The following is a 72,089-nucleotide window of genomic DNA, read 5'->3' as shown; positions in this document are numbered from 1 at the left end:
GATGTTTTCCCTATATGTTCAAACAGATCCTGAGCAACTGCATGTTCAAGAGTCTGAGTCAGTGGAGTGGTAGCGGGGGTGGGAATTTCAGTTTTAATACATTCAAAGTATATATTTGGGGATATTGAGAGTCCACGTCTATCGTCTATCTCAGTTTAATTCAGTCAGTGGTGCTTTAACAAAGAATTAAAATGCGAAGAGCTATAATGTTTCCCCCCTCCCTTATTTACATTTACCATGAATTAAAAGAACAAATAATAAATGAGCTATGTATACTCAAAGCAGCATATCTTGCTATCATTGTAACATTTAAAGAAGTTGATGTTAAAGATGAATTACGGTTAGCAGTAAAGCAACATGCTTTCTTGTTAAACTATTCAGTTTGCACTTTCTATTGTGCCTGCTGCCATGTGCTTAAAGATACCACAATGTGGTCACAGACATCACTGTAACAAATCAGTCTCTCAACATTTTCATACGTTGCTCACAATGATGGTATCTGATTACCTAAGGGAATATCTCCAGGGACAGAGGCAGCAAAAATATCATTTTACTGGCAATAATAGGAAAAGTAGAAATGGAAAGAGAGTTCTATCTTACGTTCTCCAAATTAAGTAAAACATAATCAGTAGGAAGCTAATGTACTAAAGTCAGCATTGTCTTGTACAAGATGAAGTAATAAAAGGTCATTAGATAAATACACCTATATATACTTGGGTATGATAAATAGATGTGTCTAATAGCCACTTGAGATGCTTTATTAATATAGAGCAATCAGTTAATCTATACTTTCTGTCTAAAAAAATAATCAAATGTGCTGTTTGACACATTAACAAAATTCTAGAAATCTTGAAACTTACAAAGGTGACAATAAAGATATCTCTACAGTGTTAGTCTTCATTTTAATGTAGTTTCTCCTTTATTGTTCACAAAATAGCAGTTGTAAATGGTTGGAAATTTACAGCTAAAATTATATTATTCTACACCAAGGATATACAAGTCATTTTATGTACATCTGTAGAAATGAACCCTTCACATGAAGAGAAAACACTTAGATTCCTGCTATTATGTAGCAGGATTATCTTTGTCTTAATTTCTTGAATACTAAAACAAATTCTCCGTTTGATTTGTATCCCCTCCATGAATTTTAGCCATTCACCTCCAAGTCTTTTTTATTAACTTTCCATTTTAGCTTCCATTCTGAAAACATTTTTTTCATGCAGTCCTGTTATTGCCATGAGTGGAATATACTGCATAAAAGCCAGGTTATACTGTTAAAAGGATACAATTTAAATTTCTAATATAAAGAAGAAATCAAAGATAATTAACGAACTAGGAAAAAGTAACAATCCTACCTTTTGTATTTTCTCCTGGCTTCTACTGAACTCTGAAAGCTTTCGGTATGAGGATCACACTGAAAAAGACGTTACTGACCGTATACAATAGTTTCCACTCTCCATTTGACATACAAAACAAAAGTGTAATTGCTCCGAGCTTTCAGACTACCTCTGAGCTCAGAAACACCAGTAGTAAAGCTGTCACTGCTTCCAAACAACATCTGAGAGCAACTTGCAGTCTGCATATTTTACGTTTCCTTTTTCAAGTGGGTAGCGTGCTCTCAAACAATGAGAAGCTACAGTTAGGTATAGGCACAGTCTTTACACTTGATAGCCACTTCCCTTTCCTTGATTTCTATATGGGTGGTTGTCTGGTGCTCCAACCATGCAGTTGATGGGTCAAATTTACAGCTGATGTGGTAATAATTACTTTAATTGTGAATTCAGGGCATACTGACACATCCTGGGAAACTGGATAGGCGTGCAGATCTATGTCATTTGTAACGCTGCTGCTTTTCCTCGCTCTGGCCATAGTTATCTCTACAGGTGCATAGTGGAACAATCTAAAAGCTGTAAACTGGTTAGGCCAGGCCCAAGCTAGGTGCTAAGTCTTATAGACAAAACAATGCTTTTAAATGGCTCTTAGCAAACCTCTCTTTCCAGAACCTTCTTTTCTACCAAGGAGATGGTGAGCGGTACTACAATCTAAGTGGAACTTTTCCTTTATCTTTGTCCAACTCTTAATTTCATTTCCCCACCCCACCCCCCCAGTAATTTTCTTTGTCTCCTCTTAATTCCTCATTGTTTCTTTTGCACTTCTTTATGTCCCTTGCGTTATCTCTTTCCTCCCTTCTTCACACCCAACATAATCATTCTTTTACGCTTCTTTGCCCCCTCTCCACTTGATTCCACCCCTTCCTTCCTTCCCAGGTTCCTCAGCTCCTGCGTCTCCCAGCCCTCGCTTCCTGTTCTCTCCATTTCTCTCTTCTTCTCTCCCTGTCCCTGCCCTCACAGCCCTTTATCTCCCCTTTCTAGTTATCTGTTTTAGTGGCCAATGCCCCGTATCGCTAGTCTGCTTCTTTAGCCCTGAACTCTTTTCAGACATCTGGCAAAGCAACAACTCATTTTTCTCCTGTCATCTCCTTGGACTCCTTTTCAATCCTTCACTTTTTCTAATCTGAATAGGCAGGCTCTCGTCCATCAAGCCTGTCTCTTGGCAGTAGCAACATGCGATTCAGCCCATGGCTACGCTTGTCCTTAGATGGTCAATAAGAGTTTCTGAAAATAAGGCCAGATGGGATTCTGGACTGGAGTAAACTGCTATCTTTTTGCTGCCTTCTTTTTTTCCATTCAGGTTTACTCTGTTAATTAATCAAAAGAGATCCTGGGGAGCCTGACTGGGGCAAATGCTTAATTGCAAACCCCTCATCTTTTAAATGGTATACCCAGATACTGACTCTACATAAAAGATTACATGTCATTGGTCATGTCACTGTGCTAGACACCAATATGCCCTGGGTAGATACTTTTCAAGGCAAAGTTCGAGACCTATGCAGGGATGTGGTGGCAAAGCAGTAAAAGTTTCTGTCTACAGCTTCAAAGACATGAGTTTGAGCCTTGCTCTGGAAGTATGCCAAAAACAGCCCTTAGACTGGTCACCTGGATTGCGATACATGCCATGGACTTCAGAAATGGGTATACCTGAACCATGCTAGCCTGTTGGGTCACATAGACTTGGGTGGACCTTTGACTTCTTCTATGGCCTACCTACATATACCTCTTTCAGTGGCTTGTATTAAAGCTGTGCCAGCCTGAGGGAAAAGAGGAGCCCTTGAAAAGAACAAGGATAGAGGAGTCAGAGGGCAGATAGTTTTTAAATTCATAACAAGAACTAGTCTGATTCATGGAATCACAATCAGAGGCATAGCTGGACAACTCAACCCAGGCCTGCCACAATGAATGGGGCAGCACCAGCAAGGTTAGCTACTACTGTGGTCATGGCTATATTTGTGCACCCCTTCCCAAGCCCCTGCAAAGGCAAAGCCCAAGGATGCTGTTCCAGTCACCCCCTTTAGTTATGCTACTGCTGGCAATCCAAGTGCTATTTCTGCTCTTTAGAACTGAAGGAAATTTCTGTGCTGTTACCAGTACCCTGAAGTTTTTTAACAAGTTTTTAAACAGGATGTGTGGGTAAATATCCCCACTCGGTTTCCATTATTTCAGTGATTTATTTTTTTTTCCACCACAAACCTAGCAGCTAATGATTTGACACTATGTTTCCAAAAGAAAAATGTGTATTGGCCAGAATTAGCTTCATTTCATGTTTGGGTCTCAGCAGACAATCATCAGAGCCACTAGACAAGGGAGAGATGAGAGGAGGGGCAGGGAGGCGGGAGGCAAAGTTGCACTGACTTTGATCTAAGCATGTATTAGGATCATTTGTGGAGATAGTCCACCTGAAGTTGATGTTGGTCATGAAATCGTAACTTTGTTAATTTGGCATTAGAGGAATATGATTTGACTAACTGAACTTATCATTTCACACCTGTTAGCTGCGTTATCCTGGGGAGTAAATGGATTGCTGGACAGAAAAGCAGGTTAAATTCTGAAAGAGATCTAGGAACATTTAGGGCAATTTAGAAATTCAGGTTACAGGCAATTTTTTAAAATTATAAAATAGTAAATAATAAGGCTTGGCTGGCAGCATGCCTCAGATGCAAAAGCTAAAAGTTTTATACATCTCCCTTATTGATTACTGAATAAGGGCCAAGCCAATGATGCATGTGCTTTATTCTGAGCCAGTGACGCTGTGTAAGCAGAAGGACTGGAATTAGAAGAGGCTGTTTTAGGTATAGGATCCCAATCATCTATACATCTTCTATTTTGGCTGTGGGATTGGTTGAAATGCAATGACTTCATTAGGCTTGGAGATGGTGACATCATCTCTCCAGTATGTAGAGGCAGGACCAGTATCTGCCCCTTGGTATCAAACTACGACAGGGAGATGGACAGTCAAGAAACAGGGCTTCCCCAGCTCTGTCCAATCCTATCCCTTACTAAGAATTCAGGCCCAAATCTAGATTTCAAGTCCACTCCCTCAGAACTTTAAGGATACTGGGATCCATGCTCATCTTTGATCTCACAGAGCTGAGGAGCAGGAATCAGCAGCAAACCACGTGATCTTCCAGTAGGCAAGTCCAATGAGTCTCCTGAATGCACTTGAAAGGGATTAGTGGAGATGGTTTTTCATGTACTTGTTTCAGCGTGCATGTAGAAGAGAATGAGGTTCCACAGTCATCACAAGCTCATAGAGAGATGTGCTTATAGCTGAAATAGTGCAGTCATAAAAATAAGATCCAGACACCAAATATGCCAAATGGGGGCATGTCTGGAGGCAGGTTTTGGTGTAACCCATTGAAGGGATGAGGGAAACTTCTGAAGTGTTTGGGTAAATAAGCACTATGCACTAAAGCAGTGCTTGATTCATTACCACTTTACCCCCTAATGGGAACAATCTAGCAAGGGCCTGCCTGCTGGGTAACCACTCAGGCCACAGGGCAACAGCATTCACCAGCATATAATGGGTTAGTGGAATAACGAAAGTACTATCATCACAGAGATTCAAGAATTGCTGAGATAAACCATAATTGGAAATAGCATCGTCAATAGACAGACACCAAACAAAGTGATCTCTTACCTTTTACCATTTATAAAATATTTTTCTCTTTTTTCATAGTTTCATAGTAGCTAGGATCAGGAGGGACCTGAATGGATCATCTAGCCTGACCCCCTGCCACAGGCAGGAATGAATGCTGGGTTCACAAGACCCCAGGCAGGTGCTCATCCAACCTCCTCTTGAATTTGCCCAAGGTAGGGGCGAGGACCACTTCCCTGGGAAACTGGTTCCAGATTCTGGCCACCCTAACTGTAAATCAATTTTTTTTTACAGAAATGAATTTTCAATCAGTCTGTGTCCTCCTTGTCTACTTTTTTATTCCTTTCTTTGTGGTCAATCTGTGACCTAATATTTGTGAAACATTGTGCCTTGTGTGTGTGCATTTGCTTTTGTTAAATAATATGATAAAAGACTAGATGGGTTTCTCTGGCCCTTCTGTGTATGAGACAATGAAGTTCATTCCTTATAACAAAGCTAGAAATCTGTGAATAAAAAAAAAAGCAAGTACGCAAAACTGATGCCAGTTAAGCAAGAGACTGGGCCCTACCGAATGTACTGGGGGACAGAGATTGGTACAAATACGGTACCCTCATCAACTTTTTATTATCAAAACTGGTCTCACAACAGTGATGGTATTCCAAGTTGCCACAATTGGGGTGGGACCATTTTTCCATTGCTGTTTCCTAGACCTCTGTTGCCAGAGGTCATGTTGTGCAAAGTTCAGATGAGTGTTGAGCATATTTTGCTATAATGTCTAACAGTATTCAGGCACATTCTGCGTGTATATCATAATCTTAGATAACTGGGGCTGGAAATGATCTCAGGATGTCATCTAATCCACCCCCCTGCTCAACCTCACTAGTGATATCACCCCAGCCAAGGCTTTGTCTAGCCTCATCTTAATTCCACAACCTCCCTGGATAGCCTTTTCCAGTGTTTTACCACCCTCCTAGTGAGAGTTTTTCCTAATATCCAATCTAAAACTCCCTTGCTGCAACTTGAAACCATTGCTCCTTGTTCTGTCATCTGCCAACACTGAGAACTCTTTGCAACCAGTTTTCAGGTAGTTGAAAAATACTGTTAAATCGCCTCTTAGTCGTCCTTCCTACTTGCTTTCTCAGGCATGTGTAGGAGAAAACATAGTCGAGATTTTACCAGGTAATCAGCTCTGACTTTGGATTTAAACTTCATGCATTTGGAGCAACAAAAATTCACACAAAAGATTATAAAACAAGTTAGTTTTTATGTTTGATATTAGTCATTCTTTTCACATAATTAAAAGGCAATTTTGCAGATAATAGAAGTACACGCCTTGCAGCCAGAGCTAAAGTATCATTTATGAAACTTCCCTGGATTCATCAAACAGCAAATCATTTTAATAAATGTTTAATAGATAAACATGCAAATAAGAGTTTATTTGTTTATATCTGTGTTTATAAACTTCATCTTGGGGTCAGCCTGAATAAGATTTTGTTTTATTTTAATGACCCAGAATTTGTTGTTAGTATTATTTAATAAAATACTAAAATACATTTCCCTCTTAGCAAATCAGCTTAGGGAAGTTGCAGTCCACAAACCCATTCTTTATAATGACTCCAGATCCCCGGAGGGATCACATTTCCTACAATGCAGGTAGATGTTCCTTTAAACCAAGCCTTGTGTGTTAGACTCCCAAGGTGGCATCACTGACATGTCTTAGGGAAGGAATAATCTGGCCTACAGGGGGGAAATAGAGACATTAGGCTCCTCAACTACAGTTGCCATGATGCAATGCACTACAGCAGGAAAATGCAGTTGAATATTAATAGACTCCAAACAAAGTGTTTTGGGTCACTTTAACAAACTAAAATGAAAGATGTCTAAATTATATTTTTTTATGAAAACATTAAACTTCAGGAAGGACAATCAATGCCCAAAAGTTTATCCAACAGCTTTCCTGACTAGATATATGGTCCAATAAAGATAATACCCACCTCATACATTTCCTGGACCATCATGGTTACAAAAACATCCCAACCTTATTACTTTATCAAAACACATATTTTGACACCTGTGACCCAGTTTTTCTTCCGAATTTCTGTTATGCAAGAAATCTGAAGCTTCAACGTTCTTCTTTTTCTTTAGTTTTGGGGCAAAAAAATGTTGAAATGTCTGAATAGGCCATAAGATGTAAATTGCACATTTTGCTCAGTTCTGTTCATAACACCAGGGGGCGATGTTGGACATGAATAATCTATTAGTTGCTTATTTCTTTGAGTATACAAGCAACTATCTATCTACATAGTATTATGTTAGCCAGTAATAAAGTGGCAGGGGAGTCATCCATTTAGTATCCATACTTCAAAGATTATAAGATAAAAGTTTGCTTGCCAAATTCATAGACTTCATAGACATTTGGGCTGGAAGGGACCCCGAAGGATCATTGAGTCCAGCTCCCCGCCCCAGGGGCAGGAAGTCAGCAGGGATCATAGAAGCCCAGCAAGACAAGAATCCAAATGTGTCTTGAGCAAGTCTTGCTTCAGATCTAGTAGCTATAACACTTACAATGATACAATCCTTTTACACCATGTAAATAACAGTACCACTTCCTATTAGGAGGTTTTGTTTTAGCAGCAGTTTCTTCCTTTGTTCACACTTCCTGCCCAACTAGCACTCATTTGTAACCCAAAACATAATTAAAGGGCCCTGATACTGGAAAGGGATCTACACAGATAAATTGTTAAACCCAAGGGAACAAGGGCGACGCATAGGGGGTGCATGTGCACCCCCTAACTGTGGTGGCATCTGCTGGAGCTTTGCTGCTTACCGCCACCGTTGTGCCGCCCCAAGCCTCCGGGGGCGCGCGCCGTGCCTGCAAGGGAAGTTCAGCTGAATTCAGTTAGCTATCACAGCTCCCCTTTCACCACACACACACTCACTCTCTCGCTTGCTCTCACTTCACAGTAAGTACACTGTTTACTTTGAACAAGGGTGTGCTTACTAAGAATGTACCCCTTAAGTTTTATTGATTTAACTGTATTGTGGTTTCAGTTTATACCTAGATCTTGTATCCCTATACATTAAACTATAGTAGAAAGAAAATATAATCAATAGACCTCCTGAGTAGTAAAGGGGGACTGTAATAATGTTATCTATTGCTAAGATAGCAGCTAAAAATGAGCAATGTGTAGAAAGGAACCATTTTAGGCACTAGATTTGATATGGGCGTTGTAGACAGGGAAATGTGGGGGAAGGGGCAGCTTTAACAAACCCAAGTTTGATTGTGGAGGAGATCTTAAGTTTTTCATATTTAACAGAAATGCCTGACTCTGTCTCCATTCCGATCTCCTAAAATCTGCAAAATGTACTCACATGGGAAAATAAATGTTCATAGTCCAATATTGAAAATATTAGATTATACATGTTTTGATAGTGCTGATGTGGTGGTGTTACTGTGACAATCCAGGAGATTTTTTGATCACCCACAGGCTTTGAAATTAAAACTTCATAATTTTACAAGAAGGAAGCAAAATTCAACACCTTCAGACTTGGAAGCTAACACAGCTGCTCCAACCTTTCATTTCAAGCCAAATATGCATACTTGCAGCACAACCTCAACACAACAGAAATTCCTTGCCCAGGAGAACCTCTCCATCACCAATCCTCCTGTGAAATATGAAACATTTTAACAAGATGAAGCATAATTCAACATCCTGCTTGCCATCAGACACCTTTGAGATAGACAGACTGCTCCAACCTTTATCCAAGCCTAATTTGCATAAAATGAACTTTTCCAGCCAGGTTGATTTATACCACCTGCCAGGTCTCCTGTACAATATGATTTTAATTTTTACCAGGGAGAAATTTTACAATCTCTATGCCTGAGGAAGGGTGTGTGTACCCGAAAGCTTGCAAATAAAGAAAAAAATTGTTTGCAACTGTCTAGTTGGGCTAATAAAAATATTGTCTCTACCACACTGACTGTGTGATCACCCACAAAAATTCTTGCTTGAAATTAGATTATACAACCTTCGTTATCTATTTTTATAATACGTTATTTTAAAAATACTGAATGCTTTTCTATTTAAGTATATTTTGCAACTTTTAGGAAGCAAAGGTAAATTTAGGTGGGTGATACCATTTGAATTGGATGAAAGGTGAATAACATAGGGTTACATGGCAGTGAAGAACAGCATAGCTTCATTCAGATATTCCTTTTGAGAGTAAGATAGTAGATTGATTTGGGGTGTTAACAGTTCTGTTGAAAGACTTTTTTAGCTTCAGATGTTGATTAAAATCTTTTGCCATTCCCTTGGTGATTTGAATTAGCATCAAAAGTTCAAATGAGGCTAGTGATGCATGATGTCAGCATGATTAGCCAAATGTGCAAGATGGCAATGGCACTGTTCTGAACTCATGATGCCCACCCAGCAGGCATCCTCTTCTGCTGCTGTTATCTGATGCATAGGAGCAGGAAATGGAAGGGAGCTGTGCTATTTGTTTTGCAGTAGTGTTTAGTGGATCTGTGCTAAGCACTGGATGGCATACAGGCATCCCAGTCTCTCTCTATTCTGCACCCCCTCACTCCATTTCCTGTACCCGTCAACATACTGGCTAGTGATTTGAGACTCCTTAATCTCCTTCCTGCCCACACACTACCAGTTCTTGCTGGTTTTGTGCTCAGGCTTATCCTACAGTTTCCCATTACTGTAGTTCTGAGGAAGCGTGAAAACGGTTTCAGGCTGACATCTGCATGGTTTGTCAAAAGCATCAAAGACCTTGGTTTGCTTCGTCACTGCCTGGAGGCAGCCACAACCAACAGTCTCTTCCTGGTGTAAGGAGGCATGACACTGAAAGGAACCAGGCTGACCTTGACAGGCTCATGAAATGGGTGGATGTGAACCTGATGGTGTTTAACACCAAAAATGCAAGGTTCTCCACCTTGTGAAGAAAAACCCGCAGCATGTTTATAGGTTCAGCAGCGCTACGCTGGTTAGCGCTACAGATGAAAGGGACTTGGGGGTCATCATCGACCACAAGATGAACATGAGCCTACAATGTGATGCTGTGGCTAACAAAGAGAGCAAAATGCTGGCTTGCATCCATTTGCTTCTCAAGCAAATCCCGGGACATCATTCTCCCCTTGTACTCGGCCTTGGTAAGGCCGTAGCTGGAGTACTGCGTCCAGTTTTGAGCTCCACAATTGAAAAAGGAAGTGGAGAAGCTTGAGAGAGTGCAGAGGAGAGCCACGCGCATGATCAGACATCAGGAAAACAGACCTTATGATGAGAGGCTGAGAGCCACGGGACTCTTCAGCCTGGAAAAGCGCAGGCTCAGTCAGGGGTGATCTGGTGGCCACCTATAAGTTTATCAGGGGTGTTCACCAGGATCTGGGGGAACATTTGTTCACCAGAGCGCCCCAAGGAATGACAAAATCGAACGGTCACAAACTCCACCATGACCAATTCAGGCTGGACATAAGGAAGAGCTTCTTTACTGTCCAAGTCCCCAAGATTTGGAATAAACTGCTGCCGGAGGCAGTTCAAGCACCCACATTGAACGCCTTCAAGACATGTTTGGATGGTTATCCTGCTGGGATCCTATGATCCCTGCTGACTTCCTGCCTCTGAGACAGGGGGCTGGACTCGATGACCCTTCAGGGTCCCTTCCAGCCCTAGTGTCTATGAAATCTATGAACAGAGATCTGACATGGAGGCCTTTTACCTTTCCAACTAGCTCAGCTTTACTTGTCTAACTACAGAGTGCACAAAAAGGACAGTGAATGTTGATTTCCTTCTTTAGGCAACATGCTTTATGTCACTGAAATTATTGAGAGGTTAATGCCTGCCACATGTTCCCAAAATGTTATTCCAATTGGGTAGACAAAGAATCAACTTAGCAATACTGTAAAGAGATGAAAAATATCTCTTGTCAGTGAACATTTAAGTCCCTCTATAGTGTGTTCCCAGTGTGTCCTGACAGGGATTCTCTTGACCAAGCCCCACTTACTGGCTCCCCCTGGCAAGCACCAAACCTGGAAATGGACTGTCAAAACTGCTCTGTCCCACCATTGTCACTCTTGAGACTTCACTGTTCAGTATGCTTGAGAGCAACCATTGGGAAGGACCCTGGAGCAGCTTCATCACTGCATTTCTAGGTTTGAAGGGTGTGAGTGGGGCATACTTGGGACCACCCTGTTGTGGCACGTCTGAGGACATGGTATAGACACTTGCCCTCACATTTTAAATGGGAAATGTAATCTGCAGAAAGTGTTAGACTGCTGATGTGTCCTAGCCTAGCATCCTCAGGTTTGCTGGTGGAGGATAATGAAGTCAAAGTCAGAGGTCTAGCTGAGTCAAATAGCTTGCTGAGCTGTGGGGCCTAAGGCACACCAGTTTCTGTAGCCAACAGTACACAAAGAAGCAATGTAGAGAGCATCATGGCTACTGGCCCTTAACTCTCTGGCTTGACTGACTGGGGTACCCATTTATAGCTGGATTGACTGGGAGCAATCTTCAACATGAATCTAGAGCTAGGCCCAAATTTGTGCCTCTGAACTGCAGAAAGGCTCTGCTCTGCCCCCATGTTCACCGCCTCCCCCTCCCCCCCCCCCCCCACACCCTAGAGTAAGAACAGTAAGTCTAAAACTGTTGAAACATCTTTTATTGCTATTCTTATAGCAGGTATGTGCTGGACTGACTTACAGTATTTCTGAAAGTTTCAGGTGCATCCTTCACATTAGTCAGTGCTGGTTTCTTATGGTGCTTTGGATATTATCTGTTTCCCCTCTGTGTGGATGACCACAGGAATCTATTTTAGAACCGCTGCTTTTCTAGTATCTCTACCCATGCTCTAGTATCCAGATAAAAATGTGTGTGGTTTAGTTTGTTCTTCTGTCTGATACCCTGACAGATCCACTTGATCACTTGTTCTAGACTCTAGAGCAGCCTTATACTAAGCCATGGGCGGGCAATTATTTCAAGCAGGGGGCCACTTACTGAGTTTTGGCAAGCCATCAAGGGCCATATGACAGGCAGCCAGGGACAGATAAATATTAATTTTCTAAACATTTTTAGGGGCCCTGCAGGCCGGATAGAATGGCCTGGCAGGCCACATCTTGCCCACCCCTGTGCTAAGTAGACCCTTATGAGACATCCTTGTAGGATGGCGCATCATGTGCCCAAGCTGAATTTGGATATAGTGGAAGTCATTGCAACAGGTTCTAAATATTGTTATTTAGTGAAGCTTCTTTGCTGATAATTCAGTTAGTGCCAGAATTACAGCTTTTTTTGCATTACATTATACTTTACTCCATAGGGTAGTGCCTATGATTTTACTGATCCTAGTCTCTAAGCAAAGAAAAACTCAAGTTGCAGAAACTGTCCATGTATTATTAATGCTGACTCTATTAATAGATAAAACACTGAAAGATATCCAGGTAGAAAGAAACATTGACATGTATCCAGGTAGAAGTAAACAATCTGCCACATAAGATATTTGGTTTTCACTGCCACTCAGTGGATGTGATATCAATTCTTTGGTTAATACTTTAGGTAACTGGAAGGCTTTATTTTTAAAAATTAGTGAATGATATAAAATCCTTACCTCCAATATGATGAAACTGCTTTATAGAGGACATTACTATCCTTAAGATATGTGGCATGGAAAGTGACATAAAAAGTCACTCAGTGAGTTAGTGACAAAATTTGTCTTTGTCACTCCCAGTGTGCTAATCTAAATCCCAGGCAAAACTGTCTACTTGACATTTCTATATTTCATGGGAAGGGTCCCTATTTGTGGTGATTACAAGCTCTGTGTTGTAAAATATGTAGATGATATTGTTTTTATTGATCATTTCCATTATATGCAGCACACTGCCTGTTAGATCACTGCTTAATGCACATATGAGGTACTTTAATACTAGTGGTCTGCATTATTATCTAAAACTCTTGCCATTTAATGCTTTGAGTCATTCTTTGAAGTTTGTAGATTTCTTAATTGCCCTAATTAGTCTTGGGACTAAGGGAGCCAGAGCTTTTAGCACTGTGGTATCTTGGCTATGAAATTGTCTCCTCTTAGCATTTGGATAGCTTAATCTGTTACTGCTTTTAAAATTAAAACTCAGGGGGGATTTAATTTTATTGCTGCTTTAAGTGGGTTTTGTTACTTTTGTGTATTCTTCTTTAAAGTGCACTGAGCACTTTATGAAGGATGCTAAGTAAAAGCACAGCCAGTTTCCCAGAATTCCCATGTGTGTAATGAAATCTGCCCCTTGGGCTCTTTCCGTGGAATGACCATGTACAAGGATCTAAGCTGGGCTTTTCCAGTCAGATTGTGTTTGCATTGGTCCCATCTTTCATTTAAAAGTTTCTTTTTGTTTATTTTTTTTTCCTCTCCAGTGATGAAAAACTATCTGAGATCCAAGCTTGGTAATGCTGCAAGTCCTAATACCTATTAAAATAACTACATGGCACTAAATACAATCTTGGCTTAGGCCACTAACCGTTTATAACCCCAAAATGCATGTGAACAGTCTTTTAAGCAAGAAGGTCCTTTCATGGCTATCACATCCTTCAAATACCATGTTCTTGGGACAGCCATGTCAAAATTTCAATGTAGGTTACCTCTGAAAATGACTGAACTAAATGGAATATAAAAATAAATTTGCTCAGAGGCACTTGTGTGGTAAATGGTTCCCCTCCCCACCCCACTCCTCACTCTCTCACTTACTTGATGAAGAACTTCTATTTACTAATAAAAGATTTTCCCTTGGTGCCTATAGTCCCTACTTTTCCCACCCGTGCAGGACACTTTGCAACTTAGCTGTCTTTATGCATTTCATAGCTTTTAGGACTATCTGGAAATTTGATCACAGGGTTGAAATCAGGCCACAGAAATAAAAGCAATAGAAAAGAAGCAAATAAGCACCTAAGAGCTCTATAATATCTGATATGTACACAGGAAGGGGAATGAGTTTATGACCTAGGTTTTATTTATAAGACTACTGAATTTTGGTTTGAACAGAACTCTGGTGCTTATTTTACCATCAGTATGTGATTTGCCTTCCTGATGAAAGGAAATATGTGCTAACAAAAACACTGACTCTGTGCTTCCATTTCTTTTAAATGAATCTAGTTTATAAGAAAGCATGGCTTGTATTTAGTTCAGCACATTTCAAAAAGGCCTCTCCTAATAAAACCATATCCTGTTTTGCTTGTGGTTTGCTGTTCTGTGTAACCAGCATTATCACAGAATCGTAGAGTTATAGAAAATTAAGGTTGGAAGGAACCTCAGGTAGTTTCCTAGTCCAACCTCTTGCTCAAAACTGGACCGTTCCTAACTATATCATCCCAGTCAAGGCTTTGTTTAGCCAGGTCATAAAAACCTCCAATAAAGATTCTACAATCTCTTTAGGTAACCTGTCCCAGTGCTTTGCTACCCTCCTAATGAGAAAGTTCTTCCTAATATCTAACCTAAACTCCTCCTATACAACTTGAGACCATTGTTCCTTGCTCTGTCACCTTCCTCCCATGAGAACAGTCAAGCTCCATCCTCTTTGGAACCACCCTTCAAGTAGTTGAATGATGCTATTAAATCCCGCATCAGTCTTCTCTTCTCCAAACTAAATAAGCCCAGTTCCCTCAGCCTCTTCTCATTAGTCCTGTGCCCCAAGCCCCTCACCATTTTTGCTGCCCTCTGATGGAGTCTCTCCAATTTGTCTATATGATTTCTGTAGTGGGGGACCCAAAACTGGACACAGTCCTCCAGATGTGGCCTCACCAATCCTGAATAAAGGGGAATAACACTTCCCTCGATCTGCTGGCAATGCTTCTACTAATACAGTCCATTAGCCTTCTGTGCAACAAGGGCACACTGTTGGCTCATATTCGGCTTATTGTCCACTGTAACTCGTAGATTATTTTCTGCAGAACTGGTGCTTAACCAGTCAGTCCCAAGCTTGTACTGGTGCATAAGATTGTTCTGCCCGAAGTGCAGGGCTTTGTAATTGTCCTTATTGACTCTCATGAGATTTCTTTTCTTTCAGTGTGTAGGTCTCTCTAAATCCTAGCTATTCCTAATCATCTTCTCCTCCAAGTGCTTAGAAATGGATTCCTTGAGGACCAGCTCCATGATCTTTCCAGGGACTCAAGTGAGGCTGGCAGCTCTGTAGTTCCCCAGATTTTTCTTCCCTTTCTTAAATATGGGCACTACATTTGCATTTTTCCAAGCATCTGGGACCTATCCCAATCTCTGTGAGTTTTCAAAGGTAGTGGCTAATGGTTCGGCAGTCACATCAACCAACTCCCTCAGGTGCATTGCATCTGACCTCATGGACTTGTACTCATCCAGCTTTTCTAAATAGTCTCTACCCTGTTTTTTCACCACTATTGGCTGCTCAGCCTCTCCCCAAACTGTGCTGCCAGGTGCAGTAGTCTTGGAGCAGACCTTGCCTGAGAAGAATGAGGTAAAAATGGCAGTGATACTTCAGCCTTTTCCATGTTATCTGTCACAAGGTTGCCTCCCCCATTCAGTAATGGACCCTGATCTTCCTCTTGTTGCTAACATGCTTGTAGAAACCCTTCTTGTTACCCTTCATGTCCTGTGCTAGCTGAAGCTCCAATAGCACTTTGGCCATCCTGGTTTCACCCCTGCATGCCTGAGCAACACTCATATACTCCTCCCTAGTCATTTATCCAACTTTCCACTTCTTGTAAGTTAGTTCATTTTTGTGCGTTAGTTCATTGAAGACTTCTCTGCTAAGCCAACCAGGTCTTCTGCTATACTTGCTAGTCTTCCTGTGTATCGTAATGGTTCATTCCTGTGCCCTCAGCAAGGTTTCTTTAACATACTTTCTTGGATTCCCTTCTCCCTCAGATGGGCCTTGGTTCCCTCAGCCAGTTTAAGGTGGCTTTTCTGAAGTCCAAGGTCCTTACTCTGCTTACCAGATCCTTACTCTCCTTCCTTCATTTCCTCAGGATCCTCAGTTCAATCACCTCATGGTCACTGCTGCTCAAGTTGCCATCCATTTCTACATTCCCCACTAATTCTTCCTTGTTTGTTGAGCAGCAGATCCAAAAGAGCACAGTCCCTAGCTGGCTGCTCCAGCTCTTGCACAAGAAAGTTCTGCCCAGTAGTCTCCAAAAACTTTCTGGATGCACTGCTGTATTGCCATCTCAGGAAATGTCAGGATGATTGAAGTCCCCCAGAGAACCAGGGCCTGTGATCAGGAAACTTCTGCTAGCTGTTTGAAGAAAGCCTCATCCTCCTGGTCTGGTGGTCTATAGCAGACCCTAACCCAGAGACTTTCAACAGGCCTATATCCAGTTTCATACTAGAGCTCTGAGCAATCATATACCTCATAACAATCAACCCCTGCTCTTCTTCTCCTTTGCCTGTTCTTTCTGACCAGTTTGTACCCATGCATGGCTGTACTCCAGTCCATGTGAGTTACCCTACCACGTGTCTGCTATTTCAGTCATGTTATAGTTCCATACTATGTGAGGACTTCCAGTTATTCCTTGTTTCCCAGGCTCCATGTGTTCACATATGGAGCCTGAGGGCCAATTGTCCTACTTTCTCAGGAAGAATGAGAAGACCTTCCCTGTTGCCCCCTCCTGCTTCTGCTTCTTCCAGGTCACCCATTTTTCCATGTACCTCAGAGCTTTGTTCTCTATCCCCCAAACCCAGTGAACCTACCTTAAAACCCTCCTTCCTAGGTTAGTAAGCCTGTCTGTGAAGATGCTCTTCCCTCCCTTCATCAGGTGGATCTTGTCTCTTCCTAGCAATTCTTCTTGGAACAACATCCCAATGGTTGAAGAATCCAAAGGCCTGCTGGTGACACCGTCTGTGCAGCAGCTATGCACTGATTTGCAGGGTGTGTCCACTTCTGCCCAGGACTAGAAGGATCAAAGGGAAGATCACCTGAGCACCTGTTCCTTTGAACCCAGAGCCCTGCAGTCACTTTTGATCTGCTCAATCACCCTTGGCGCTATCATTGGTGCCCACATGAATGAGCAGCGTGAGGTAGTAGTCAGAGGGCCAGATGAGTCTCAGTAATCCTTCTGTGACATCTGGGTTCTGGGAAGCAGCAGACCTCCTGAGACAACAGGTCAGGCCCGCAAGTGGATGCCTCCATCCCCTGCAGAAGGGAGTGTCCAACCACCACCACCCATTGCTTCCTTTTGGTAGTGGTGCTCTCAATCCTCCCAACTTTGTGGAGGCCTGGCCTGGCCTCTTCCACCAATGGAATGTGCTCCTCCTCCTCCTCCTCTATTGCTAGGGCTCCATATCTGTTCTCCAGGCCAACCACTGCAGGTGGGGATGAAGACTTCTGCTTGCTGATAGAGGTCACAAGCTTCCAGCTTTCACCTTCCTGGAAGTCCAGGTTTTCTTCCTTCCTTAGCACTGCTTCTGGCAATCCTTCCTCCACAGTTCAAGAGGTCTTCTCCATCGTGGAATAAATAAAGTCCTCATGGTAGATGATGTTTTAGTGCCTCACCACCTCCTCCTGTAGCTCTTGCCTGTTCCCTGAGGGACACCACCAGGAGGCCCCATTCACATTGCAGGCAATCCCCCCCCCGGCTGTCACTGGAAGGAACCTGCAAGCAGCAGTCTCCACAGTGCCAAACCAGGACCTAGGTGGAAGCCTCTACAATGAGTCGTTCTGCCTGGATAGACATCTCACAGGGGCAAACAGAGGAGGAAATGGCAGTGGCAGTGGCTCTGGCATTGCAATGGCCTCCAGCTGCTTCCCTGGGTCTCTTAATCTGCTGCTTCTCTCTTTCTGTCTCTCCTGCCAAGCAGACCTTCTCTAGCAAACTCCCTGTAAGCTGGCCTGTCTGCTGCTTCTTGGTGCTGAAAGGTTTCCTTTTCCCTGCTAACCTGCTTCCTCTCACCAATGTGACAGTGAAGAAAGGTGAGAGCTTCCAAGCAAATTCCCAAGCGAACTCCCTCTTGCTCTGGACTCCAGTGAAACAAGGAGCTTAAGTATTGGTCTAACCTGCCAAGTTTTAGCTACATACACTAAATTGATATAGGTTAGTTACTCTTAATTAAAGAGAGAGCTTACCTTAAAGGCTGTCCTACAAAGATGGGTGGGGTGACAAACTGATCTGCAAACTTCCTTGTTTGCTCAGGAAATCTCCTTTTATACCCTTCTGGACCTGGACTGACTCTACCCCTTTGTTAGGGCTTTTGTCAGCCGTAGGCAGCAATCACTTAGCTAGCAACTCTCCCAGCTGCTCAGAGCATTTCCCCAACCACACAGCCCACCAAACAAACATTCAGCAAGCCAAACAGAGAGCCCTGGCTCACTTACCTTCCCAGAGCAGGATCTGGTGCCTGACTCTTCTTCCTCTTCTTATTTTCTTCCCCCTTCCCCTTCCTCCTCTTGTTCCCAGTGAATTCCCTGCAAACTGCCCAGTTTCCTGCGCCTGTTCACTGATATTCATTTCTTTAGTTGTGTATGTCAGTCATATTCGGTATAACTCAACTACTAGGTTTGTTGAGTGAATGTAAAGTGAATTTGAATTTTGCTCTGAGCAGAATCTATGCAAACTGGGTCAATCTACCAGTAACCTCTTCCTTAGTTTTGGCTTCACTGGCACCTCAAATAGCAACCAAAATGCAAACCACTAGGTGCATTTTTTTGCTCAAGTAGTTCACAGATTTTCTCTACAGAAATATTTACCCTTGACTCCAGGCCCTGCTTTATATTTGCATTAAAGAATCCCAGTACTTTGAGGGTATTGTTGCCTGGTCCCTGTAGCTATTTAGTAGGGGTAAGGAGAATCCCATCCTTGTGTGGGCTGTAGTAAGAATCAGGGATAGCCGAGACTGTTGCTCTTGTATCTATTTTAAATGGCATTGGCTGTCCATTGAGCTCAATTTCTGTCATCCAGACTCCTGGATCTGATGAAGACTCTGTAATTTCATCTAAAAGTACTGTGCAATCCCCTGCATCCTGTTCTGTGATTTCACAGATTCCAATGGTGGAGCGACAAACTGAAGCATAGCGACCTTTCTTTTTACATTGCTGACATATCACTTCCATAGCAGGACACTGAGCACATCCATGTCCTGGAGTTTATCCACACCTGTGGCACTGGTCTCCTTCCCCCGCTTGTTTGCCACTGTGGGCACTGATGGGACCACTCCCTGTATTTGTTGTGCCTGTCAATACTATTTGTATTTGTTTGTAGTTTTTTACAGTGTGCATTGCATCCATATTAATTAATGTTTGATAGGACTGAGAATTACTCCTGATGGGTATCTCATCCCATTCTCATAAATAAATTAAGGGGCTCTGGTGGGTGGCAAATTGGTTTGGGGGGCTGCTCACAGAGAGTGGTGGTGGACAGGTCAGTATCAACCTGAAAGAATGTGAGCAGTGGGGTCCCACGGGGCTCAGTCCTTGGACCTGTACTCTTCAATGCATGAATGACTCATGTCCCTGGTGGCTGGGGGGCACAGTGGTGGCAGGAGCACAGCAGCAATGGCAGGAATGGTGGGAGCTCCTGCAGACACTGCCAGTGCTGTTGGCAGTGGGTGGGGGGTGGCAAGTGCTGACCAAGGGTCGGTGACCACCCACAGTCACCACTGGCAGCATCAGCAGAGGCCAGCAGACCACACGCAGGCACTGCCAACAGAGTCAGTGGTGCCTTTTTGAAGGGGGTGCACTGCCACACTTGGGGGGTGCATGTGCATGCGCGTGCACCCACTACGCATCTCCCCTGCTTCAATGTCTTCATCAGTGACTTGGATGGGGGCATGAAGTGTACATTGTCCAAATTTGTGGATGATACTAAATTGTGGGGGTGAAGTGAACACACCAGAGGGTAGGGAATGATTGCAGGCAGACCTGGATCTGTTGGTAAAGTGAGCAGAACACAATAGGATGCAGTTCAACAAGGACAAATGCAGAGTGCTGCACCTAGTGCATAAAAATATCCAGCACACCTACTGGCTGGGAAGTGACCCTCTCAGCAGCACAGAAGCAGAAAGGGATCTCAGAGTCATAGCAGATTCCAAGATGAATATGAGTCATCAGCGTGACAAAATCATCAGCAAAGCTAACTGCACTTTATCATGCATTAGCAGATGCATGATAAATAGATCCAAGGAGGTGATACTTCCCCTCTATGAGCCGTTGGTCAGACCGCAGTTGGAGTACTGCGTCCAGTTTTGGGTGCTGTACTTTAAGAAGGATGTGAACAACCTTGAGAGGGTCCAGAGAAGGGCCACTTGTATGGTTAAGGGTTTGCAGGCTAAGCCCTATGAGGAGAGACTAAGGGAACTGAATCTCTTCAGCCTCCACAAGAGAAGTCTGAGAGGTGATCTTGTGGCTCCCTACAAATTTATTAGGGGCATGCAGCAAGGAATTGGAGATGTTCACCAGGGCACCTCTTGGGGTAACAAGGAACAATGGTCACAAACTAAGAGAGAGCAGATTTAGGTTGGATATCAGGAAAAACTTCTTCTCGGTCAGGGTGGCCAAAATTTGGAATGGGCTTCCAAGGGAGGTGATGCTCTCCCCTACCTTGGGGTCTTTAAGAGAAGGTTGGACAGACATCCAGCTGGCACCATCTGATCCCAGCGCTCTTTCTTGCCCAGGCAGCAGGTTGGACTCAATGATTGGTGAGGTTCCTTCTGACCAAGGGGGACCAGTGAGGAATGGGAGAGACCCTGTTCCCCCAAGCACTACCAGGAGTAACTAGGAATAACGGCTACAAGTTGACTGAGAGTAGGTTCAGGCTAGACATCAGGAAGCACTACTTCACAGTCAGGGCGGCTAGGATCTGGAACCAACTTCCAAGGGAAGTGGTGCTCAGACTTACCCTGGGGGTCTTCAAAAGGAGGCTAAGTAATCGCCTAGCCGGGGTAATTTGAACCCAGGACTCTTTCCTGCCCATGGCAGGGGGTCGGACTTGATGACCTGCTCAGGTCCCTTCTGACTCTACCAACTATGAAACTATGACCCTAGCATCTATGAATCTATGAATTAACTAGCTCTGTTTGGTAAGCCTGTGCGATAGCCTTCTGGAGTGTTAAATCAGAGTCCAGATGAAATCTCTGTGAGAGCTCTGTATTGTGAAACCCCACAACTAATAAGCTCCTTCTTATTGGCAGGATTTGGTCATTGTATACAAAGATGTGATTAATCTGTCTACAGATTCTGAAGGCTCCTGTTTATGAAGGCTGAATCTAGCTCATTCATAAACCGTATTTTTTTTGCTCAGAAAATTATAAGTTAATGCTTCCATCACTGCAGCATATTGCTTTTTCTCTGCATCTGTAAGAGGCACTGACAGCAGAATTTCATCCACCTAATCTCTCATACAGTAGATAAGAGTACCCACTTGGTAGCTTCTGGCTGTTTTGTCCAGGCCCGACTCTTCCCTGAAGTGATTAATGTTGCGTGCCTGCATGGTCTCTGTAGCCAGCCTCAGCTCTGTACTGAGCTCTGCTGGAGGTAGAGGCACCCAGCTCTGCTCTGCACTGGACTCAGCTGCTGCTAGAGTCAGATCCATTGGTTGGGAATCACCTGTTTGATTTCCTGCTGGTGGCAGGATTCGCCATTGCTGCCACCAGGTGTTAGTCTGGATCTTAGGAAGAGGCAGGGAGACTTCTTGTTTTTAGTAAGCCTTTATTGTAACAACTAACCCCTGATCCAAAATGGTTGACCGACCCCTTCCTGTGGATGACACGACTCTTTAGTAAGAGAGTTAAACCTTACTACTAAACCCACCACCTGCTGTGAGCAACCTGGGCTCTGTGGCAGGTGGCACGGCCCTAACCAGGCTGGCTGTGGCAGACAGGCAGGGGCTGCAAGTGGCTACACCAGGGTCTGTGGAGCCCCGGCCTGGCTCATTGCTGGAGGTGGGTGCACACGTCTCAGGGCAGATGGAGGAGAAGGAGGCAGGACTGGGAAGCCACAACAATGATCAGGTCCCTCACAATGCCCCCTAACATCCTCGCCTGGCATGCCAACATCTTACAAGTCAAGGTTGAGGGTGTTCTTGGCATTCTGCCCAAAAACATTGCTGACCCCTGATCTGGGGTGATACTCACTGACAGACTGTAATTAATTCTGAGTTGTTGTCACAGCATGTATCTACATGTGCATTTTACAGAGGAGTAGACTAATTAGCTCCACAGTAAAGCATCACATCTACACATGCACCCATAATAGGGTACAGTAAACTAATTAACTCTGCTGTAGGATAGTACTGTCCAGGACCAGTGCTATCCTACCACAGAGTTATTACATGTGCTCAAACACACATGTAGATTGTGGTCAGAGTTGGTTGGGGCCCAAGGGTGCTACAGTGTGGGGGCTACCTGCTACTTAGTCTGCTACCTGCCACTTAGCCCCCTTATGCCCCAGTCAGCCCTTCTACAGCACACTGAGTCAGGATGGGGCTAGCAGCCCCAGGCTGGCTAACTAACCCCCCAGGTACCCTGCCATGCAGGATTGCTCCACCCTGGCTTGAATTGCTGTGGTGCCAGGTGAAGACACTGAGCCGGCGAAGCAGCTAAATCCAGCGTGAACTGCACCAGAGTTTATTCAGACACATTAATAGCATGTGTAGATACACCCACTGTATCTGGACTGTCCTTCCTCAGGTGAGATGATAGGCATCCCCTTTCCTATTGCATTTGCTTAGACCTTGGAATACCATGTTCTTTTTAGATTTAGTAAAGGGATACTTGAACTGTTTCCTAAGCCCCTGCCAAACGTTACATATATAACACAATTAACTGGTTAATTGCTCAATAAATTTAGACTGGCCACATGTGCAAAGTAATGATTATGCTATAAAAATGTCATTCCAACTATAAAAAGAGCCAACCAGCTATAAAGCTAGTGCTTGAAAATGTGTAACAACGTTTTTATAGCTGGTTTCTAGCCAGCTTTAATTTGAATGTGTGGCAGGGTCCCTAGAAAGTGAATGTTGCATAGATGGTTTCTCCACTCTACATAGCTTTCACTTGCTCTGCTAGGTTGGTGCCATCTGATGTCTGCTTTGAGTTTTAGATTCATATGAATTCTCAAAATCCAGATGAACATCATTGTCATAGTTTATTATTGAATAGTACACATTAGGTTCTTTTTATTCATATTTTGGTTTCTGAGATTATAGATTGCTCTCAATATCAACTTTTTTTCTATGCAACAAGGACTAGAAACTTACTTTTGTAATGACATCTGACAGTCTCTTGGTTCCAGGGACAGGGGCTTTGAGAAATGTACCAAAAATCATGAGAAACACAATAAACTGTGAAAGTTGGTAACTATGCTGTCTCGCAGAGAGAGACTGGGGAGCTAACCAAAGGGAAAATATGACTTGGCTATGCTCACGCATGAAGTTGGTGCCTGAACTGGGAATGGAACCCAGATGTTCTGGCTCCCTGTGTATCAATGAAGATAGTGTCCTTTCTCTGCTGCCTTTGCCTAGAAAGCTCTGTACTAATGGGTAGTTATTTTGGGAATTCCTTATTTGTAAGGTGCATTTTTCTGTACCAACTCTGTGCAATTCTAGTCACAGCAATCCATGAAGGAATTGAATCTGTCTCAAATAATCTATTGTGTGGGACAAACTCCTTACAAATGATACTGCATTAATTGTGAGAACCATGTAGTTTCACTATTAACAGTAGTACTTGGGGCTTCTTGAGCAATCTGACACTCAGACTGTCACCAGTTTTGAGAAGTCTAGTTCACCCTGTCCCAGGCTCCTGCCAGACATGCAGGAAAAGGCAGGATAGGTAAAGGCACATGTGGCATAGCAAGAAGTATGACTTTGTGAATTGCCCATCATGTCTTATTGCCGGTGCAGAGAGCCTGAGATCACGATCCTGGGCTCCCTTTGTACTGACAAGTAGCAAGCTCCCATGGCCAAGAGCCCCCTCAGCTGAGGGGACTCTCAGCCGTGGCGTCATACCAGGTGCTTCCACAGCTGGGAGTCCCATCAGCTGATCCAAACTCTCAGCCAGAGGGGTGCACCATGCATTTTCATGACTGGGAGCCCCATCAGCTCCCAGCTCCCAGCTGTGGGAGCGCATGGTCCACCCCCACATCTGGAAGCCCCATCAGTTGCACCATGTGGGTGCACCTGGCCACACATGCAAATAATGACATCATAGAAACCAATCAGTTTATGGCTTCTTCCTTGTTTTATAACACCATTAATTGCTTTAATCTCTGGCCAGATTCCCTTTTGTTTAACTGGTTAATCACATCTTAAGTGTAATGTGTGGCTGGGGCCTCATTGTCACAAAGAGCCCTGATGTTCCAGAGGTTCATTCTCTTCAGTTCTGGCCTTCAAAAAGATATGATGTTTAAGAGAAAAGTCACTACAGTTCTTTCCTGGTTTCACTTGCCCTAGTTCACTTTCTTTTTTCCTACCCCCATTCAGAATGTTTTGCTCTTCTTCAGGACAGAAGAGACATTTTAATCTCTGTGGATGTGATTCCTCAAAGAGATTTAAGCACTTCACTGCCACCTTTGGTGCTCCACTCAGCTGTCAACTAACTCTGGAAGGGCCCTGATTTGCTTGGTGCCTAAGTTTCCACAGATGAAATTACCTAGATGCCTAAATGTCAGCATCTGGGTATTCATATAGTCACCCAGGTTCACACAGTGCTGAGCTGCTCGGTATCTAAGCCCTGGCAGGTTCACAAAGAAGGCATTCTCCTGCCGGTCCTGCATGCAGAGCCTGCTTTGATAAGCAATCTTTCAAGTCCACCTGATCAGGCATTCCACTACAGAGAAGGAGGGGGAGCAGCTGCCTTTTATGGCTAATCCCTCCATGGACAGAGTACATGCTGAGGATGTGGAAGTGCCAGGATGGAGCAGGAATTTGAACCCAAAAACATTGGGTTCTCCTATAGGAGATAGGAACTCCTATCTCCTCAGACAGCACGGTAGCCACTTAGGATATGGGGTCTTCTGAGATGAGTTGCTCCCAGCCTCTCCTATTTTAAAGCATTCTGTATTTAAAGGAGTTAAATACTCAGTACAGCAGAGCCTGAAGCCTTGTTCTCCCAGGTGAATGCTCTAAGCACCAGCTTAGAGAGTCATCTTCCCTCCATCCCTTTGGCTCAATGAATACTGAGGCTCCTAGCAGCATGAGAGGGCTCAAAGCTGTGGCTCCCAGATGAATGGAAGTTTCTTCCTCCAGGCCCGAGTTAGACACCCAAGTCCCTGAGAGGGGTGGACATACGTCCTTATTTCTGTTCTCTGCGTTTCCTGTTAGCTGGTAGGTAACTCCCTGCTCAGCATGCTTGCTGCAGAGAGGGTCCCTTTCTTAGGACATCTCTCCATGTGCTATATAAGGAATCTAGGCTCCTAACGCAGAAGCATGCTAATTGTTAGGTATTGCAACCCAAAGCCTATGTCCTCTTTGTGGTTTTAACCATGCTAACCCTTTTTTCCTCACATGCAGCCACCTGCTTTCTGTGATAATTCAGACTGGCGTGCAACAAGCCCTGCCCCCACTAACCTCAGTCTGATTTCTGCCATCATTGGTCAGCCAGTGGCATAGCTGTGCTGATGCAACCCCTGGAGTACAAAGATGAAGGAACTTCTAGCAGAGCTTACTGCAGCTTGAAGTGGGAGTAAGTTTGGCCAGTTTTGTAGAGTGACTAATTAATTCCACTATGCTGTTCAACCCAGGCGGTTTTGTAGGCTGCATTGCATTCCAGACAGGGTGTGGCCCTGAAAAACAAGGAAGGCATTGCTGTGTCAGAGCCTGTTGGCATCTCCATTTGGTACTTGGTTTCTATTCTAGAGACTTTTCTGATGAAAGACTGTGATCGTATTGACTATGACAGTGGCTTTGCCCACGTAATTGCACAATCAGGGTAAACTCCAGAGGCTGGTGTCTAGGGCCACAGGGGACCACAAAAGGGAATCTGCTTGAAAACAAAGAGCCTGCTTATTGGAGCAGAATTCATTGGGTGTTTCTACTGTTCATTTCTGAAAAATTAGGCCATTAACAATACAATATCCTACTTACCTTCTCCTAGGCACCTATTTTACTGCTGTTTTCTAGGTCTCTCATTTTTCCTTGAGTTGACAGGTGGGCTAATGTGGCCAGATAGTCCCCTGATATTGTTCCAACATGCGCATATTTGTAGATTAAGATGGCTGAGCTATGCTTTAAAAGTACTGCTGGCATAGCTGTGGCATTTGGGAGTGTGCAGAAGGGAAAAAAAGCACCATTATCTGAGAGGGAAATGCTGGCAAAAACCTTAATGCAGATGAATTTGTACAAGGGGAAAAAAAAGCCCTTTTCCTGGTATAATTTATTATGTTCTGGAAACTCATTTAAGCTATTACAGCAGAAAAGCATTATTGGTAGGCGGATCTCTACTATAGGATTTTCCTGGCATAGACATACCAACAAACTCAAAGAGAGAGAAATTATTGGCTCTTCCTTGTTTTGCAGTTAATGTTGTTTCAATTATGAAGATGTGCTGAGAAGCTGAGCAAACTGAAAATAAGCTGGTAACAGTCCCAATGGCAGTCAGAAATTTGGAAAAGCAGAACTACCGTTCCCATTAAAGTTATCCTCACTAGAGTTTTTACCTTGCATTAATTGATTGCCAGCTAACACATTTATAAAAGCTATCATAGACAGTCCCCAGAATGACTGGGGCATACTTAAAATATTTCCTGGAATAACGTTATTATAGGCATGTGTTTCATTTGAATTAAATACTTTGTTCAAATCATTAAATTAAACCATTTGTTCTTCTTCTCTTTCTCTTGTGTTCACTTGTGCTTGCCAAAGTCTTTGTTTCATCCTTTGTAATCTCTCCTAAACACCATGTGTCATCTCTGAAGCTTTATTTAAACAAGATTCAGGTTAACTAGGTACAAAGTCCTAGCTATTTCGTGTCTGCCTGTCTCTCTGGTACTGTAAGTACCAAAGCAAATTAGCTCAGGTTGACTGGATTTTCTCTGGTCTTTCTCAGAATAGCTTTGACAACATGAGCAGTATAGAATAAAGGAAGCTGCATGTTTTTACCAGAAATGCAACATAGGATAGAAATATGCAACCTATCATTATTGAACACACAACCTCACTTTCAAAAAAGTGCATCCAAGCCCTACATTTTCTGTAATTTCTGGTTTGGGCACCATGATTAAGAATGTGTTCATGTGCAAGCTGCGTTGGCAATGTGTCCTTTGATGCGATAAGCCATTATGTTGAGGGTTTTTCACTGTTCCTCTGCACTGATTCTCTCATCAAGCTTGGTAACTTTGTGTTGTGTCTGTATTAAAATCAAAGTGAAGGGCAGTAGTATGGTTTGCAGATCTTTGGCACAGCTGCCTGATAAAAAGGATGGCTAAACACAATCGGTTTTAGGTGCAGCAGAAGCAAGAGGTGGTGGAGAAGGGAGGGTGGGGAGAAAAATGCATTTGCTCTCCACTGTGTTAAATGGTAGTTGGCATCTTCTATTGCATATGTTTTGTCCAGTCGTGACTCCTTCCACAAATACATTTTTGTTCACTTGGAGGAAAAACTGTGTGACAATACAGCCTAAGACTATGCTGACTTCTGAGTGAAGAGCAGTCTACTACCCATTCCCATTGACTCTGTGTTGAGGGTTCCCAGAACTACACAAGAATAAATGCCCACCTTGCAGCATCAGCCCATTACCATAATGAACTTCTCAATTTGTGCCATCCTGACTATGCCACTTTTAAAACTATTACAAGTCAGTTGTCTCGCACCAATCTGGGCTTTTTCCCTGGGCTGGAATAGTGTTGGGGAGTGCTGTGGGCACACCTGTTATTTGCAAGTCCAGGCAGGCACATTTGATTTGGATTTGACAGCTACAGACATTCCCAAATTGTGACATTCCCAAATTTGCCATCTTCGAACCAGAAAAAAAAACAAAAAACCCAAATCATACATTTAAAGTCTATCTCGTAACATAACATATTTTAATTTTATTACAAAAAATATTTTTGTCATGATTTGTGTTTGTGTAGTGTGTATAGAGGTAATTGCATAATAAATTCTTAGCCTTTTATATTGTGTAGCGGGTGTGGTTGGGGTGTGTGTATGTGGTGGGGGTGTATGGTACATGTGTATGGTGGGGTGGGGGTGTTTAGGGTATGTGGGGTTGTGAGGGGGGTGTGGCTGTGTGGGGGGCATAGGGTATGTTGGGGGGTTGTGTGGCTCTGGAACACACTGTACTCTCCTGAAGTCAATGCAGGCAACACTGGGTGGGGGAGTGTCTGTGTGTGTGTGTGTGTGGTGTGTGTGTGGTGTGTGGGCACCCACCCACACACTCCCTCCCCCCATGGTGCAGTAGCAGGCGGGGGTGCTGGTACCTGGCTCTGGCCAGCGCTGCACGTTGCAACAAAAAGCACACCCCTGCTGGGCCGTTTGTTTCCCTGGCACTCCCCGTATTTGCAGGGCACAAGAGAGAAGCCCCAGGCACTGGAGCCAGCTGCTTTCTCCATGCCAGCACCTGGGGCTTCCTTCCTGTGGCCCGTGAGTGTGGGGAGCACTGGGGAAACAAATGGCCAGCTGGGGCTGCGCTCCTTACAGCACTTGCTGGAGCCAGGAGCCAGGCACCAGCGCCGAGCAAAGCCACTCCCCTGCTGCTGCTGCCCCCCACTGCCTGCCAGGACAGTGTGCCATGTGAGGAGTGTGTGGGGGAGTCCTCACACCCCTCCCTCCTCATGCCCACACCCTGCCCAGCCAAGCTTCACACTGCTGCCACCCCCCTGGGCAAGGGCCCTATGCTCTGCGCTCCCGCCCAGCTGCAGCCCTGCCCCCACTTCCCTATCTGCTGCCTGGAGGGAGCCGGATGCCAGGGAAGCCTGCAGCAGCAGCCCTGCCCCGTGCCAGCCCTTCTGCCCATGAGTGTAGGAGTGAAACATAATAGGATATGTTGGGGGGTAGGTATAGACACCTTGCTCCCACCCTTGTGGGCAGAAGGGCTGGGTGGGGCAGAATTCATTGCAGGGTGCCGCAGACTGGATGAAAGTGCCTGGATCCAGCCTGCAGGCCTTACTTTGCCCACGCCTGAGTTAAACCATGGATTCAAACCTTGGGCCTGTTGCATGGTACCATAGGGGGTGTGTGCATGGAGTAACTTTCTGACTGTTAAGCCAATTTAACTTTTTTAAATTGACTTAACTGTCAGAGTGTGTACACTTATGCGGATCAGAGTCGACTTAATGGTGGCAGAAGATAATATACTTCCAAAGTGTATTGTCTTGAGTCCCATTAGTTAACTCAACTTAGCTCACAGGATGAGACCATGTCAAGGAGCTGTACACGTGTAGGCTCTGAGAGCTTAACTTAAGTTCTCTCTCTTAAATTAACTGTGTTAACTTAAGTCAACTTAGTACGTGTGTACATACTCAGAGTGCCCTGATCCCTGGACTATTGACGTTCTGGGGTCTCACTTTCTGATTTTTGGTGAATGGTTCCAAGAAGCATCGGATTCATTCTGATACAAAATGAGAAAAAAATGAAATAGCTAAGTCTTGTAGGGAAAAAAAAACAATTTCTCAACTAGCTAAGCTTCAGAGCTTGTGTAGCATACAGTTTTGGGGTGGGCTGAATATTTTGACTGAAATGAATGCATTCTTGTATCTAAATAAACAGTCATTAGGAAGACTGTAATGTCATTACAAATTTCAGCAGAATCAAATCCTTTCTTTCCCCCACAAAGTAAATCAGCATTTGGCAGAGTAAAAAATGTTTTTTTATATATATAATAAATTACTCCATTTTCATTGTAATCTACTGAAACAGCAACATTAATCAACTTAAACCATGCTATTGTCAGAAATAAAGTATTACTGATTTTAAAAAATACCTTGACTGATATCTCAAATATTCTAAATGTAGCTTGGAGACAAGAGTCCTATAGGGCTGTAAGGGTAATAACAAGCATTAAATGCACTCTCAAGACTTCTCAAGTAGGAGATGGAAATGAACTAGTCAAATCCCCATTATAGGCAAGGGAATTTCACTACATGGATCACCTGAAGACACACATCTTAGAATATCTTTGAAGACGAGTTATGGGACCTAACAACTTCCCCAGGAAATGAAAGAGAGCTTTGCATGAGGAGGCTATGGTAAATAGGGAGATGATCACAATGATAATATTTTTTAAAAGATAAAGTTAAGGGATCTATCTCTTTCAGATATCCTGTATTTGTTGGCAAGAGATGTTTTCATCCTATATTTCTGAGCTTAGCATAAACTTAGCTTATCATTTCAACTTTGAAATGCACCCCTGTAGAGCAAAATGTCTTGCTCTGTGTAGCAGGGCACTAAGATGTGCCTGCGTCTTTAAGAGCAAAAGCAGCCTAGCCAGACAGCCCTGCAGGTAGGCAGAGCTCCACACCTTCAGGCTGCCTGAGCAACAGCCTAAGGGGGTGACTGGCCAGCACCTGCAGGTGGTCGGGTGACTGGAAGGAGGCAGGGCCCTGGGGATATATAAGCTCAATGCTGGAGTTTGGATTCACTATCTCTGGCAACTGGGAGGGGAAGGAGGTCCTGCACGAGGGAGCTGCCTGAGACCTGGTGCTACCTGCTTTGTTACCCAAGCGCAGTACGACTCCAGGAGCTCCCCAGGTACCTGGGGCTAGGAGGCATGCTACCCTAAGGGCGGACATTTGCCCTCTTAAAGGGACAGAGTGCTGCCTTCATTGTTAGTATTATGTTATAGCAGGGGCTTATGTTTGTGTTGTTATTTGTACCAGTGGTTTTGGGATGAGACTATAAGGGGTGGAGGAGGCCTCATCAGTGCCCAGCAGGTGGGGCACCCTTTTGTGTAGAGCCCAGTGCTAGAAGGGCACAGCTATAGAGGTTGGAGGGGCCTGGTGCCATTGGGGTGCAATAAACAGGGACATGAAAGAGGCTCAGCATAGGGGTGGAGTTAGGCCCCAGGAAAGGGCTAAGTGAGTCAGCTGATCATGTTACATTGCAAGGTGTGGGGCATGGTAAAGGGGAGGATTTGGAGCAACACAAATAGCCTGTAAGGCTTGAGGTGTCCTGCAAGGCGCTGTCTGGAAAAGGCCCAGTGAGGGGTCTGAAGATCAGTATGGTCTAGCAGGGTTCAGTGGGACTGGGAGCTGTACAAAGGCTCATAGGCAGCCTCCCTATTTATCATTTTGCCAACAAGGCATGCCAGACAAAATAAGAAGGTGCCCTTGGGGCAGAGCTGGCCCGGTCACAGGGCACCAGGAAATGTCATGGCCAACTCTGGGACCCCCATCTGCCACACTTTGCCATAAGACTTATTGTAACTCTTCAATTTCCATTGGAGGACTTTCCATGTTGTTTGTTTGATTAAACAGTCTTGGAAAAAACCAACATTTGACACATAAAAGACTTCCTTTCTCTGTATTAGCATCAATGGTTTCCTTTAAAGATGATCTACTCTCTCTGTCCGTAAGGTCACTCCTGTGGGCAGCACCTCCGTGCCTCAGTAATTGGTCTTGAAACTCTGATGTCATAAAGTAATAGACGATTGGATCTAAACAACAGTTCAGGCTTGCAAGACATAGAGAAACTGGATGAAAATGAAGCGTACTTCTGCGTATGGAACAGTTTGTGATTACATTCTGTTTCACCATCATAAAAAGAGGAAAGTTTATGTGATATGGTGTAAAACAGATGAAAAATACAGCTGCACATGTCAGGATCATGCGTAAAGCTCGCTTTTTTTCACTTGTGGGTTGCAAGGATGTTTGGAATTCCTGTAGAGACGCCCTCATTTTCCAAGTGCAATATGCAATAATGCAAATGGGGATCACAAACCCAGATAATTCAGCTATTGTTACCAAAGTCACAGCAGCTCCTGTTGTAATTTGCTTCACTTCAAGGTCTGCAAAACATATGTGTCTATTATTGTTGGGCAATGCAGGACTTCTAAAAATTGGCACTGTTAAGCATGCAGCTCCAACAAATATCCATATAACAACACTAATGCCTATATCATACCTGCACTTCCAGTCTTTGGCCTTGAATGGATGGAGGAGGAAAAGGTATCTTTGCATGCTTATACAAGTAAGGAAACAAATGCTTGCATACATGTTGAGATACTTCAGGTAGAAACAAAGCTGACAAAAGGAGCTCCCAAAGGGCCAGGTATGGTTTAAATAATAAAACATTCGGAGTGGTAATGACAGAACATGAGCAAGATCAGCCACAGCCAAATTTATCATAAAAATTATGGCTTTGCTTTTTTTGCTGATGAAGCGACACAAAATCCATAATGCAATGCTGTTTGCTAGTAGACCAGGTATAAATATTATTATGTAAGTGGCTGCGTACAGAGAGAACTGAAATTTCATGTCAGGGTCAGTGCAGTTTCCCGAAGATCTGTTGCTCTGCATCTTGAGAGGTATCTGTGAATTCATTTACAACTGGATAGAATGGATGGAAGACTTCTGTAGAGAAAAAAACAATTTTTCAACATTTTCATTTTCTAATACAGAAAAACTGTTAAATGACATCTTATACCCATGAGTTGTATTTAGATTGTAAACTCTTCATGGCTTAGACCATCTATTCCTATGGGTATATCAATACTGCAGTTTGCAGGATAGTGTAGAGATGTCCCAGTGAACTGGGATAACAGAAGCAGTCTAGCCACAGCAGTCTGGAAATCCATACAGGGTAACATATCTGTTTCTCCGCTAAATAAATTAGCCCACTGTGCTTCTGTGGCCCAACTGCTTTGCTTAAAATGAACTCGCTTGGATCTGAAGGCAATTCTACATGGTAGTCTGTAGAGCCAACTTGGCCTGTGTTTTGTACCGTGTCTAACACGATGGAACCCCAGACATTGCTGATCCTTAAACTATAATAAATATGATTTTAAAAGAAAAATTATGTGAAAAAGTATGCATTTTACTCAATTTAAGAAAATGAAAGTGTTACAGGCAAGAAAGATGCTATCACCATCAGAATTCAGGCCATACAGAACACATTGCTGTAGTTATCAGTGGCATGCTCTGTACCCACCCCAACATTACTTTGTCAAATCGGAGTCCTGGGTCTTTTCTCTCCATCCAGTCCAGGTATGAAACTACCAAGAATCTTGAGATTGGGGACACAAATGCACAGGCTATCCGAACTGTGCCAAGGGCTAAACCACTACTGCCTGGAAAGTGTAGCAGGGACAAGAAAGGGGTTTGGTTGGGGAGGAAAGAGAGCTGGACCAACTCTTAAATGTGTTGATCTAGTGCATCTTCCACTCAGCCTCACTGAAGGTTGTCTATGGAGCCCTGCCCAGGATACAAAACTGCTCCCTAGGCATAATACTGCAACAAGTCTGGGTGTAGCTAGCTGCCAGGCAACTCTTCAGACCTCTAGGGCATGCATACACCACCAGAGGACCATGATGCGGGAAGCTGAAACGTAACATGCTACAATGACTCTGCTCATTCTGCCCCCGCTCCCTTGAAAACTATGCACCCAATGCTGTAGCTACATTACGCACCACTTTTGGGAGTACTTATTGGCACATGCCTACTGCCACAGGAACTGATTACTGTCATGGATCCTCTTATCAGAGAACCCACACCCCTTTCAAGGGAAGCTCTGCCTTGGGACTCCCTGAAAAGCCATATCTGGTTTCCCTCCTGTAGGATCCCCTTCAGCCAGCCCTGGCATGACTTTTTGAATGGCAAGCCTATGGCTTTGAGACCCTCGGTCTTCAAGTGGGTCAGGAAGGTGTCCGAGTGACACATTTCCAAGCACAATAGCAGACAGCTGCAGTTGAAACAAAGGCTGTATAGTGTGCCACTGCAGAGCATCTCAGCATCATTTCAGCTTGTGTTTTTTTTTTTTCTCCCTGTCCTCCTTGGGAGTCTTTTTTTTTTTTCTCTCTCTCTCTCTCTCCAGCTCCCTCAGATACCTTTTCTTTCCCCTCCTCAAGCAGGCTACAACATTAGGAACAAAGTGTATCAAAGCTTGTAATTAACCTGAGGACTAACACATGCCTATTAAATCGATACTTAATGTTATTAGAAACCAATCATACAGCAGTCTGTGGGGCCTGCTGTTAGCCCAGACTGTTATCTTCCCCTGGGGTGAAAAGGGCATCTAGATGTCCTCCTATGAAATCATCCACAGCAAAACATGCTCATGAGCCCTCCAAAATGTTTCCTCAAGAATTCCAACTCAGCACTGTGCCTCTTGATTCATAGTCACATTATGTCCATTTTGGGGTGTAGCACATATGTGCAAAACAGGCATGGTATACTTCATTTTGACACCTCTAATATGGTCCTTTGATTGTGTCCCAAGATTTTATTTCACAGGTTTCATAGTTTCATAATTTATAGGGTCGGAAGAGACCTGAGTAGATCATCTAGTCCGACCCCCTGCCATGGCAGGAAAGATTACTGGGGTCAAATGACCCCAGCAAGGTGTTCATCCAGCCTCCTCTTAAAGACCCCCAGGGTAGGGGCCAGCACCACTTCTCTTGGAAGTTGGTTCCAGATTCTAGCCGCCCTGACCATGAAGTAGTACTTCCTAATATCTAGCCTAAATCTACCCTCTGCCAGCTTGTGACCATTATTCCTGGTCACTCCTGGTAGTGCTCGGGGGAACAGTGACTCCCCCAATGCCTGCTGATCCCCCCTGACTAGTTTATAACAGGCCACGAGATCCCCCTCAGCCTTCTCTTGTGGAGGCTGAACAGGTTCAGGTCCCGTAGCCTCTCCTCATAGGGCCTGCCCTGCTGGCGCCTGATCATGCGGGTGGCCTCCTGTGGACCCTCTCCATGCTGTCGACATCCCTCTTGAAGTGCGGCGCCCAGAACTGAACGCAGTACTCCAGCTGTGGCCTGACCAGTGCTGCATAGAGGGGGAGGATCACCTCCCTGGCCTGCTCCAGATGCATCTGTGGATGCATGACAAGGTGCGGTTGGCCTTCCTGACTGCATCCCCACACTGCCGGCCCATGTTCATCTTGGCATCAATGATGACTCCAAAATCCTTTTCTGCCCCTGTACTGATGAGAAGGGAGTTCCCCAGCCTGTAGGTATGGTGCCGGTTGCTCCTCCCCAGGTGCATCACCTTGCACTTGTCAGTGTTGAATTCTGTCCTAGTCTCATCCGCCTACCTCTGTAACCTGTCTAGGTCTGATTGCAGCCTATTCCTCCCTTCTAGCGTGCCCACATCCCCCCACATCTTAGTGTCATCAGTAACCTCTGATTTTGTTCATTTGGCATCAGTCAACTTTTCCCAAATGGCTGCTGTTATTTAGACTTGTAGAGAAGCTCACCAAGAAGTTAAATAAAAATACTTTAGAATTAACTAAGATTGAACATAGAGGCCTGGCAATAGCAGATACCAAGAGCAAGAAACAGTATCAGTAAAAGCCTGGGCTAACAGACAACAGACTGTGAAGGAGGTCTGCAGTGGAAAAGAGCAGACCAATCCATCAGAGTTCTGGCTCCATATTTAGGATTAAATGTACAAATTAATAGCTGACCAAATGTGCGTCAGTATTTGTAATTCGATTTCTAAGGCATGAGGCACAATGTAGTCATTACGCTACAATAACAATTCCAAATACAATGAAATACCCACCCTTTGAGTTGGACCAGAAGCCCTCCTGTTTGGGTGACTTTCCTCCATTTCCCCTTTACATATCACAGATGCCCAGAGTTGAGAGTTCAGGTTGTACCTAAGTGGTGCAGAGGCACTTGTGCACGCCTTCTGCATAATGATGTAGTTCATCATCCAAAGCAACAATTTGAGTAAACATCACATTTAATTGGGTAAAAGGGCTACTTCTTGTGTAACAGGCAATAAAACGAGGGCAAACTCTATCATTTAGCACACAACCATGTAATTTTTCTTACAGCACTGGATACTATTATAATATGTGTTATTTTAATTGACCACAAGGCACCACAAGCAGATTGCTGTTTGTTTCTCTTTAGGGGATCAGGATCTGATCTTGGAAAATACCTAGCATGAAGTTTACCACCATGACTGTTCCCACTGACAAACAATAACATAATGTTTTTGATGGCAGTGGGGCTGCTTGCAGTTTTTGAGCCGACAGGAATCTTGCAAAAAGCTCAGGGCAGATTTTGGGACCCAGTTGCAATCCATTACAAAACAATTCAAGAGTCTTTTTAAGGACATGGATGGACATCAGTGTTTTATTTTGTTTTAAAAAGTAGGGGAGAGGCAATCCAACCCCTAAACCCAAGACACCTTTACCCAATCCAATAAAGAATTATCCCAAAGAATCAGGGCTAAGTAGTTAACATTGCTTTAGGTTTCATCTGTCCATGTCCACCCTATCACAGTCATTTGCTAAAAGTAAACTGTTGCCTGGTTTCTCATTGTCTAGCAGCAAGATACCATAATAGCTACCTGGGACAGTTGTCCATCTATCTACCCCTGATTATGGTGTAATTTTTATGTTGGCGTACACACCAACATAATTTATACTATGGTAGGAATAAATCTATGAAGAGCTCCTGATACATTGTGACATTTATGCCATTCTTTCAGAGCAACTTAACGGGCTATGCATCCCATGTGCTGAGATGTTCTAGAAATCTGGCCACTTATTCTGGTGCCTAACAGGGAGCTGAGCACTTCTGAAAATCTGGATGTAAAAATGGGTCTTGCAAGTACAAAGATCACTATTAACTGCTTGAAAGTCTTGCCTTTTGTTAACAAGGAACCTGATTTGTTTCAGAGGTTGTGAATATTTATAGTGCCAATTGCCTTCAACACATCTGAAATTTAAACCTTCCTCAAGCTCTTCAACGGCCTGCTGAACCTCAGTGTTAGAAGACAGAGAGATTCACACTTGCAGAAATATCTAGTAACATTTTATTTGGCAAAATTTGAAGAGTGATCTTTTTTAAAAGTTTAATCAGAATCCAAATTCATTTGCCAAGCAAATTCCTATTACCAACCAAATACCAAATCCAAAAACCTGAAACTCGACACACAGTCCGTAGCATCCATTTCTTATCAGCTTAATTTAACAGGTATCTTTGCAGATGCCCCCATAATGCCTGCTCAGGGGATCTATGACCCATATTGTAAGAGGAAATCACATCTAACTGTATTTAGCAAAGGCACCAATCCTACTTGTGTAGCAGCTACATCAACAGAAACTAAAGGATTTGGTGGGAAGAAACACTGTCAAGTGTATCAAGACATTGGTCAGAGCTGAAGAAACAATTTCTGTTGGATAAACACTTGAAAACTTAGAAGTGTAAAAGTGTTCCCCTATAGCCTCCTTTTCAAAAGCTTTCCTTTCAAAAGAAGTATTTTGAAGACGTTTACCAAAACCTATCGAAGTATATCTGACTCCAGTTGACTTCTTGCTTTTTGGGCAGGGGGCTGGATCAGATGATCTCATGAGGCCCCTTCCAGCCCTAATGTCTATGAAATCTATATAGATTTTGCTTAAGAACATAAACACTATCCTGTGTCAGCCCATTAGTCCATCCAGCCATTCTTTTACAGGGACCAAATGTGGATTCTTAGGGAAAGAGCACTGAAATATGGCATATCCAGACTAGCTGGCCCAGTGCTTCTCTCCCTTTGCAGCTTCTAGCATTCAGAAGTCTAGGATGCCCTGCTTTTGAGTTTGCAGCACTAACTACCATGTTAAATACCACTGATGGACCCATCTTTCATGAATTTCTCCAGTGCCTTTTTATGCTGATTAAATTATCAGCCTTTACAATGTTTTGTGGCAATGAGCCCCACAAGTTAATTGCAGCCTGAGTGAAAAAGAACTTCCTTCCATTTGCTGTAAACCTGCTACCTATTAATTTCATTGTATATCCCCTAGTTCTAATATTGAGAGGGACAATAAATAGTAAATTGCTATTTACTTTCTCTATGCCATTCTGAATTTATAGTCCTCTGTCTTATCACACTGCCCCAGTTGTCTTTTCTTTTTCTAAGCTGAAAAATTGTAGCCTGCTTAGTTTTTCCTTGTACAGAAGCATCCTCATACCTTGGCCCATCCTTGTTGCCTTTCTCTGTACCTTTTCTAGTTCTGCTGTCACCATTTTTGAGGGGTGGGAAGAGAAATCAGCACTGCATGCAGTATTCAGTGGTTCCCACAGTTGTACCTAGGCATAATGACACTTTCTGTTTTTTCAATTCCCTTTTTACTTTCTGGTAGTGTAAGAGTGATGTTGTAGTTGTGATGGTCCAAAAATTATAAGAGGAAACAATTTCTTAAAGTGGTATCTTTTATTGCATCAACTCTGTAGTTGGGATAGAATTACACAAGCTTTTGAATGCAAGATGTTCCAATCCAGTCCAGGGGATCTGGTCTGGCCCTGTGACCTGGCCCCAAACCAGCCGCGCATGGGGAAGGGGGATTGCCTGGCCCTGCAGAAGGAAGCTGGCTGGCAAAGTCTCAACCTAGCCGGATGGAGGGAAGGGGATGTGGCCTGGCTCCGATCGTGCTGTGTGGTAGCAGGGTCATGGCCCAGCTCTGACCCATCCCATGGGGCTTGCAATTTTGGTAGTGAGGAGGGATGGCTGTATGAAGTGCACTGCTCTCCCACCCCAAATTTCCCATCCCTTGGGCAGTCCCACAGGCTGGATTCCAAGACTTCATGGGCTACATTTGGCCTGCAAGCCAGAGGTTGAGCATTCCTGGTTTGCACAGTTTTCTTCATACAAGTATTTTGATTTTCAGGCACTTGTGCAATTGAAAAACAAAACAGATAAAAAGTGTCCAATTAAAATGAAACCTTTTTCCATGCTGGCCACAGAACAGCCACAGATTAACGCCCCTTCCTGACTGCTATCTTGGCTTAGAGCAAAAGGTTCCCCAAGCAACTGCTAACTACAGTCCCAGTGTAATTTAGTACCATTTGAACATTTTTCTCAGTGATAGATTTTCATTTTTGTGGTGAAAAGAAGGAACCCAGGTTAGTCCTGCTAAGATCACTTATTCTCTTCACCCCTAAAAATATACGGAAGACCAGGGTTCTCTTCTGCTTCTCAAAGTTTTATCATGCACAGCAGTGGTACATCACTGTCACGGAGTGGGGTGCAGGGGCGGCCATGATCCCACTAGCGCCCTCTGCCGTGTCCAATTAGGTGATTCAGCACCCTCAACTCGCCTGCCACGTCTTTGATGTTCTAAGTTCAGTAAGGGAGGCTGCCTTGTCTTGCCTAGGACACTACTCCGCTCTATGCCCCGTTCCAATTGGGGTGCCCCAGTGCACCCCTGCCTTATGGGCAATGGGTGCCTCCAACCTCCCCTTCAGCATGCCCCAAGCCTCGCAGCTATTCCCAGGTATTATCAAGCCCTTACACTTCAGCGCCCTACCTGGCACCCCCGAGCTGGTTTCACCACCAGTGCCCCGTGTCTGGGGCCTATGCCGCACTTCCCGCGGTCGGGGCTCAGGTGGCCATAGCCGTGCCTGGCCCCGACCTTCCTTTGGGGTCTTACGCCCTACTTGGGCTTTACTCCCGATACCGCCCCGCTGGGCTGGGGTCAGGATACCCCACTAGCTCCGGGGCTCTTCGCTGCCCCCTTTTAGCTCTGGGGCTGGGCCAACGTGCCCCCAAACAAAGCTGAGCCCTCACCATTGCCCTCTCTGGGGCCTCACTTACGCGTTTCCCGCACTCATTGTCCCCCCTCTGGGGCCTCGTTCACGCATTTCCCGCGCTTGGGGCTCAGGTGGCCGTAGCCGTGCCTGGCCCTTGACCCTTTCCTGGGTCACTTTTCCCACTGGGCAAAATACTGCCCTCATGGGCTGGGGTCCGAAACCCCACACACCGCGCCTCTCCGGCACAAAACAGCTGTGCCCTACTGGCACCGCTCGCTGTGCCATTACTGGGCACCTGGGACCCCCAGATTATTGGGGAGCTCCCGTGAGGCCTCCTCACACCCCTACAGCCTCACCCGGTCCTCCGGTGTAACGATAACGAAAACACGAGCTAAGCGGCTGCAACATAAACAAGAAGCCTACCGGCTCATAATGCAATCATAAGCCCCCGAGCTCATAAACCCCGCTCCGCTCTATGCTGGCTCTGTCCTACACCCGTCAGAGTTCTCTTTACCCCTGCATCATTGCAGCCGGTCAGAGTGGTCAGGCTGCAACCATCGACCCGGGCTGCTCAGCTCGCCCACAGAGCTCCTGCTCCTGCTCCTGCCCCTGCCCCTGCCCCTGCCCCTGCCAGAGGAGAATTGCTTCTCTAGGTCCTGGCCTGGGCTACTTATAAAGGCCCGGCCCTGCCCCATACACTCCTGGCCAGCTGACCAACATTTGTTGCCCCGGCAACCCTCACCTGTGCTGCCCTATTAATTGGCAGCTGTCCTTATTACTGTTGCTAGTAGCGAGCACCCTAGTGCTCTGCTACAATCACCTACACTGTGATATCATCTCAGAGTGGTCAATCCCAAGTCAGAGGTGCCGTGTAATACTTTCAGTTCCCCAGGTGTTGTCAAGAAGGGGACTGTGGGGGTCAGATGGGGAGGGGAGGGGTTGCTAAGCACCTCTGGGTGCTTTCAGGACCCACCCTTCTGGCACCCAGAGATGATGTCCCTATTTGCACAACCCAGGCAGAATTTGATATTAATGAAATCATAGAATATATGGTTGTAAGAGACCTCAAAAGGCATCTAATTACTTCCAAGTTGCACTGGAGGCCAGTGTTGCCTAAATCCACAGCCCACATACATTAAGTTCTGCTTGACAAGCAGAAACTGCTTTTTTAATTCAGTGACACTGCTTCTGTGCCTGATGGCAAGTAGCTGTATTTCTAAGGCAAAGGTTATTCAGGAGACATGAGGGGCTCAAATATTCTCATAGCAGTTGACATGTTTGAAGCTCTTGCTTCCTTCAAGACCTCAGAAAGTCCATCAGGAAGGGAAGAATAAAGCTTCTGGTGCCCTTGGAGAACCCTGCCCCCACTCCTGAGGTCTAAATGCACTTCAACTTGATGTTTTCGACACACAAAGATGCTGCCAAGCTAATGAATAACACAGCGCTGGGGAAAGAAGCCCCTAACAAAGCTTCAAGAATCAGCGAGGGGGTGTTGTGGCTTGGTTGTTTTTAACTCAAGGCTTGAGAGTGTGGGGAAATGAGTTTCTCTTTCAGAGGAAAATCGGATGCAGGTGGCCCTAGGGAGAAAGTATATTAGAATACACTTACATTTCTTTCATATCCAACCTGTACTTTCAATTTTTTTAAATAGTTTACTGCTTCTAAACTTGCATACAATTAATGTGGCTAACAACTATTGCCAAGCTGCTGTCAAATTGGATTCAACCCAAGACTCCTTCAGTAAAACTTCCTGAAGTGAATGGGTCTGTATTCAGAGCTGAGCCTCTGCTGACTTGCCCTCTTGCCTTTCTGTCCCTGGCTTCTGTGATTCCTTCTATATTCTATATCTCTGTGTAACTACAGGGATGTTATTTGGTTTCCACACATTTAAATGAAGACAGATTTCTAGAACATAATTAGCGTAGCTTTTGATCATCTCAATATTTGCTATTGCAGTAGTTTATAGAGGCCTCAACCTGGGTAAAGATGTCAGCATACAAAGTGATAGACAAAAGACAGACTCCTGCCCTGAGGAGTGTCCTGCTGAAATGAAGGCAGGACACAGAAACAGGATTTTATTACAGAGGATGAGGAGATGGAGAACATGGGTAATGGTGATAGCAATGTAGGGTTATACAGAACTTCCCTCTGCTGAATTAACAGCTTAAACCAATTTTTAAAATGCACATAAAGGCCAAAAAAAAAAAAGCATCAGTGGTAAGTAACTTTTTTCTGTGTTCTTATATGGCTGACTTCAGTGGAAATCGCCTGACTATTCTGAATCACTCTGTGCCCCACCCAGTTCGATATTTCTGTAGTATTGTGTTTAAAAATTCCAGTCACAGAAATATCAGTACTGAACTCTTTTCATTATTTTTTTTCAGTGGCATAAAGAGGGGGGAGCCCATATTCCAGATCCAAAGAACCCCAAACATAGGGAAGTTTAAACCAGCCAATTTTTTTGGCCAAGTTTCCACCCTAGGGTTATGCTCAAATTCTCAGAGAAGGGGAGAAATGCATCGTTGTAACAAAATCTGTTGATGACATGAAATAATCTCTTTACTTAAGCAGAGTAGGCTTTCAAAACAGCAATTATTAAATTTTAAACTCATGCACTGAAATATAATATGTAAAATGAAATTAAATTGTCTGTTTTAGCAGCTTGTATCAATCAAGAAAACACTTTCTATAAAATACTTTCATTGATTTCTGATCCACAATAGCAGTCTTCTCCCTACTTACTACCTGCATAGAAACAGAAATGAAATGCCATTCTGTCCAAGTCTGCTGAAGATACCTTAATTAGACTATTTAAAAACTCTCTTAAAAAAACAGATCATAGCATCACCAAAGATTGTTATAGGTTAGATCTACAAAAGGAAATGCTGGAGAGAGCAAGCTTACCTCACTGTAGTATCCATTCTTCAAGAGGACCTCTACAGCAAGGAGCAGGGGAAGCAACAGCCTTCTATTTTTACTTCATCCTATAAATTCCAACCACAAAGAGACTTAAATTCACATTTAATGTGAGAAGTACTATTTTTTAAAAAACCCTTGGCCCAGGAGCTCAGAACTCTTGCTGGCATCTGCAGACTGCAGTGTCTGTAGAACAGGAAATCCTGTATTTTGTTTCTCTTCCCCAGTCAAAATCTCTGCAGTTACTGACGTTAAAGCTAGGCAGGCGATGACGTCATTTTGATGCAAGTGAAGTGGGATTTGCAACAACGTTTGTGTGTTTTTCCAACAAAATTTGCAGTGACCCCTATATTTTATGCATTCCTTAAATCATTGTGTATTGTTTTTCTCTTCATTTTTTTGTCATTGATTCTGTTTGCTAAAATTATTTTTAAAAAAAGTCCATTCATGATTAAAGACTAAAATACAGCTGAAAAAGAATATGCACGTCTAAAATAAGTGGAAAATGTGAAATTTGGTTTTAGATTTCACATACAAAACATTGTGGTTTATTGTTTGAAAGAGCTAAAAATAGCAACATCCAATATAGGCTCATAACATCATTGTTATTCCAGCCATGGCTTTTTCTCCTTTTGACATACACAATTTCTTTTCCATGGGCATATAAGAAATCCCTTCCTCAGAGATGGCAGTGTATACAGGGATGTTTTCTGGCATGTCAGAAAACACAGTATGTGTGCATTGCAGTTACTGTCAGTTGCTTGGTTGCTGGGATAATGTGATATGTGCTGCAATGCCACTTGCCAGGTCCCACTCTTAGCACAGATCACATGGCAGCACTACAACTGACACAGTGCTTCCACTTAGTTCATTTGCTGATTAAAGACCAAAAGAAAAATCATCATTCTAAAATCTCCAGCTGGATTGGTTTTAGGGTTGTTTAGGACAGGCAGATGCATACTGGAATACAAATATGGAAAAACAAACCCTTATAGAATTATAGAAAACTAGCATTGGAAGGGATGTCAGGAGATCATATGGTCCAACTTCCTGCTCAAAGCAGGATCATCCCCAACTAAATCATCCCAGCCAAGGCTTTGTCTAGCCAGGTCTTAAAAATGTCCAGGGATGGAGGTTCCACAACTTCTCTGGGTAACCTCTTCCAGTGCTTTACTACCCTCCTACTGAGAGAGATTTTTCCTAATAGCTAACCTAAACTTCCCTTGCTGCAACTTGAGACTTAACTTAATCCTCTTTGGAACCACCCTTCAAGTAATTAAAGTCTGCTAGTCAATCCCCCCTCAGTCTGAGACCCTGAGCATATCAAGAGTGACTACAGGGCTCTGGGTGCAAGGGTGAGGGGGTCTGGGGTTTAGATTGTGTTCTCACCAATCCTTCTGGTCAAGGGAAAGGGCTGGCTGCACAGGTGGTGTTGCCAGCAGGGATTTGGCTTCTTTGACCATGGGATGTTGTTCCAAGAAGAAGGATTGCTGGGAAGAGATGGGGTCCACCTGATGAAGAAAGGGAAGAGTGTCTTTGCAGACAGGCCTGCTTACCTAGTAAGGGGGACTTTAAAACTAGGTTTTCTGGGGGATGGACAGCAAAGCCCTGATGTAGGTGGGGAAGCAGGAGTCCTGGAGGAAGAGCAAGCAGGAGGGGGCAAATGGGGATGTGTTCTCGTACTTCCTGAGAAATCAGAGCAATCAACTAGTTACCTCAGGTGTCTGTACACAAATGCATGGAGCCTGGGAAACAAGCAGGAAGAATGGGAAGTCCTTGAGCAGTCACAGCACTATGACGTGATTGGAATAACAGAGACTTGGTGGGAGCTTGCATGACTGGAGTACTGTCATGGATGGGTACAAACTGTTCCGGAAGGACAGGCAGGGGGGAAGAGGAGGAGAAGGAGCTGTGCTCAGAGCTCCAGTATGAAGCTGGAGATAGGCCTGTTGAGAGTCTGTGGGTTAAGGTCAGAGGCGACAGCAACAGGAGTGATGTTCTGGTGCACGTCTGCTGTAGACTGCAAGACCAGGAGGAAATGGTAGATGAGGCTTTCTTCAAACAGCTACCAGAAGTTTCCTGATCACAGGTGCTGGTTATCATGGGGGACTTCAATTACCCTGACATCTGCTGGGAGGGCATTATAGCAGTGCACGGGCAATCCAGGAAGCTTTTGGGACAAGTGTTCAGGACAACTTCCTGGTACAAGTGCTGGAATGGAAAACTAGGGGCCGTGCTTTTCTTGGCCTTGCTACTTACAAACAGAGTAGAACTGGGGGGGAATGCAGTAGTGGATGGCAACTTGGGCAGCAGTGACTACAAGATGATTGCATTCAGGTTCTTGAGGAAAGGAAGGATGGAGAGCAGCAGAGTAAAGACCCTGGACTTTAGAAAAGAAGACTTTAACTCAATCAGGGAACTCATGGGCAGGATCCCCTGGGAAGCCAGACTGAGGGGGAGAGGAGTCCAGGGGAGCTGGCTGTACTTCAAAGAAGCCTTACTGAGTATGCAGGAATAAACCATCCTGATGTGCAGGAAGACTAGCAAGTATGCCAGAAGACTGCTTGGCTTAGCAGGGAAGTCTTCAGTAAACCAAGTCACAAAAAGGAAGCTTATAAGAAGAAGAAACTTGGACAAATAACTAGGGAGGAATATAAGAGCATTGCTCAGGCATGCTGGGATAAAGTCAGGAAGGCCAAAATGCAATTGGAGTTGCAGCTAGCAAGGGATGTGAAGGGTCACAAGAAGGGTTTCTACAAGTATGTCGGTAGATGAAGGAATCCGTTTCTAAGAACTTGGAGAAAAAGGTGATGAGGAACAGTCAACGTGGATTCACCAAGGACAAGTTGTCTGCCTGGCCAACCTGACTGCTTCTAAGATGAGATTGACTGGCTCTGTGGATGTCGGGATACCACTGGATGTGATATACTTGGATTTTAGCAAGGCTTTTGATACGGTCTCCCACAACTTTCTTGCAGAGCAAGCTAAGGAAGTAGAGGTTGCATAACGGACTGTAAAAAAGCAATCTCAGTAGGTTCAATAAGGACAAGTGCAAAGACCTGCACTTAAGACGGAACAATCCCATGCACTGGTACAGGCTGGGGAACAACTGGCTAAGCAGCAGCTCTGCAGAAAAAGTCCTGGGAGTTACAGCAGACAATAAGATCAATGTAAGCCAACAGTATGCCCTTGTTGTGAGGAAAACTAATGGCATACTGGGCAGCAGTAGTAGGAGTGTTGCCAGTAGATCAAGGGAAGTGTTATTCCCCTTTATTCAGCATTTGTAAGGCCACATTTGCAATACTGGGTCCAGTTTTTGGCGCCCTACTACAGAAAAGATGTTGGCAAATTGGAGAGAGTCCAGTGGAGGGCAATGAAAATATTTAGGGGGCTGGGGCACATGACTTCTGAGGAGAGGCTGAGGACTGGATTTATTTAGAATCATAGAAAGTTAGGGTTGGGAAAGACCTCAGGAGGCCATATAGTCCTGCCCCCTGCTCAAAGCAGGGCCATTCTCAACTAGATCATCCCAGCCAAACCTGTGTCTAGCCAGGTTCTGAAAAAATCCAAGGATGGAGCTTCTACCACTTCTATGGGTAACCTGCTGCAATGTTTTACTACCCTCCTAGTGAGAAAATTCTTCCTAATATCTAGCCTAAACTTCCCGTGCTGCAACTTGAGACCATTGCTCCTTGTTCTATCATCTGTCACTGAGAACAGTCCAGCTCCCTCTTTCGAGCCCCCACTTCAGGTGGTTGAAGGCTGCTATTAAATTTCCCTTCAGTCTTCTATTCTCTAGACTAAATAAGCCCAGTTACCTCAGTCTTTCCTCATAAGTCATGTGCCCCAGCCCCCACATCATTTTTGTTGTCCTCCACTGGACTCTCTCCAATTTGTCCACATCCTTTCTGTAGTGGGGGACCCAAAACTGAACACAATACTCCTGATATGGCTTCACCAGTGCTGAATAGAAGGGAATAATCATTTCCCTTGACCTGGCAACTCACCTATCAATGCAACCCGGTATGCCATTAGCCCTCTTGGGACCCACACATTCCCTGATCCTCCTCTTGTTCCTGATCCTTCTTGTTACCCTTCTTGTCCCTTGCTAGCTGCAAGTTCAGTTGCTTTGGCCTTCCTGCCTTCATCCATTCATGCCCAAGCAATACTCTTATATTCCTCCCTAATAGTTTGTCCAAGTTTCCAGTTCTTATATACTTCCTTTTTGTTTTAACATACTGAAGAGTTCCTTGCTAAGCCAAGCGGGTCTTCTGCCATACTTGCTAGTCTTCCTGCACACTGGGATGAGATGTTCCTGCACCCTCAGTAAGACTTCTTTAAAGTACAGGCAGCTCTCCTGGACTCCTGTCCCTTTCAGACTGGCCTCCCAAGAGATCCTGCTCATCAGTTCCCTGAGTGAATTGAAATCTGCTTTTCTGAAATCCAAAGTCGTTACTCTGCTGCTCTCTTTTCTTCCTTTCCTCAAGATCCTGAACTCAATCATCTCATGGTTGATGCTGCCCAATTTGCCATCCACTACTACATTCCCCACTATTTCTTTCCAGTTTGCAGCAGGCCAAGAAAAGCATGCCACCTAGTTAACCACTTCAACACTTGCATCAGGAAGTTGTCCCCAGTACACTCCAAAAACTTCCTGGATTGCCTGTGCGCTGCTGTATTGCTCTCCCAACAGATGTCAGGGTGATTGAAGTCCTCCATGAGAACCAGGACCTGTTATCTGGGAACTTCCACTAGCTGTTTGAAGAAAGTCTCATCCACCATTTCCTCCTGGTCTGGTAGTTGTCTGTAGCAGACCTCTACCATAACATCACCATTATTGCTCCCCCCTCTAACCCTTATCCAGATACTTTTGACAGGCCTATCTCCAGTTTCATACTGGAGGTCTAAGCAATCATAGACATCTTTTACATAAAGAGCAACTCGTCCTCCTCTTCTCCCCTGCTCATCCTTCCTGAACAGTTTATACCCACCCATGGCACTGCTCCAGTCATGCAAGCTCCCACCAAGTCTCTGTTGTTCCAATCATGTCACTGTTGAGTGATGATGCTAGGACTTCCAATTCTTCCTGCTTGTTTCCCAGACCCCATAGATTCATGTACAGGTACCTGGGTCACTACCCAATTGCTCTGCTTTCTCAGGAAGAATGAGAACACCTCCCCTGTTGCCCCCTCCTGCTTCTGCTTCCTCCAGGGCAACCACTTCCCCACTTATCTCAGAACTTTGGTCTCCAGACCTTTGCAAACTTCATTTAAAGCCCTTGTCACTAGGTTAGCAAGTCTGTCTACGGAGAAGCCCTTCCCACGCTCTGTTGGATGGATCCCATCTCTTCCTTCTTGGAAGCCAAAGGCCTGCTGGTGACACCGTCTGTTCAGCCATGCATTGATCTGCAGGATGTGCTCACTCCTGCCAAGGCCCTTCCCCTTGAGCAGAAGGATAGAGGAGAATATTACCTGAGCCTCTGTTCCTTTCACCCAAGCACACAGAGCGCTGTAGTCACTTCTGATCTGCTCAGGGTCTCCCCTGGCAATGTTATTGGTGCCCACATGGATGAGTAGCATAGCGTAGTCACAGGGCTAGATGAGGCTCGGTAATCCCTCTGTGACAGTCCCTCCAGAAAAGCAGCAGGCCTCCCAAAACGATAGGTCAGGCGGCAGATGGATGCCTCTGTCTCCCACAGAAGGGCATCTCCAACCACCAGCACCCATCGCTTCTTTTTGGTGGCAGTGGTCTTGATCCTTCCAACCTTGGGGAGACCTGTTCTCCTCCACCACGGAATGAGCTTCTCCTCTGCTTTTGCTGGTGTTCCACATCTGTCCTCCAGGCAGACTGCTGCAGCTGGAAATGAAGATTTCTCCAGGCTGCCAGAGCTCACAAGCTTCCAGCTTCCACTTTCATGTCTTCTCCCTCACTTAGCAGTGCCTTCAGCAGTTCTTACTCCACAGTCCTAGAGGTCTCCTTCAGCATGGAATAAATGAAGTCCTCATGGCAGAGGATGCTTTAGCCTCATCACCTCGTCCTGTAGCTCTCTTTCCTGCTCCCTGAGGCACACCACCAGGAGGCACCGCTCACATTGCAGGTACTCCCCAACCCGGCAGTCACTGAAAGGAACCTGCAAGCTGCAGTCTCCACAGCACCAAACCTGGACCTGAGTGGGAGCCTCAACATTGAGCTGTCCTGCCGAGACAGACACCTCACAGGTGCAAGCAAAGGCAGCGGCAGTGATTCTGGCATTGTGATGTCCTCCAGCCATTTCCCTAGGTCTCTTAATCTGCCACCTCTCTCTTTCTGCCCCTCTTGCCATCAGACCTTCCCTAGCAAACTCCCCTGTAAGATGGCTTGTTTGCTGCTCCTCGGCCCTGAAAGGTTTCTTTTTCCCTCTTTTCTCTCAACAGGTTTAAAGTATCCCTTCAAAGAGGGGGACAGCAAACTGACCTTCAAACTGCTTGTCCTGTTTGCTGGCCCTCTTCTCTCAGGGAGTCTCCTTTTATACCCTGCTGGGCCTATATTGGCTTGAACCCCTCATTAGGGCTTTTGTCAGGCACCAGCAGCAATCGCTCACATACCAACACTCCCACCTTTTCCAAGCACATGCCCAAAACACATACAGCCCACCAAACAAACACTCAGCAAGCCAAACACACAGGCAGTCCTGGCTCACCTTCCCAGGGCAAGATCTGGTGCCTGGTTTCTCTTCTTCCTCCTCTTCCTCCACTTGCTCCTAGCCAGAGGTAAAGATATACTCATAAGTCATGTGTAATTTGAGTCTACTGACAGATGAGGTATAACCTGACCCTTCCCCACCACATTGCATTTGAGGGAAGTTCCATGATTCCTCCCTGCAGAGAGGGGTGCTGCAGAGAATGCACCTCTGGGTTTAGCAGCTACCTGTACCACCCTCTTTCACCCCCAAATTATGATGTAGCAGTACAGAAGAGACGTGGGGAGCCAGTCTGTTTTGGGGTGAAAGAGGGAGGTAGCCAGTAGACTTGAAACTGAATGAATCCACTGATCCAAACCTCTTTGGGGAAGGGAGAGTGCATGGGCAGCAATTATTATTAAAACCTGAAGGAGATACCCTTGTCTAATGAAGGCTAATCAGGGAAACCTTCTACATTGGGAAGCATTTTATGTGGCTCATATCTTAAAACTCCTGGACAGATCCACAAGCTCCTGGATTACTGCTTGCTTATGAATCACTTTAATTAGGTCTGTTTGTAAAGCCATTGGTTCTTTCGTTAGTTGGAGACATGAAACCCCCCTTGCTGACAAGTGGGCAGTTAGGTTTCATAGATTTCATAGACACTATGGCTGGAAGGGACCTCAGAAGATCATTGAGTCCAGCCCCCTGCCCCAGGGGCAGGAAGCCAGGTAGGGTCAAAGGATCTCAGCAAGATAGGCATCCAAATCTTTCTTAAAAGAGTCCAGAGTAGGTGCTTGCACCACCTCTGGAGGCTGTCTATTCCAGGACTTGAGGGCTCAGACAGTAAAGAAGTTTTTCCTTATGCCCAGCCTAAAACATTCATGGAGGAGTTTGTGACTATTTGACCTTGTCATCCTTTGGGGCGCTCTGGTGAACAGGCATTCCCCCAGATCCTGATGTACACCCCGGATATATTTATAGGCAGCCACTAAGTCACCCCTGAGCCTGTGCCTTTCCAGACTAAAGAGTCCCATGGCTCTCAGCCTCTCTTCATAAGGCCTGTTCTCTTGCCCTCAGATCACGCACATGGCTCTTTTCTGGATTCTCTCAAGCTTCTCCACATCCTTTTTGAATTGCGGAGCCCAGAACTGGACGCAGTACTCCAGCTGCGGCCTCACCAAGGCCGAGTACAGAGGGAGGATGACATCCTGAGATTTGCTTGAGAAGGTTGTTAAATTCAAAATTTCTTCCTGACCAGCTTCTCTAGTAGTTATTTCACAGTAGCTGCTTCAGCAAAGATCTGGCCTCTTCATTTACCAACATGGTCACAAAAAGCAAATGCAGAAACGGTGTGAACGCCATCTCCCTGGCACAGTTTTAAGACTTTGTCATTTTCCCTCTTCCAAAAATCAAAAGCTTGTGCCAAGCCCAAGTAGTCTGTCGGGCTAGTGCAGTTAAAGCATGCCAATTTCTGTAAAAAAGGACAAACAAGGCAGTGCTGTGATTAAAATCAGATTGGCTGCCTTTAACTCCCTAGCCTGAATCACCAGGTAAACATTGATGCCAGGCAAACTAAGGAGACAGGCTTTGGTGTGTGGGCAGAAAGAGATTTGAACTCATGTGTTTAATGCCACAGGAATACACTACCCACTCTGCTACCCCACTTCTTCCATCCTTCTCGGCATCCCCTGCATGACAGGGTTTCACATATTCTGAGTCTCAGAGGTCACTAGGTAGTGGTGGTAGCACTTACCATGAAAGGTTGCTGTGCTGACAAGCCTACTTAGAGATTTTAATCTTATATTCTTAAAGCTAATTAGCATACATTAAATTCTCACTCTTTTTAATGGGCCCAATAAAAAAATTTTGTACATTTTTGCTACTGGAATGGAGTACCACATGTGTACCCATTTAACAAGATATACTTTTTATTATATTATTTAAAACAAAAGCTACAAGGAAGTTTAAAAGATCGACTAAACTAATCAGCAGCTTTTGAACTAATGCTTTTAAACTGGTATCTTGCAGGCAAAATGCCAAGTTCATATAATCAACATCTCTCTAAACACAGACCATTTTAAAATATCACACAGGATGCACCTGAAGGATGTATGAAAAACACACTTCTGCCCTTCAGAGGAAAGAGGCTTTGCTCTGAGGGTGGAATTCATCGACAGGCAGTAGCTTGGCACAATGCTTAGGCTCTACTTGTGTGCCACTTACATTATCCAAATCAGACATAAGTAGTGCTTAAGCCATGTATACGCTCTCTACACAGCTGTAAGCTTCATCCACAGCATACAAGTCCTGTTTTCAGAGGTGGTATTGTTGATGTTTAGGTTGATTTTAAAATGAGTAATTGAACATTGTTCTTTTACCTTTTGGGGCTTAACTCCTGTCCACATTTGGGGCAGAGGTCTCAGGACTGCCAGCTCATGACAAGTAATGGTGCCTAAGGCCCCTGGCAGACTTTAAAAGAATGGTACAGTTGGGACTGGAGGAATTTTATGCCCCATCCCAAATATTGTGTCTTGTGCCATGAGGCGTGATGTTTGGAGTGGGGCATAAAATTAATCTGATCCCAGTTGTGCCACTTCAGAGCCACCCTGGACGTGTCCATACATGCAAGCATGTGCACTTGCAGCAGCTCAAATAGAAGTGGTACAAATTTGAGCTGGGGCTTTTTGCCTCAGCACGTGTGTCTGGACATGTACTTTGGTGTGTGGCAAATTGTGCCACTTGGGGCAAAATAGCCTTGCCTCACTCCTTCTGGATCTGCAGCCAGGGAGAGCTAGAGCTCAGGGCCAGCACCTGTGCTGTCCCCAGCAGTATAAAAAGCTGCCCTGTCCTGGCCCGATTAGTACAAATAGCTGCCCTGGCAAGTAGCTCAGGGCTACTAGCTCTCAGGAGCTTCTGGGGCCCAGCCAACTGGTACCTGGGGACACCACCCCTTGTGCAAGCTGCACTGCTGAAGCAGCCCTGAGAGTTCCCTGCACCCTTTACCCACTGCAGCAGTCTGGCAATGGGGGCTGCTGCCTGGCTGTGACCTGCTGCGCACCTGATGAACCCGGATGGGGACTGCACAGCCAGTACAGGCATCTGCTCCTGTGAGCCAGCTGCCAGTCGGACTTTGTGGAGTACTACTGCCATGTGTTCCCCCTGCCTGGCAATCTGGGCAGCTATTGCCCAGAAGGTGTAGTGGCCTGCTTTGAACTATCTAGCCTCTTCCAGCTAGGTCCAAGGCATGAACAATGCATGACCTGGTGGCTGGGGGAGTGCATGGTGGTGGCAGGAGCGTGGCAATGGTAAACAGGGGAGCTCCCACAGATGCTGCCAGCACCGTCAGCAATGGGGGGTGGGGTGAGTGCCGACCAGGGATCAGCGACCACTCGCAGCTGCTGCTGGCAACATTGGCAGTGGCCAGTGAGAATTGCAGACTGCCCGCAGACGCCGCTGGCAGGGTGGTGAGCGGCAACTGCCCACAGGCACGACCAACAGTGTGGGAGATGTCTTTTTGTAAGGGGTGCACTGCCATGCTCAGGGGGTACACATGCACCCACCCTGGTCCAAGGTGCAGCTCTGAGCAGGCAGGGTCTTGTCACTGGCCTCCCTAGCAGAAATTCTGGTGTCCCTATTTGAAAAGTGAAAAATCCCTGATAAAAAAAACCCAAAGTCACTCTGTAAAATACCCCGAAATCCATTTTCCTCCACAATTAAAAGATCACTAAATAGAAAGAGAGAGAGAGTGAGAGACAGAGACACAGCAATCCATTGGGCAATGTTTTATTGATATATCTATAGTGTTAAAGCAGTTTGGAAGCCTACTAATGTCTCTATCATCATAATAAAGTGAATTCTAAATGCCTATGTGTTTTGCTGCCCCCCCCACAGGGGCCACAAAACCCCAAGAAGGATTACAACCCCCCCAGAGGGGTTACAACCCCCCAACAGGGGCCAGATGGCCCCCACAGAGACTACCCCTCCACAGGGCCCACATGCCCCACCTCCACTTGCTCCTCCATCCACCCCCCAGATTGCTGCTCCACCTGACTCCATCCCACACTGGCTTCTGCAGCCCCCCTCCATGGCTGCCCCACCCAGGCCCACCCCCCATCAGCTCCCCCAGACCCTCCAATGGCTGCCCCACCAAGCCCCATTCCCTGCTTGCAATGGCTGCCTCCCAAACCCCTGCCTCCGGCACTTAAAAAAAAAAAAAAAAAGAAAAAAATAAAGCTTCTACTCACCACAGTAGCAGGGGCTGTGGAGGCTCTGGGGTCTCCTGGCAGAGCCCACCCCCCATGCAGCACAGGACAGTGGGGGGGCCTGGGCTGGGGTACCCACCTCACGCTGTGCAGGGGAGCCCCAGTGACTCTGATGGCAGCTGCTAGTGCCGGTGAGTGCAAAGGTGGGTTTTGGTTTTTTTTTAACTTGCTGGGATGCTGGGGTGGGAAGGCAGTGAGTGGGGGGCTAAAGGGGAATGTGGACAGGCAGGGCAGTGATGGGGGGAGCTCAGGGGTCAGGCAGGGTATGGGGCCGAGTGGGGCAGTGATCAGGGGAACTTAAGGAGCAGGCAAGGGGGGTGGCGCCAGATAGGGGCAGTGATGGGGGGGGCTCAGGGGGAAGGTGGGGGATGGGGCCAGGTGGGGCAGGGACTGGGGGGACTCAGGGGGTAGATGGGGTTGGGACCAGGTGGAGCAGGGATCGGGGAGGTTGGGGGGCAGGTGGGTGGTGGGGCTGGGCAGGGCAGGGATCAGTGGCATTGGGGGAGCAGGTGGGGCCAGCATGGAGAGGCAGTGTGCTTTAGCCCCAAGGTGAGGGCTAGTTATAGAGACACTCTAGCTACTACCAGAGCACCTCTGGACCATGCCCTGCCTCACTTTTTTCCACTCCGTTTTTTTTTGATCCCTGGATATCCAGGGTCCCAATTTTGCCCCTGCACTGCAAATTTGCAGCACAGGGAATGTTTTCTCATTCCTGCATGTGCCTCTTGCAGCATCTCAAAGGGTTTTAAGATGCTGGAAGACACATATGCACGCTCATCTGAATACCCCACCCTCCCCGTGTCCAGTCCTACTGATTGGGTAGGGGATAGCTCTGTGCTGGACCAGAGCTGCTCTCAGCCCACAGCAAGGTCCAGTCCTGGGGCTGTTTGGGGCTGGTTTGACAATCAGCTGATTGATAATAGTAGCAGTAGTAATAAAATATCCTGTCAGATATTTTTGAAACCGCTGTTTAGAGGAATGTTGATAATATGTACTTGGCCTTTTGCCCATAGGATACCAGTTTAAAGGCACTGAATACCAGTATAAATTACTGTAACTGAAGAAAACTTACTGGCGGAAGGAAGAAGTAGAAGTGGCAAGTAAACCAGTAGATGCATCCCACAAGTTCTGTGTCATTATGGATCTTGTAGATAATGCTTCCATTCATGACCCATCATCCTCTAACTACATATGCAGACAAAATTCTGCATCTCTCTTGAAATGAAGACCATGTATCTTGGTCTTTCTTGTTCTCCTCCTATGACAGTAGTCTCTGGTCTGGCATACTTTAGATTAACTTTGGGCTTTGAATAGGAAACTTAATGGGCTGGGATACACAGGAAGTTGATCTACTGGTCTAGTGGTCCCTTTTAACTCTTACTCTGAAGAGAAAGTAAATGTCTGGGTCTGGATGGGTTTCTGCATGGAAAGCATATGAAACACATGCTATAGATGTGGCTTGTAATCTTCAAGAGGGACTTCTTTCTTAGTCTGCTATAATCAAAATATAATCTTTCTTAAGTCCTTTATGCAATACATGATGGAGTTGGAGAGACCAGGATAGAAGTGGCAGTGAATGGAGGTTGGTATGATGGGGAATATTATGACAATAAAAGAGGAGTTTATTCCTTGCAATTTCTACCAAGTTGTCACTTGTCTTTGGAGTGTAGGACCATTCTTATGGAAGCCAAGGTAAATGCATCATTTTGCCAGTGTGGACAAATCATGTGAATGAACTTGAGTAGCCTCACTTTTCTCTTGCACACCCATAGAGAGAAGGTGGAAAAGAAACAAAGATAGGTCCAAACTGTTTTTGGGATGGATGCTAGGGTTTCCAACTCTGACTGAAGCTATTCTGGGAGATTTTTTTCCACCAACATGACATAATATCATTAATGGGGTGCACCAATAGAGATTTTTTGGGGCCGATACAGATGGACAATTTTTAACAAGCCATATCAGCTGGTCCCCATGCAGCTGAGCATCTTGGAGAGCAGCATCCGGCTGGTAAGTCTGTTGTGGGGGAAGGGGCGGAGGGGGGGAATAGGTGTGGTGGGGCAGATCAAGGCCCCCACAGTGAGGGAGGGAGGGAGTGAGGCTGGGGCAGGGGTACAGGCAGGCGCTGCATAGCTGGGGTGCAGCGTGGGACAGACACATGAGTGGTTCATCTGCCCCACGCTCCATCCCCACTGGGGGATGTGGAGAGGGTGGCTCCCACTTCTATGCACACCGTAGGAGGGCATGGGGAGCATGTGCCCCTGGATCTGCACATGGGGTGAGGGTGGGCTGCCACTGCAGGCTGGCGCCAGGACAATGCTGAGCTCTTCTTGGTTTGGAGCTAGGCCAGGCTTGGGGTGGGCAGCGGTGGCACTGGGAGAGGGGCTGCACCGTAGCCAGCCCCTCCCCCCAGCACCACTGCTGCTTGTCCTGCGTGCAGCCCTGGCCCAACCCCCCCCACCAGGAAGAGCCTGGCCCCAGCTCACAACAGCAGTCCACCTTTGCCCTGCATGCAGATCCAGGGGCACACACCCACCATGCCCTCCCAGGGTGCATGCAGCTGTAGGAGCCACCACCCCTTCCCTGTATCCCCTGGACAAGCCACTTGCAGCTCCGTCCCACACCCTGCCCCAGCTGTGTAGCATCTACCCCTGCCCCAGCCCCAGCTCCAGCCCAACTCCCTCCCTTATTGCTGGGGCCTCGATCTTTCCCCTGCATGCCCCTTCCCTCACAACAGACTAACCAGCCAGACCCAGCTACTCTCTACATTGCCAGGCTGCACTCCTGGCTACCTGCATGCTATGCTGTGTGCACATGCATGGGGCATTTATCAGAGATATTATCAGCCACATCAGCCAAAAAAAAAAAAAGATTGCTGTTGCTGTCAATTTTCCTTTTATTGGTGCCAATCCAATATGGGACCAATATATTGGTGCACCTCTAGTCATTAATTGTACTGTTCAACACATTCACAGTATCAGTCTCCCATATTGCTTTCATTAGTCCTTGGGAGATCAGTGCCAATTCCAGTAGACTCCTGGCCAGTCCAGGAGAGTTGGCAATCCTAATGGATGCTATCAGACCATTGTGAAAAAAATGTCAGAAGACCTGAAGTTGTTTTTGTGGCACTTACAAAAACCCTTTTAGCCCAGAGAGCAAAAAGAAAAAACATGAATTTTATTTGCCACTACCTATTTAGATACTAGATATCTAAATATCAGAGTACTTTGCTTGGGAAAGAATTTTAATAAGATCAGATACTCTTCTTTCAGATACAACATGGAAACTTTCAGTTAATGCTTAGGGTTTAACAGTCTCTACTTTGCTGTGAAACTTTTTAAAAATGAGAAGAAGCTGTTTCTGCAGTCAGATGGACTGTGATTTTTAGAATGACTGTCATACTCAGTATGGAGGCTTTCATTTCCAGGGCCTTCTCTACAGACAAATATGTACTGCACTGACTACAATGGCATAGTTAAAATGTTAACCATCACTGCCAGTGTGAGTGAGGTTACAGGTCCTTATGCCACTATACCAGTGATTCTGTAGCACTGTTAAGTGTGCAAACATGGCTCACAAGATCCCAGAGATTTACAACAGGAATCCATAGTGTTAAAAGCCTCCTGACTTGTGGTTTTTCTGAGTTCTTTGCAACAAAAGAATAGATGTATTATTTTTCTATAGTCAAAAAGCAAGGGAAAAATAAGAGCTACCTTTTTCCACAGGGTACCTTGAGTCTAACAAGGGGTACCTTGAGTTGAATGAAAGCTGTCTTGAGTAAAAAAAGGTAGAGAGCCACTGTCCTGTAGGTATTTCCGTACCAGAAGGGTAATAAACTATTCTGGTACAAAACATTTTTATACAATAGATTCTAAGTTGCATATTGTTTAGTCAAATATTTCAGTTATTTGCATATTTGCTCATAGGACAAAAACAATTTCTATATATTCAGTTACATTTCACCCAGTTTTTGCATATGAGCTTTTAGCTTTTGTTTTACTGGAAAAGCTGCAACAGAAAATAAAAAGTAAGCCAAGGATCAGCTAATCAAATAATTGAGCACTGAATGGGAAGAGATTTCCATTCATAAAAAACAATGCATCATAATGTTTCAGTTTATGAAATATTTCTGTAACTTAGCAAATAATTACATATGGTATTTGCTGTTTTATCTTAAGAAGCACATTTCACTTTTTTAGGTATATTTGCATGTCTTCTCTCATTAAACCGCTGAATTACCGATACGGGTACACTCATTCAATGTCACGTCTGAGAAAAAAAAAAACTGATTTGTTACATGTGGGATTTTCTTATTCATGTACACGGTTAGTTGTAAGGGAAATGGGACATAAGATGCAGCTGAACGGCAGCTGATGTAATTTTTTTTATTTATCCACCAGTGAGTCTTCAAGACCTGACACAGTGCATGGAACAACTTCTAATGCAGTTGCTCGTTTATGATCAGGAATTATGTTATTTCTGGTGGTTACTTCCCCTCTCCCCCACTCCTCCTACACCCATGTATTAGCAAATTAGCAAATTATGTCTATTTGTGTAGTTTGGGAAGGAGGAGGAAGGAAAAAAGATATGCAAATCATAGGAATCTACTGTAGTGGTAAAGATTCTTCCACCTTAGTGGATCCATTAGTAGAAATTAAAAGCCTTCACTCTAAGAATTGACTGACCTCACTCCTATTTTAAAGATGTAAGTTTGATTTAACTGGAGCACATGCCTTGACTTGCACAAGGGTGATTTTCCTTTAAAGGCCAATGAAACTCATCAACAAAACCAAATAGTGTACAGCCTTGTCCTGGGAGATATCTAAACACATGAATGGAACTCAAATTACATATGCACAAATCATTTTTATTTTTAAAGCATGATTCTTCTAAACAAAAATGTAGAACAAACTATACAGTAGTCAAATCAGAGCCTTAGACGTGGATACACCTAAGGCAAAATGGTAGCTTGAAAGGGAAATAGAAGTAGACCATTCCCAGTAGGATGAACGGTGATTGAGGGTTATAAGCATCCTAAGAGCAATAACTGCCTCTATAAGCTGAATCTTTATGCTATTAAATTGCCTGATAGTTAGCCTAGGAGAAACACTTGATAAAAGACTAATAAAAATAGCATTCCATGTGTTTGAATATATACATAAGCTCTAATCCTACAAAGACTGATTGCATGTGTGCTTACATGTGTGCGCTGCAAATAGTCCCATTGGCACACAAAGTTAAGCATGTATGTCAGTCTTTGACACAATGGAGTGCCTAATTAAGTCAGTAGTCTTTCAATTGATTTCAGTGGGCATTGGATTGTTTGTTTATCCTCAGTTTTCCTGATGATAAAGCTATAGAACAGCGATTCTCAACTAAGGTGTCATGGCACCCCGTGGTGCCTTGAGATCCTTTTAACAGTGCCAGGCAATATTATCACCGTTGGGTGTAAGTGTAACCATCTACATGTAGTTCACAAGATCAACCCAGAGATTGCTAAGAGGTGATATTTTCTGAGGAGTCACTTGAGTCTAATGAGATATCTTGAGACTAAAAATGTTGAGAACCACTGCAGTAGAAGTTAGCCTTTAAATAAAAAATATGTTCCTTGTGCTCATAGAACACCAATATTCCTTTAAAATAGCTACATATCTATAAACCATTTTTAAAAAATTAAAAAAAGAAGTAAGCTGTATTAGCTTATTGTCCTTAAAATAAAATTACTTGCCATTGGAGATAACCATGGTTATTCTTTAAATGCATACTGGTGCTTGCCCATCACTTATGTCTCTCACTGCTAAATGTAAAGATAATTTTGGGTGGACCACAGAGTAACAAAATAAATTCAAGTACTTAAATTACAGTTTGCAAGTGTCCATCAATTGCTTGTGTTTTTACACTTATAAATGAAGCTTAGATACTGTAGATGTGACAGCTACTGCTGCTGGTAAACTAAATTTGAAAAACAACACGCTCATGAAGAGGATAAATCTGTATATCAATTCAGTCAAATTAATGTTCAGACTTCAGCAGGATTTGAGCTGGTCCAGTGGATGCATGACAGTACATATAAGGCTATCCTGTACTTGTAGAACTGTGGATGCCATACTGAATTAAGATCAGCCCTTGAGGAAGCTCCATTTTTGTGTCCTTGTGTTCAGGGCTGTTTATTTACCATTTTCTCTTTCCTGTTCTGTACTTGTATTTTGAAAGATGGCTCATGGAGAGGAAGGCAAACTGCATCTCAGTATTTAAATATATAGTTGAGTGTCTTTGGCTTGATCACCAGAGACAACATAGGAAAGAAGTAGCTAGCAAAATAGGAAAAGAGCTGTTAACTCATTCAGGCCTTTACCCTGAAACACTGCACCCTTCTGTTATGTGTAGTTCAAGTGGGTCATGTGTGGGATCAGACCAGTGCAGTCCAGCTATGGGTTTTCCAGCTTCCAGCACACACAACGTTTTTACCATGAGTTTAATTTACAAGTTTGCTTTATATAAACCAAAAGATTTTTCACTGTTGAAAAACACCTTCAGTTAAAGCTGCAGGAGTTTCTATGCTGCTTATATGACTGAGGAGTTAGAGAACAATCCAAGATTTTATATGGAACAGGGTTTTAAAAAGCTGTATTTTTATTCCTTTATTGATGAGCCACTTTCCTTGCTCATAAGACGACTCCTGATGACTATGCTGCTATGCCTTGATATCTGATCCTGAAACTCTGAAGTTGTGAAGAAGTACAGGATTGGATCCAAACAACAGTCCAGGCTTGCAAGGCTTAAGCAGAAGGGTTGTGTGTAAAGTGTACTTTGGCGGATGGAGCAGTCTGTAATAATGTCCTCTTTCACCATCATGTAAAAGAAAAAATTTATGTGATATGGGGTGAAACATATGAAGAACACAATGGCACATGTTGAAATCATCCGTAAAGCCTTTCGTTTCTCACTATTCTGTAAAGGCATTTGATATGTTTGAAGTGATTCTTTTGTTTTCCAGGTGCAGTACACAATGACAATTAAAGGACCCACAAACCCAAGTAGTTCGGCTACTATTGTCATCACCACTGGTACTACCATACTTTTGATCTTTTTAACAGCAAGATCCGCAAAGCAGGCACTTGCATTGTTAGCTATGCCTTGGTATCTCATAATTGGAAATGGTGAACAGGCAGCCCCAACAAACATCCATATGGCAACACTAATGACTGCGTCATACCTGCGCTTCCAGTCTTTGGCTTTGAATGGATTGTAGAGAAAAAAGTATCTTTGGATGCTTATGCAGGTAAGGAAACAAATGCTTGCATACATGTTGAGATACTTCAGGTAGAAACATAGCAGGCAGAGTCCATGTCCAAAAGGCCACACATTGTTTATATAATAATAAATGCGCAGCGGTAATGAGAGAACATGAGCAAGATCAGCTACAGCCAAATTAATCATAAAAATGACGGCTTTATTTTTCTTGCTGATGAAGCGACATAAAACCCATAAGGCAGCACTGTTTGCCAGAAGACCTGGTATGAATACTATGGTGTAAGTGACTGCATACAAGTGATGTTTAAATGTTATATTGGGTTCAGCACAGCCTTCTGAAGATACGTTGCTTGCCATTTTGAATGCGACTGTACGATCATTTGGGACAGGATGGGATGGATGGAGAATTTCTGTAAAGAATAAAAAAAATGCTATAAAGACAGTGTAATTTTTTTTTTCAGTGTTAATGTTTGTAATTTTCATAGTAGTGCATTTAGTAGCTAGTACAGACTGAGAATGTCCACTGCTAAATCTCCTTGCTCTTTAATGTGGTAGTGCAATTCTAAAACTACCTTGTCAGAAATCTCAAGAGTAAATAATCTTATGACAACATTAATGGCCATGTCATATCTGTGCTCCCAGTCTTTGACTTCAAATGGATTAGAGAAAGAAATATTTTTGGAAGTTTCTGAAGTAAGGAAGCACAAGCTTCTGTCAATCTGATCCCCATTACTATAGTGTCTGGCCACCCTCTAGCTATTAACTTATTTATACTTGCAACCCCCTGTGATGCTGGGTGCAATAATCACCATTTTACAGGTGAGGAATTGAGGCACAGGGAGAAAAGCAACTTGCCAAGGGTCACAGAAGATGAATGTATTTCCCATGTCCCAAGGTAGTACCTCAATCACCATCCTTCAGTGAGTGTGACAGCTGCATGTTACTGAAGCAGTCACAAGACTACCATAAGCTGTGGGAACGGAGCTGATAGCCGGCTACCCATGCAAAGAAAAATTCCTGTTATCTAACATCTCACCACTATTCTGATTCACTAGCTTATCCAAGTTAATGGAAAGATGAAAATTGGTTTAATGTTTCCTTTTAGCTGTCACCCAGTGGAAAAGAAATGTCATAAGAGATCCACCTAGCCAGCAGGGCTGTGTGAGGCTTTGGATCGTGCTTCGGATCTGGAGAAGCTTCAGACGCTTTGGCGTCTGAAGCAGCATGTCCAGATTGAAGCACTGGCTTTGTTAGGCTTTCTGAAGCAGTTCAGAGCTTCCAAAGCACTTTGGAAAAACTTCAGAGCCACTTCGGAGATCTGGCAATAGGGTATAATGGGGAATCAATGAAATATCTATAACGTTGGTGTTTTTTGTCTGATTTAGATGAAATTTGCAGGGGCTATAGACTCTGCTCAGAGCACAAATCCTGCCGTGCTTCAAGAAGATTGGTGCAGGGGTTCTGGGGGGAACTGCACCCAAAATTCTTGAAAGCAAAACTCATGTCACGTCTATGTGTTAAATCACAGGGGGGTAAAAGCTGCAGGGGTGGTCGCCCCTGGTGAGGCCACAAAGCCTGCCAAGTTTCAAGAAGAGCGGTGCAGGGGTTTGGGGGAAACTGCACCTCAAGCTGCAGACAAGCAACACTCTTGACCTGGGTGACACTGTGTGTGTTAAGGCACAGCAGGGTGAAAGCTGCAGACCTGCTAGCCGCTGCTGTGGCCATGAAGCCTGCCAGCTGTCAAGGAGATAGGTGCAGGGGTTCTGGGGCCCTGCATCTCTGGCTGCTGACAGGCAAAACTCATGATAGGGGTGCTGGTGCAACTGTGTCTGTCTTGGGGTAGGGGCGGGTGGGAACTACTGCAGGCCTGGCTGCTAAGCTACTGTGTTACCAATTACCAATCAATCATGATTCACTCAGGGGCCAGCTCAATACACAGTTGCTAGCTAATGTAGCCAGTTACTTAGCATCAATTAACACCTACAAAACCACAGACTAAGGAGAGCAAATAATCAATACAGACAATCAACTGCCCCAAGACAGAGACAGTCAGTTGCATAAGTACCCATGTCACAAGTTTTGCCTGTCAGCAGCTAGGGGTGCAGGGCCCCAGAACCCGGAAGCCCTGCACCTATCTTCTTGACAGCTGGCAGGCTTTGTGGCCTCAGCAGGGGTCACCATCTCTGCAGCTTTCACCCTGCTGCGCCTTAACACGCAGTGTCACCCATGTCACGAGTTTTGCCTGTCTGCAGCTTGAGGTGCAGTTCCCTCCAAACCCCTGCACTGATCTTCTTGAAACTTGGCAGGCTTCATGACCTCAGCAGGGGCTACTACCCCTGCAGTTTTCACCCCTCTGTGGTGTAACACATACATGTGACATGAGTTTTGCTTTCAAGAATTTGGGGTGCAGTTCCCCCCTGTACCGATCTTCTTGAAACTTGCAAGCTTCATGTTCTCAGCAGAGGCTACCATCTCTGCAAGTTTCATCCAAATCAGACAAAAAACAATAAAGTTATACATATTTCATTGATTCCTCATTAAACCCCACGGCCAGATCTCTGAGACGGCTCCAAACCTTAGGAGACACTTTGGCCGGATCAAAGTGGAAAACTGATCCAGAGCTCTGGATTGGATCCCTGGCATCCAAAGCCAGCTCAAATAGCTGCCTACTCGCACAGGCCTACTGGCCAGCTGCTTTTCTATGTTTTCTCCCTGGCTTCATTCCAGAGCATCCCCAGTAACATGGATGCTTTTGATGGATCCATTCTATCCAGGCATAGGAGACTTTCAAGACTGCCACAAAGAAAGCTCTGACTCTCTACAGGCCCTTTCTCCTGAAATCCATGAGGCTCCATATGGTCCTGAACATCAGAAGAAGATTGTCTGGAAGGACACTGTTTTCTTCCCTCTCCTCTGTCATGGTTCCTTGCAGTGACATCTACCAGAGAAGGGAGTGATGCATTCAGTCATGGCACTGCACGTTAGTCATCCATCTCTATTCCTCCTGTTGCTTAATTAAAATGTATTTTTCACTTTGTTTTTCTTTTTCTCCTTATCTTAACAAGTAGCAACTGCAAATCAATGCCATGCAGCACTGACAACCCATATGGACGCATGCCATGTGACTAACACTACAAGAGCCATCACAATGCAGTCGGCTGCCTGGGGTAGCTGTGATACTTGGGGGTAGTGGCAACTTCTGGCTGCCACTGAGCCACTGGTGCGGTTGTCCAGCTGCAGTGGTAGAATTTTTTTGTCCTGACTGCTCCCCACCTCAAGCTGGTGCCCAGAGAAGCCGCCCCAGTTGCCCCCTTCTAGTTATGCTGCTGAGTTCTACAGGCACCTTTGTAACAGAAAGAGCGACCACTACCAACAACATGGGAGAAAATGGCTCTTTGTGGAGCTTCTGCAATACTGCTGCTGCTGCTACTGCCTCCAGCAACAGTGGTGGCAGCAGAGCGGCTGCCGACCTCAGGGTTGGGAGAACAAAGGAGCAACCCCCCTGGCAGGAGAGCCAGAGTATGCCTTTGAGATGAATTTCTTGTACTCTCTGCAGGGAGCTGTGCACATGTGCACACCCACATAGTGCTTTCTATTTTCAGCACGGGAAGGTGCCTTTTCAAGTGGCATGTGTCCATAGCTCCAAACTCTGCTACTTAACATTTGTAGTGTTTCCACTGCTCTGCTGGCCTATCTTGTACAGTTTTATCATAAAATTATAGCAATGGAAGGAAGAGACCTCAGGAGATCCCCCCCTTCTGTACTGAGGCAAAATCTAGTGTACTTAAATCAGGGACATCAAAAGATATAGCACACAAACTGGCCCTAAGAACCAGAACCAGCACGCAGATCCAGTCCAGTCTGGGCAACTCATGCAGTGCACACCCCATGCCAGCTCTGTGCACAAGACCCAGGTGGGGGCCAGTGCATGGTGCATGCAGGATAAGGACTGCATGAGGTGCCTGTACTGGATTAGCTGTGTGCCCTGGCTCCAGTCTAACACCTTTGTCTTAAACCATCTTCAATGAACATTGTCTACCTTGTTCTTTAAAATTTGCAGTGAAAGAGATTCCACAGCTTCTCTTAATAAGTTATGTCACTCCTTAAGTTATCCTCATAGTGCTATTTTGTAATATCCAAATTATATATTAGTTGCAAATATATGTTGATTTCTTCATGTCCTACCCCCATCTATGTGCCCCTCTCTGCCAATGGGAAATAACTGATCACCAGGATTTGTAGCAATCTTTTATGGGTTGGAAAATTGTTCTTGTTGTTCCTTCTGAGTCTTACTTTTTTCTACGCTAAGAAAATTCAATTCCTTTAGTCTTTTCTCTTTGGTCATGTGGTTTTTTTAAACATTTTTTTAAACATTTGTGTGCTCAACATTTTTGCTGCTACTTCTGAACTCCCTAATTTATTTGCCTTTCTTAAAGGGCTATGCCCAAAACTGGACATAAAATTCAGCTAAAGCCTCACCAGAACTGAATAGGGTGGAAGTATCTCCTCATTGGCAAGACGCTGAAATAGATTCCTCTTTTGCATAAGCATCATGTGGTGGCTGGTGTTTTATGATTCATTCTAACCTCCACATCCTTTCTAATCATTTATTCTCCAAATACTGTATTTGTGTGTGTTATTCTACCTCGATTCAATATTTGCCTTTGAGCTGTGTTTTGACAATTTCAGGCTGTAACACTGTGGTCTCTCCCCCTGCGAAAGGGGCAGTCAGTCCAGTTAAGGACGCTTAGCCATAGGGCAGTCTGCTAATGAAGGTCTGTCCCACTGGGAACTCTTTTAAAAGCTTCCAGAAGATCAAGGGGAGCAAGCCAGCGAGCTGTGAGAAGCCAGGCTGCTGTGCAGGGAAGAAGCCAAAGCAAAAGAGGCTCTTCCAACATCTGGAAACAGTGGATATTAGTTTCTGTTTGTCTTGCTGGAGATGGAAGTTCATTTTGTGGAAAATAAAACTACCCTGAGGAACTAATAGTACAACTAATTTCCATATATAAACCAGCAGGATAAAGCAACCTGTTTATGTAGACCCTTTCTCTGATTTATTATTTTGAATTCTGGTCTCTTGCAACTCCTTTTAGCTTGGTATCATGTGCGGTTATTTTCAGTGGACCCTCTCTTGTGTCCTTTGGCAATGAGAATGTTTTACGTGCAGGTCATTAATAAAGTTTTTGTATTGAACAAGTGTCTAAGATAACTTCAGGAGGGATGTGAACAACATTGAGAGGGTCCAGAGGGGGGCCACCCGCATGATCTAGGGACAACAGGGCAGACCCTACAATGAGAGACTGCGGGACCTGAATCTGTTCAGCCTTCACAAGTGAAGGCTGAGGGGGGACCTGGTGACCGTTTATAAACTCACTAGAGGGGACCAGAAGGGTTTGGGAGAGGCCTTGTTTCCTTAGCGCCCCCTGGCATAACACGGAATAATGGCTACAAGTTGTTGGAGAAGAGGTTTAGAGCAGACGTCTGTAAGAACTACTTCGCAGTCGGGGCAGCTAGGATCTGGAACCAACTTCCAAGGGAAGTGGTGCTGGCTCCTACCCTGGGGGCCTTTAAGAAGAGGCGTGATGCCTACCTGGCTGGAGTCATCTGAGCCCAGTTTTTCTCCCGCACAGGCAGGGGGTCGGACTTGAAGATCTACAAGGTCCCTTCGACCCGACTTCTATGATTCTATGAAAATATTCTTGGTCCTGTTTCACCTGTATTTTCTGCCACTACAGAATCACTTATGCCTTTTACTAAGCGTTTTGGATGTGAATTAAAATCTAGCCAGTGTAGAGTTTATCTGTGCAGTTTGTTGGTTGTATAAAATCCATATTCTCACAGCAGAAAAAGCAGGGGCATTACAATAAGTTAGGCCTGGCACTATTATTAGTTACAGAACAGTAAGAGTTTTCTTCCAGTTCTACCTGTTTGGTTTCTTTAGGCTTTTTTATTGGCCACAAGGTGTCAGTGTCAAATAAGATTTTGTTTCTTTTGCCTTCTCTCTCAGGCATAAGTTTCTAACCTCATTAGAGAAAACAGTGATGAGGACTAGGCAAATACCCAGAAACATAAATGTGCTTGGAGTATTCTGATATTATGTTTTATTGGTTTTATTTGGTTGAATATTTTCTGATACTATCTCAGTTTAAAACTTCCTGTTCTGTTGTTGCATAATTCATAGCAAAATTATTTCACAGAGAAATGTCCCTCAAGTTCCTATGGGAAATTCATATATTAAGGATTAACTGAAATTAAACGAGGACAAGTAGCTGTTCAGAGTCTTTGCAATTACTGCCACATGGTTTCAAACACTTCCTACAGAATTGTAGCTGAGCAAAAATGAAAGCTAAAAACTTGAATTGGCATATGGGCTGTGTTAGACTGGCAGTTAGCTTGGACCTAGCCCACAGTCTAGGGGGTCAATAGGAGGCTCTACACTAATATTAATGGATTCTGGATCAGGCAGCATATGGTGAAAGAAGGATGAACTGACTAAGAATGCAAAATTATTATAGAATAATCATGTGCATCTACAACACTCCTACACACCATTCAGGATGCTTGTCAATATGTTTATTAAAATCATAATGCATACCAAGTGTGATTAAACCGCCTTCTAAACTTTCACTCCTACATGTGTGTATGCATGTCACGCACACAGAAAGAGAGAGAGAGAGAGAGAGAGAAAGAGAGAGAGAGATCCAGTACAATGCTTTGCAGGAAATGAGCCCTCTAATTGCAAAGGTATTAGCATGCAGGGGTGTCCTTTGTTATGTTGTAGAACACAAGTGACTGGCTGAAATCTTCCTCCTTTTTTTTGAATCTACATTGAACACTTACTACCCTAGTTTGGGAGCCACAGGTGGACACCGAAAGCTGCTTCTAACACACGTTCCCACTGAGACACTTTCTTTGGAACATGCAGTTTCAATAAAATAAATAATGTATATTTGAAGTGTCTCATGTAAACTAATCAATTTACACTGTAAGCACAGTTTGCATTTGCAAGGCTGGGATAGTAAGGAAGAGTAGCCTCTCATTGTTCACACTATTACTTATTTGGCAAGTATTACCACTATACCATTATAAGGAAACAAATATTCATCTTTCTGAAACCAAGAAGTGTAGGAATATAATTTCTTGCTCCATACCCTTCTACTGTGCCCATCAAATGATGTCTTGACATAAATAACTACATTATGTTACAAACTCTTTTCTCTAGCATCCATCTTGATTCATGCGTCTTGCAGACAGCTGCAATCACAACTCAAGTTAAAACCTTCACAGTCAAAAGTGGAAAAGCCACCCTTTTGGGTAGTTGTTGGTCGCTACTTGTCCAAACTGTAATGTGGACGCATCTGACAATGCTAATCTGATTCATATTTTCCCTCCTGTGTTCTGTTGTCCATCAGTATGAGCAGCTGATGAAAATGTTTTGTACCACACCCTTCAATACACATGCAAATGTGCATACCCTTTCCAATAATCACAGTACCATTTTGGCTCTGAAGGGACCATATTCATCATTGGCAGGATTCTACTGAAGTGGAGTTGCATCAGGAATGAATTTGGCCCATAATGCTCAGATAGGATTTATGTCCATTGCAGCACATCTTGACAATACAGGTATCTCTTTTTAAAAAGAAAATACCTCATGTACTTATAGCATACTGCACCTCATGCCAGTGATTTCTCCCCTGCAAACTTCTGGCAAGACTGACTTAACGTGCCAAATGATTCACCATTAGGGTTATTCCTTTTTGCTTTATTTAATAAAGTTTGGAGCCCCATTGCACTGGTGAGTTTGTCTGTAGTACCTTTAGTACCAATTAGTATTTTAGTACGATAGTACTTTTTTCTATTATAGTACTTATAGGTAGTAGAGTACTATTTACTTTGCACAAGTAATTTGTTTAGCCACTATACAAAGGATCAAACTAATCAGCTCAATTCATTCTAATTGCCTCTCCACCAATTGAAGTGTGTTATGTTAAGGATCTCTTAAGTAAGGAATCTTTATAAAACTATGATTTAAGTGCATCTGTCAGAGAATCCAGATATAGTTAAGGCAAATTAATCATTGCTGTTCTAATAGCAGTGCAAACTGACTCAGTTCTTGAGAGTAACATTGAGCCCAAACCAGCTTATCTTTAGAATAAAACTATTCTAATCTCACAAAATACTTATAAAGTGGCACAGATTATGTAAGAATAAAAGTTAAAACAAAGATTCTTACTATTTTACTAAAAATGGTTGCTAGAGGAAATAGAATTTGCTTTAATTTCTGTCTCTTCATAGAAAAGTTAAAAGAATATGCATATTCTTTTATCTCAGAAATTAGCGAACGAGGATAATAGAACATCTTGTAACTATGCTTGATAGCAACCAACGTAATTTTAACTGCCAGAGCATAAATGCTATCCATTTGGAAACCAATAGCTTATTACAGCTAGCTCCTTTAGCTCCTGCAAGCATTTCGGCGGGCAAGCAGATCTACTCGTACTGCTGCTTTTTTACCAAGTGTGCAGAGTTTTCTAGAAAAACCCTGTCTCCATAACTTTCACTTTTAACAAGGGTATATCCAGGGTAAAAAAGGGCAAGGAAAGCAACATTTGCAGAGGAAAAAACTTTGTTAATTCTTGCTTTAATGCATTGAGAGATCTTAAAATAATCTTACCTTGTATAACAGAAATCTTGCTCACTGTAACTGGTGTGTTTAGAAGAGGAAGTACAATGCAGTGTCTGGCTCTACCACAGAAACCTTTTGTTTAGATCTAAGAAAGTGAGCAGAATGATTACGTCAGTTCAGCCCAAGGTACACTTTTTGGTTAATTCCCTCCCTTGCACTTGTGTCATTAAGTACATGCTAGGGACAGCATACAGTATTTCTCACAAAATGTGCGCTTGAAATCAGGATGCTTTATACCAAGACCCGAGTTCTTATGAAACATTCATGATTCCCATCAGAATTCAGCCCCATCAACTCCTCATCATTCTCACTGACTCCATCTGGGACCATGCCTGCACATTTTCCCAATGATGATCAGTTGGCCCACAAGAACCATACCACAGGGGTGGGACAGGCAAAGAAGATATTTCGTTCTGACCGCAGTTCCTTGTCTTACAGGTCACTGAGGACAGAATTTTCGTGCAACCCTTGTCTGCAGACCCAGCTGTGAGTTGCACTACAAGAACTGTAAGGGTATTTTCCCACACACTAATGGGGCAAGAAGGGTTAGTTTACAGTTCCCATTTTTTTGCATACTGGTCTAGTCACATGATGTCTTGTATCATTTATGTTGCTTTTTTGTACAATGCTCATTTCCATTGTGTATAGGGCCTGCTCCTGCTACCATTAAAATCAGCTGTAAAGCTCCCAGTGGCTTTTCTGAGCTGGCGTGAACCTTTATCACTGTTTTATGAACTTAATACATAGACCAAAACAAATCAAATTTACTATGACAATCCACTGACAAAGAGTCTGTAGCAATTCTAAATGTTTCAAGCTTCAGGGGAGAAATCCTGGACCCTCTAAAGTAAATGGCAAAATCCTATCACTTTAAGAGTAAGGGAAAAGAGGAGGAAATCACACAAGATTATTAACATTTAAAATTCCAGAGGGCCTACTCCTACTGTCTCTTTGGGAAATCAGTGGGATTTTGCCTTGTTTCAGTTTTGCAAAATTGGTCCTGTAGTTTGCAGTGTGTAGCTACTACATTTCAGGGCACAAGCAGTAGTGGACTGGGCTAGGACATCCCATGTCCTGCCTCCTCATTTAGCAACAATTTAGATGTTGCTCTGAGTGCTCAGGCTATGCCTACACCTGCATGTTTCAGTGGGCAGGAGAGGCAGAAGCAAAGACCCTTCCTTTTTCCTGTATCTTGCCTGTTTGTTTGTTTTTTTTATCCTGGTACTCTTGGAGGTAGCAACACCCAGAAAAGGGAAGAGCAGGAGAAATTGAGGTCAGAGACTCCAGCCCATGCTGGCCATGCCTTTTTTAATCATGGCATACACGTTCCATCTTTGCTTTACAACCTAGACCAGACTGTAAATCAGCACATCATTTAAAGCAGTGTACTGCTGGAGTCTGAGACGCTATGAAAGATTTACACCTTGCATTCTAATTTACCTAAGACTCACTCTAGATCAGGGGTCAACACCGTTTCTGGGCAGAGTGCCAAAAACACTTGTAACCTCAACTTGCAAGATGTTGACATGCAAGAGGTGGGTGGTGGGAAGTTGTGAAGGACCCGATCCTTGTTGTGGCAGCCCAGCCCCAGCCACTTCCCCACCATCTGCCCCAAAGTGTGTGCCAAGCAAAATGGCTTTGCAAGCCACACTCTGGCACGTGTGCTATGGGTTGATTATTCCTGCGCTAGATGAAATATCAGGCAGCTTTCTGGTTTATCAAATCCTCTGTTCCCATGAGGAGTTGGAAAGGTTTAGTAGGACTTGACAGGTGTTTGTAAGAATTTTGTTTTATAATTATTTATATGACTTGTTTGAAGAGAAACATCAAGACTGTGGGGTTTTTTGCTTTGGTTTGGTTATATTTCTCCCTCTCATTGTCATGAGCAACAGGAGCATATTTGCTTTTGGATCCATTCCAGTTAAGTACTCTTTTTTTTTTAATTAAACCCTCTCACAATACCCCACAGTACAGCATGCTATGCAGAAAATACCTTCATAGAAAAGTAGGTGTGGAAAGGACCTCAGGGCTAGTGACAGACATTCAAAAAGCCTGAGCCTGAACTGATTCAATCTTTGCAGGTTAGTTTAACCTGCAAAGCTTGAACCAACTTGGAGGTGGATAGACATTCCCTTTTCATTCCAGAAATTCAGCCACATGCCTGCAGTGGCTCAAGCTAGAAGCTGGGGTGCACTAGAGCAGCCCTCCCTCCCTTCGATAGTGCTGAGCAGGTGGAGGGGCAGGGAGAGTGTCCAGGCCCTGGCAGGATGCTCTGATTATCCTGACCAGCCCAGCAGGTAATTGATAACACAGTGTTTATCACCCCATTAAGAACACAACAGAGGGACATTATCACTTACCTGTTGATTCTGCCTTTGTCCCATCTGCTACAGCACAGACAATAGCCAGCATGCAGTATGCTAACTAATGCTGAGAGATGCCTGTGTAAGGCAGAGGGGACAGGACGGGACGGGGAGTGGGGGAGCCGGGGAAGTGAAGTATATGTCTGCAGTCTCTGCTGAGCTCCAGTGAGGCAGCAAAGGGGAGGGGCCAGCCCTGCTGTGAAGCAGAGAGCCCGACCCACCACAAAGAGCATGCCAAGATGCTGAGGGAGTCTGGTTTAACTTAAACCAGCAAGGGGTCTGAGGTAGACATTGCATAAACTCATTTAACTTAAATCAGTTAAGTCTGATACTACAGTCAACCAGGTTTATTCAAACCAGTTTCAGCCATTTTCAAACTGGTTTATGTACGCTGA

General features: G+C 44.4%; 3 protein-coding genes across 3 annotated transcripts in view; all 3 read right to left on the bottom strand.

Annotated features, from left to right (window-relative positions):
• The window catches only part of GPR174 (G protein-coupled receptor 174), a 19,337-nt gene extending 17,774 nt beyond the window's left edge, over window positions 1-1,563 (bottom strand). Inside the window, exon 1 of the mRNA XM_090061185.1 lies at window positions 1,356-1,563. The gene's annotated coding sequence lies outside the window, so the exon portion shown is untranslated. The remainder of the gene's footprint in view (window positions 1-1,355) is intronic.
• Window positions 1,564-29,395: 27,832 nt separating this feature from the next.
• LOC149858215 (putative P2Y purinoceptor 10) lies at window positions 29,396-42,626 on the bottom strand. The gene is made up of 2 exons (XM_090061194.1): window positions 42,457-42,626; window positions 29,396-32,431 (listed from the first exon to the last, which is right to left on the bottom strand). The coding sequence occupies exon 2, from the start codon at window positions 32,399-32,401 to the stop codon at window positions 31,277-31,279; it is 1,125 nt and encodes a 374-aa protein (XP_089917320.1). The 5' UTR covers window positions 32,402-32,431; window positions 42,457-42,626; the 3' UTR covers window positions 29,396-31,276.
• Window positions 42,627-58,272: 15,646 nt separating this feature from the next.
• P2RY10 (P2Y receptor family member 10) lies at window positions 58,273-71,830 on the bottom strand. Its single transcript, XM_090061196.1, has 3 exons — window positions 71,692-71,830; window positions 69,320-69,416; window positions 58,273-61,052 (listed from the first exon to the last, which is right to left on the bottom strand). Exon 3 carries the CDS (start codon window positions 60,997-60,999, stop codon window positions 60,022-60,024), a length of 978 nt encoding a protein of 325 aa, XP_089917322.1. The 5' UTR covers window positions 61,000-61,052; window positions 69,320-69,416; window positions 71,692-71,830; the 3' UTR covers window positions 58,273-60,021.
• Between the last annotated feature and the right edge of the window lie 259 nt (window positions 71,831-72,089).

The sequence above is a fragment of the Crocodylus siamensis genome, chromosome 8 (assembly GCF_052110815.1).
Source record: "Crocodylus siamensis isolate JL-2025a chromosome 8, ASM5211081v1, whole genome shotgun sequence".
Taxonomy (NCBI): domain Eukaryota; kingdom Metazoa; phylum Chordata; order Crocodylia; family Crocodylidae; genus Crocodylus; species Crocodylus siamensis.
This window is presented reverse-complemented; position numbering and strand designations above follow the sequence as displayed.

Coding starts and splice junctions, on each gene's coding strand:
- LOC149858215 (XM_090061194.1), bottom strand. CDS start 32,401: ATGAATTCACAGATACCTCTCAAGATGCAGAGCAACAGATCTTCGGGA.
- P2RY10 (XM_090061196.1), bottom strand. CDS start 60,999: ATGGCAAGCAACGTATCTTCAGAAGGCTGTGCTGAACCCAATATAACA.